The sequence below is a fragment of the Mustela nivalis genome (assembly GCF_964662115.1).
Source record: "Mustela nivalis genome assembly, chromosome: 8".
Classification (NCBI taxonomy): domain Eukaryota; kingdom Metazoa; phylum Chordata; class Mammalia; order Carnivora; family Mustelidae; genus Mustela; species Mustela nivalis.
This window is the reverse complement of record NC_139027.1, coordinates 138,910,927-138,981,550: the sequence shown is the minus strand read 5'-3', so window position 1 is coordinate 138,981,550 and position 70,624 is coordinate 138,910,927. Positions and strand designations below refer to the sequence as shown.

Genomic DNA, 70,624 nt, shown 5'->3' with positions numbered 1-70,624 from the left:
TTTAGAGGAAGTTTCTCCTAGTGTCCTGAGAAACCCTCGGGACAAGCCCTCCCCGAAGAACAGTCTAGAAGGAACGGAGGGCGAGGCATGTGGCCCCATCGGTTGGGGCATCTCTAAGTGACCAGACCTGTGCCCTGTCCAAATCTACAAGATTTAGAGATGCAGGGACTCAGGTGTTCCAGCTTTTGAGAGGCAAATAGGAGGTCATTCCCTGCCTCCCCTGCATTCTGGTTTGTCTGATCAGAGGCAGGAAGGATCTGCTGTATTTCCAGCCTGACTTCTGTCTGAGTGGAAGTCTCCCGTGGACCACCAGCAGTTACAATACAAGATGTTTTTTTTTTTTTTTCCGATTTAAAAATGTGTTTTTATTTTTTTAATAATCAAGTGTAATTCCATAATTTCATGATTATTCCCATAGAAAGTGACTATATATTCTATTAAAAAATACAAGCCATGTAAAGAAAAAGGAGACTTTTTGGAGAACGCTGTAGCTCCAGAGTATATTCAAGGGTAATTCAGATATTAAATCCTTAGGTAATTAGCAATGACATTTAATGAGCCATGTTTTTTTGTTTTTGTTTTTGTTTTTGTTTTAAATTTCCCAGGGCTTTATTCTTTTTTTTTTTTTTTTTTTCCAGTGTTGTTATCATTCCCATTCTTCAGGTAAGGAGATGGGAGCCAGCAGAGGACACGGCAGGCACTCTGCTCCTGTCCCCCAAGCCCCCTGACCCCTCTATTCCCCCCACCCCGGCTCTGCCTGTGCCTGTATTCTTGGAGACCTGCTGGAGTCCAGCAGACGTGGAACCGCAGAGCCCGGGATTTTCGTGACTCAGCCTCCCCAGGTGACTGTCCCCGGACACTGGTGGGTGTGGGGGTTGAAAACCCAGCTCCCTTGGCTGGAGGGAGAACAAACCAAGGGGCAGCTTCCGCTCCAGAGCTGCTGCTGGGACTGGGCGAGGCTGGGACTCCTTGTGAGGTCACACCTCCCAGAGCCCTTCCTTAATAAATCACCTGCACGCAGATCTCAGGAACTGCTCAGGAGCCTGCCTGACCTCAGAGGCAGGAAGAGGCTAGGTCACTGGCCCACGTCCACGCAGGGAGCGTAGTGGGTCTGAAGTGTCGGTTCAGCCCCAGAGCTCTCTCTTAGTGTTCTTGCACGCGGCCCAGCCAGTGGCCATCTGCAGAGCAGCAGGTCCCGAGGTTCCAAGGAGGGCAAGCCAGACAGAGGCTGGCAGCCCAGGAGAGTGTGAGCCCCTAGGTGAGGGGCGTCCTCATCCCCGGGGAAAATTGCAGGGAGACTCAGCTTATGTCTGGGCACACTCCTGTTAAGAGCACATGGTGCACGTCCCCTGGGCTTGATGTGGCTGCTTTTATGGAGGAGCACTGGACTGGGAGTCAAAAGGTGCAGTTCCAGTCCTGGCTTCCCCACCTGTAGGCTGTGTAACCCCAATCGCACCTTCACCTTTGCAGAGCGCTCCTTCAAGTGCACGGGTGTATAAACACGCAGACCTCCCATCAAGGTAGGAGCTTGTATAAGCATAGGTGTGAGGGGGACACACTGATGAGGTCCGCCCTGCTCATTCTGCACCTGCTTTGGTGTGTAGACACTGAGCAATGGAAGGCCAGATGTGGAGACCCCCTGCTTTCCTGGACTCACTTGCCCTCTGCTGGGTGGGCGCCCAGAGTACCTGTGCCATTTTACGCCTTTTGGATTTATACATGCCAAGTTCAAACCCAAGTTAGCATGCATGCGTTCCCAAGCAGGACCCAGGAGACAGGACTTGTCTGTGACAACTTAGACAATGTCACTGCGTGCGGGGGGACTCACACCCCTGAAACTGCATTCACATTTGACAGTCACTGAATTCTCACGGCAAACCTCTGAGCTGGGTTATGAGTCCTCCCACTTGTCCGGTGAGAAAATCGAGGCTCGCAAATCATGACAGATCTGGAGGGAGAAGGAGAGGTCCAACAGGCAGGAAGGGTGGGAGCGCAGGCACCTGTGAGAGACGCAGAAACGATTGTTTACATTTAGAATACGGATCCCAACAATGGCCTGGAGTTTGCTGGGGTGTGTGTGTGTGTGTGTGTGTGTGTGTGTGTGTGTGTGTGTGTATTTCTTTGTGTTGGCTTATCTTCTTCTGGAAAATCACAGAAGTAAATAAATCCTGCTAATAGAAGAAAGCCAGACCCCAGCCACCTTTCCTTCCTGCCGCTGCAGCAGGCGTGCACGATGGGGGATTACAGTGCCAGCAGGCTGGCTGCAGGGGAGAAGGGTGACCTCCCACAGTCAATTAATGGCAATAATTACACACTGTAAACAGTCTGGGATATAATTAAGGCTGGAGGCCCAAGGCTGGGCGTGCACCCTGTTGAGACTGGCATTGTCAGACATGGGGGCTGGAGTCTCAGCTCCCTCTGGGAAACATCAAAGCCCTGGTCTAGCCCTTGGGGTGGGCTGCAGACTCCTCCCTGCTTCCTCTGCTGCTTGTTCTCCCAGGACAGAGCCTGCCTTCCAGGGGGAGTCCTGTTCTGGCCAGTTGCCTGGCTTAGCAGAGGGGACCAGCTCTGTCCCAGTGCTGATGCCCTGTGCTGATGCCCAGAAACAAAGCCCTGTTCCCCAAGAGAGAGCCTCACCCAAGAAGGAAGGGGTGGCTGCTCCTCCGACACCAGAAACTCACTGGGTCTAAAAGAGAACTCCCTCTCCCTCCTTTCTCTCCCACTGTGCTGCTTCACCCACAACTCTAAAACCCACTTCAGGGCTCCCACCCCGAGCCTGGGGTCCACCTTGAAGCTTCTGTCTCATCTCTGACCCCTGGTTCATTCACTTATATCTCATCTCTTTCTACAAATATTAATAGGGAGCCTCCCATGACCAAGCTCTGTGTCATTGCCAAAGATAGTCAGTTCTATCTTGTGAATGTGCTCCATTCCCACCCCACCTGCTTGGAAGAAGTCCCTGTTATCTCTGACCTGGACAACAGTTGCCACCCCCCCCCCCGGTTTCCTGGTTTCCTCCTTGAGCCCTCAAAATGAGCTTAGAAGACTCAGGTCTGTCCAGGTCCCTCTCTGCTTGAAACCTTTCAAGAGCTTACCATTGTCCCTGTGATGGGAAAAGGTCTTAGCAAGCTGCAGGATCAAGCCCAGGCATGTTCAGTCCACCGTATTCCCCTCTTGCAATCTGGTGCTCCAGCCACCCGGTTTCCTCCCTGTCTTCCTGCTTCTGACCATTTGCCTGGGCTGCTTCCTTTGCTGGGAAGGCCCCTCTCCCCTCACCTTCCCTCACCTAGAAAACTCCAGCTGGTCCTTTAGGTCCATTTTATGTCTACAGCCTTTCTTCAAAAGAAACTCTTCCGACCCTCCTGCCTGGGTAAAGCTCCCCAGTACATGATTTTAGGACTCCATGATGTCACCTTTTGATAGTTAAATACTTTTGTGATTGCATGTTTAATGTCTTCCCTCCTGGCAATTGTTTGTAAATTCCATGATAGCGGGGGCCCTGTCTGAATTGTTTGATGAATTTCCAGCACCCTGGACAGTGCCATGTACCTAGTAGGTCTTCCCTTCATTGAACAAATGGGTGAATAAGTAAATGCATGTGTGAACAAATGGCTTTTCTTTTCCCCTGGGATGTAGAGAGGCAGCACGTTGTACTTTCAACTTTCAGTTTCTTTGATCCACCTGGAGCACTCTATTTATTTTTGGTTTGATTCTTGTAATTTGTCATTTTGGGCCTTGAAGTTTCCAGGTACCATCAGGTTTAGGGTGGTGGTTAAAGATGGTTACATATTATCTGGCTTTCCTTTCATGGCAGGTTAAGTCCATGTTGCCTCCACTTGAACCTGGGCTGGTCTACGACTTGCTCCACCTCTTGAGTAGAGTGAAAAAGGAAGCCCTGCTACTCCAGGCCTTGCTTATAAGAGGACGGCCAGCTCCCACCTCCTTCCTTGTAGAGCCCTGAGCCACTGTGTAAAGAGTCTGACTACCGTGAGTCCTCCTTGCTATGAAGAAACCCAAGCCATCCATCCGGTGAGTCATGTAGAGAGAGCAAGGCTGAGATGCTCCACCGGCTCCCAGCCATTTGAGTCAGCCCAGCCCAGATCCTAGACACATGCATGCATCCCCACTGTGCCTTGTCCACCTGACCCACAGAACACTGGTGCATAATAATAAGTTACCCTCTGAAGCCATGATGCTTGGGAGCATCTGTTATGCGGCAACAGACAACCAGACCAGGGGCTCCTCGGCTTTGACAGAGAAGACAATACTTCCAGGCATTTGAATAATGCTACATCCGCCCCCACTCACTGCAGTTGCAAATCCTCCCATGAGAGAGCTTGCTCTTGTAAAGCGCCCCTCAAAGTCCAAACAAGCAGATAAACAGCCTACCCATGGGTTTCTGACTTATGGGACAGGAACATTCTTTTGGTTTTGCGTTTTGGAGAGCCTTTCCTTGTGGTCTTTAATTTTTCCAAAACAGACTCTCAGCTGGTTCTCATTTATCCATGTGATTGCTGGAAAATTCTAATCCCTAATGCTAGACCTATGTTTTGAAGAACAGTAATCAGGAAAACTATGTTCAGGAGGAATGGAGCATCCTGGATTGTGTGTGTGTTGGGGTGCTGTGGGAAGAGAGCTCTGAGACCTGAGGACCTACCGTTCCTCGCCAGCATGTGGGCCCAGCCTGGAGCTCACTGTCCATGGGAGGTAATCAGATGGTGATGGATGTGGAATTATTTTGATGGTTGAAGGCTTTGTCTTTTCTGCCAAAGCAGAGGAGCCCCTTCTGGCTGTCTGTGATGTGATATCTCTCTTGGCTGCACAGGAGCAGTCCCTACTCTGAGGCTGGGCTTTGAGGATCTCGTCGGCAGGTGGAAAGACTTGGGACTTGGGAGAGCTCCTTCCCTGGCAGCTGCACGTAGTCTTGGCATCTAATACTTGCCAGCAGCATCCATGGGGCTCCCGTTGGCACGTTTCTCAGACTGAGTCCCGAGGAGAACATTTTGGGGAAGCTTCATGGATGGGTGCTGGAACACACTGGACGTTGGTCAGACACGACCTGGAGGAGGAGGCCGCACTCCAACTCCTTCATGGCAGAAGGGCTATTCCCTTCAGGGGAGAGCCATCAGCTGCCGGGTCCATGAAAGTAGTCAAGAGTGGGAGAGGGAGTTTAGAGAGGAGGCGAGAGACTGAGGAAGAGGGTTTGGGTGAGCACTAAAACCCTGGGGGGAGGGACCAATCGGCTTTTCAGGAGGGGGCAGAGGTGGGAGAGTGTGTGCTTGGGTCCCCAGAAGGGACCAGGCTGAGCCCTCCTGGGGTGGAGAAGGATAGGAGAGAAGCACAGTCAGGGGAGGGTGGGTGTCCGGTGGGTCAGTCAGGACAGAAGGGCTTGATGTGCTGGGAGGTGCCAGAGGGCTGACCCGCTGGCTGGAATGTTCCAGACCCTTAGGTTTTATACGCCGCTGTCCATCCAGTGACTCAGGCCATCTGGTGTTGCCTGCTCTGCTTCAAACCCTGCAAAGGCTTCCAATGCTCCCCAGAGAGACTGCCTCCTCTCTGCGGCCTTTGCTATCCACGCTGATCTGCCCCAGTCCCAGAGGGGGCTCTGGCTGCTTCGACTCAGAGAGACCTTCTCGGACCCCTCAATCACATCATATGCAAAAAAGCAATTTAAGAGGGTTTGTAAGTCAAAACGGACAATCAAAAGTGTGAGGCTTCGAGACGGAAACAGGAAGTGATCTTTATGCCTTGGGGTAGGCAAAGAATTCTCAAGCAAGACACAAAGAGCATTGGCCAAAGAAGGAAGATCGCTAAACTACTTTAAATAAAATTAAAATTAATAACAACTATCCAATAAGAGAAACTAATAAGAGAGTAACCAGCAGGTCACAGGGCAGGACAGAATACTCACAACACAGATTTTCATTCGACAAAGGACTGGGATGTTCGGAATATAAAAAGAACTGGGAACTAGTAAGAAGATGACCCACAAGAAAGGATACGCCACAAAAAGGGAGCACTCCAGCTGCCAGTGAACACATCAGGGGGCTTCACCCCATTGCTCATTAGGGTAAAGAGCAGAATAACATACTACACACACCCACCAGAATGACTAAAATTTGAAACTCAGACAACACCAGATGTGGGCTGAAGTGTGGAGTAACTGCTTGCCTGTGTGAGTATAAACCGACTTTGACTTTGACTTTGACAAACGTTATCTAGTAAGATGAACGTATTTATACCTTAGGGTCCGTCCGTTCCAGCCCTGGTGGAGACCCAGCAAGCGGAGAGATGTCCATATGTGCACAAAGCCACACACAAGAACTTTGTTGGGGCGCCACTCAACAGCCCCACGCTGGAAACAGCGTGATGTGCGCCCCGTAAAAAGGGGGCATCGTGGTGTCCTTCATACAGCGGGATGGGGCTCAGTGACATGGAGGAAGCCCGTCCACTGGGATTTGTGTGAAAGAACAGAAAGCCGAGTGCCCTATAGTATGACTCCCTCTACTTTCTGTTCAAGAAGAGACAAGAAGCATCCGTGAGGAGAGAAGTCGGAGGGAGCCCGGGATGGGGTGGGGGTCTTCTTGGGCTGGAACTGGTCTTCATGTGGAGGGTGATCGCACGGTGTGGTCACTTTGTGAAAACCCGGAGCCGAACGCTTGCTTCCAGTTTCTGGACTCTTCCAAATGTGAGTTCTACCTCGATCCAAGTTTTCCTTAAAAAACAACGAAAAAGAAAGCAAGCAGACCTAGTTTTCAGACACTCACTCTCCTGAGAACCCATTTTATTTTCCTCAAGCACCTATGAGAGGGAGTCGCAAACTCGTTTGGGGGCTCAGTTTTGTGAGTTCAAAATGTACTTCACCACCAAGATGCTGTGTGACTTTGGGCGAGTTACCTGGAGTACCTGTGCCTCTGGGTCCTCATCTGTGAAATGGCCATGACGGTCCTGTCAGACGTTGCCTCGTGGGTGGTTGTGAGGCTTGATGAGTTTCTATGTAGAGACAGAGCAGGCACCAGGACAGGGACTCACGCACAGATTTCTAAGGATATCGGTGTACTTGCTGTTCTCGGGGATTAACCTGTTCACGGAATGTCGGTCTACCCTGCAGACATGCGAGCTTCGAGGTGGCAGGGTCTTGACAGTCTTCCTAGGATGCTGCTTGACCACTCTAGGTGTGGAATAAATACTCATCAAATGACTGAGCAGAGTGACAAGAAAGGGGGTGTTTCTGGCACATGAGCTGACGGAAGGTCAGTGTGGCCCCCGGTGGAAGGGGGTCCATCTGGGACCCCTTACTTGTCTGGTGCCCAGGAGGGGGCTCTCTACGCAAAGAACCACACTTTGCGATCAACGGGAACCTTGGAAGGGAAGGAGAGAAGGGGCACAGTTGGCCAGCACCTTTCCCTGCTTCCCTAGGGCCCTGAGCCCTCGAAACAAAATAAAACCACCAGTGTCTCCCTGCCATGGTGGCTGTAGCATTTTTTCTTTTTTAAGTCATGCCAAGGATCACCGAAGACCAGAAACATGTTCTCAGGAGGTATTAAACCAGACACCAAGTCTCCCCCTGCACCCCCATCAGAGCTCCTTAGAGTTGAGACCCCAGCTCGAAGGACCAGGGTCCCTGGACCCCAGCCCTGCTGGATAGCAGGTGGGGGCCCGGCGGCAGGATTTGCCAGGGAGACGATCGAGGACGGTGCGAGTGTGCGCCCACCGTTCCCAGAGAGCTCTGTTTGACAGGACGTAATAAAAAATCTTTTAATCTTTGTCACTGTGGGTAGGCGGAGAGGCCAAAAGTCTCCATGTTTTAAAGGGAAATTTTAATTAGTATGTAAATTCGACTCACGGCATTAAAATGTCATTTGCTAAGTAAATGTTGCCGCACTCCGAGTTCAGGTATGTATTTGATCCTGTCCTGCCAAGGTGCCTTTGTGGGTTTCCCGAGTGTGTAACAACAGCATTTCAAAAACAAAATGAAATTCTCCCTCTGTTACAATGCACCCGGGTTACGGTTTCGCCGTCGGCGATGTGACTGGAATATTTTAAGGGAGCCGCCGGCGGCTCTGGCAGCCACATGGGCGACCCCCCCTTCCTGTCTGGCTGAGACGGGCTCTGGAGGCTGTGAAGGAGATCCTCGCATCCCCGAGTCCAGACCCTCAGCGTCTGGCGGGGGGCCTCGGGGTGCCCGCCAGCTCCCTGCAGAGGGCCAGACGTGAGCGGCCTCCTGGCTCGCAGACTGGAGCAGCCACAAAGGAAGGGGCGGAAAAGGAGCCCCGGGGGCCACGTTGCCCTTAATTCCGGGATAAATGACGTTTTATTGCTGGGCTCCAAAGAGCAGGAGCGGATTGTGCAGCCCGCAGTGCATGGGAATTTCTCCTGATGGTGATCAGTCGTCCTCTGAGTGTTAATGAAGCATCCCTAAGCCGACCCCGTGTGCACGTGCGTGTACACGTGTGTGCAGGCCTGGCCGCAGCTCCAAGCTGCCTGCCTCCCGCCGTGGGAGACCGTTCAGCTCCCCGTCCTGTCTAGACAGCAAGCGTGCCAGCCGCTGCCAGGGTCGAGCCTACTCTGTGTGTGTGTGTATGTGTGTGGATTTGCGTGGGTGTCCGTGTGTGTGCACACGCGCGTCCATGTGTGTTGGGGGTTATTCTGAAGACTACTCTCCAGGTGCACACACTGAGGCCAGGGGAGGTGGTGCCAAGGGCTGCTATGCCCAGAGCTTCTCCTCTTACCCACCCCTGCCCCAGCCAGTTGGGAAGACGAATTGGGAGAGAGGGGCGGGGACAGACATGCCCACGGGTGAGCTGGTTCTCATGCTGGCTGGGCCACCCACTGGTTATGAACCACACCCCAAGGGCTGCTACCCGACCCCCATCTTTTCCAAGTCAGAAAATGGCACCACAGGTCAGGGTGGCTAAGCCCCAAAGCCAGGGTGTCCTCTGGGGCTCACCTCAGGACACCCTCTGCGTCGAGGGGCCCGGGAGGAGGCCGGAGGAGTGAAGTCGACACTGAGGGATCCTTGGCCTCTGATGCGTCATACCTGCCTGGCCCAGCCCCAGCACGAACTGTCACCATAAAGCGACCCCCGTTACTGCTGAATATTTGCATATGACACCCTCCCTGGGCCCCCAGTAAAGACGCATCCCTCCCCCACACCGCCAGGCTTGCCCACCTGCCCTGGAGGAAGACAGTCATGTGCTTCAGAGGCACAGGCTTTCCAAATGGCCCTTTCTACGCTCTCCTCAGGGCTTCCGCTGAAAAACCTTGGCAGAGGGCCTGGTGCGTGCGGGGCCCGGGTTCAGCAGTGAAGCAGGTGTCCAGCCCTGTCCGGGAGCCATGGTTTGGGAGGAGAGCCAGAAGGTCCACGGGTGGGGAGCAGGACGCTCTCTCCGGAGCCTGGGAGCACTAGCGATGGGGACGCGTCTTGGAGGGCTCGGGGCAGGGAGGGAGGAACCAGGAAGCAGAGGCAGAGACAGACGGGGAAATGTGGGGGATCCCTGGAGAAGGGACAGTGGGAGCCGGTGCGTATCTCCTCCTTCTGCCCATTGGTTGTGGACAGAGCCAGCAGGAAATGTGTGGGAGCTCGAGGCAAGTCCTGGGCAGGAGGGAAGGTGCCGGGAACAGGGGACATGGTGCTTTTCAGCCCCAAGAGGCATCTGTGGGGAGGCTGCTCTCGGCCAGGCACCTAGACCCTTCCCGAGTAAAGGCCCCACTCAGACCAATGAGACCGGGCTGTCCCGAGACAGTCTCTCTGCACCAGTTCTTACTGGGGGCCATCCTGTGTCCACGCCCCCCCTACACGTGACATTTGTCAGTGTGGAGACAAGCTGGTTTGTCACACCTGAGGGGAGGGGGGGGAGGCTGCAGGCACTTAGAGGGCAGAGGGCAGAGATGCTGCCAAATGAGAGAGCCCGTCCCCTCGGGCCTCTGAGCGGAGCAGGTGTCCTGTGTTGGGAGAGTCAGGCTGGAACCGGGGCTGGGGATCCCTGCCTCACTGTCCTCGTGGGGCGGTAGAGATCATCACAGATCCTGTTTCAGAGATGCCGCTCAGGAAGCACCGAGCATAGCCCCCAACCCCTTCAGCAAGTGGTGGATTTCACCATTGTGCTGGAACTTTCCAGCCCTTCTGAACACAGACAGACCCTTGCTCATGCCGGACTCGCCACTCACGAGGAGGGGGGTGGGGAATGGCTTGTGCCTTTGTTCCCCCAACAACTTTCCCAACAGAGCACCCTTCCCAGGCTACGTTGCCCTCAACCCCCTGCCCACGTTCCAGAGTTTTCTGTCAACAGCCAGGTTTCAACATTTTTAGAATACTGAAAAGCTCTCAGTGTGTCAAGATGCTTCTGTGGGCCTTGAAAGGGTCATCACATAAGGAGGATCTGGGATGAGGTTTTGCCTCCTGAAAGGAGACTCAGTTTACCTCCTCCTGGGTCCCTCTCCCCATGGGCAAAGTTTGCAAAAGGCCTTTTTGCAGAGCTGGTGGATTAGCTCGTGGGCACTTCTGGGGAATGAGCTCAGGGAAGCACGCACCCATGCCACCACTGCCTACCGTGGAAGTCTGAGTCAGGGGCCCTTGGCTCTCACTGCACACCAGGGTCACCTGGGGAGCTCTGAAAGCGTGGATGCCTGGAACCCACCGGGCAAGGCAGACTTCCTGGGTAGGACAGTGATCCACCGAGCCCCGGGTCTTTGACACTCCCCAGGTGACTCCCGTGTGCAACCAGGGCCAAAAAGCACGGGCTCCAGGGCTGCAGTGGGCAGGATGGTGAGAGAGAGAGAGAGAGGCAGAACCTCACGCGAGGAGCCAGGGTTTCTGGGGAGGGGGTTGTTGGGCTCAAGTTACAGGATGGACTTGGATAAAGTCACCTGGGTCGGCTCCAGTGTGGAGGGCACAGGAGCGCTGTCCGAGTTCCCAGAGCGTAAGCCCCAGTGTGAGCTGACACCTCAGTCCCACCGCCTCCTCCTACCGCGGACACGTGCCCCGGGCACCGAGCCTGTGTGGTGACGCCGAGCGCACGGGGGTCCCAGTCCGCCTCAGCTGGAGAAGCCCGGGCATGACCTTCTAGCTCTCCGCACCCCGTTCCATTCCTCTGACCTTACTGAGAACGGCCGTCCTGCCAGGCACTGTGACAGATTCGGAGACACAGCCGGGAAAAAGAGGACCCAACCTGGAGTCGCCCTCCAGGAGCCTACGGTGAGTCGGAGAAACGAACAACACAAGGGATCAAATAAAAAAAGCAAGATCGCTTCCGGCCGTGGTGAGCGCCCCAAGGACAATCACAGCCATCCACCCGGATGACGGAGATTAGGATAAAGCCCAAGGCGGATGGGAGGGTTGGAATGAAATCACTCGTGAAAACGGGCGCGGCGTGGTAACGGGCCTCTAGCGGGTCCCCGGCTGAATTCCTCCCTGCTGTCCCCGTCACGCAGAGAGAACGCACGGCATCGGGAGGGCTATCAAGGACAGACAAGGAATCTGGGGAAAAGCGATGGAGGGTAGAGTACGGGACCTTCTCCCGCCCCGTGGGAGGCGCCAGGATCAGTGCTGGGTCCCACGTAGTTAACATTTCCCTCAACACCAGTCTCCTGTCCGCGCACAGCCCAGGAGGCCTGAAGGGTCCTCATTCGCCGGGTCACCCTGGGCGGGCTCTCTACTGCCATCCCGTCGGAGGGAAAATCGGAAAATCTGCATTCAGCAGGCGACCGTCCGTGAGTGGAGAGGAGCCCCGGATTCCACCCCGAACGGGGCCTCAGACTCGCCGTGTCCGGGGGCCGTGCTGGCCGGCCCACGCAGGGCTGTCGCCCCCAGGAAATGGAGTCTGGAAAGGAGCCAGTTGAAGGTTTACCTACGCGGACGGATCCTGCGGGGTCCCCAGCGCTTGGACCGGTGCCTGGCCTCCCCCCTGCTCAGGTCACGTCTGTCGGGGGCAGGGGAGGGGCTGGGGCGTGTGCCGGGCCAGCTGCGCTCAGTGACACGGCAGATGGCGGTCATGTCCACGCACTAGCTGGAGGGCCGTGAGGAAAAGGCCGAGATGAGGCCCGTCCCCCTGGGAGTGTGCGGGGTCAAAATGAAGGGCAGGAGCCCCGATGTTTTAGAGGAAAGAACCCCTTTCGGGATAAGTTGAAATAAAAAGTGAGCTCATTTTGTAAGCAGTGTGGAAAGGGGAAACTGGCTGGGGAGGGTCTAGCTCGGGCCAGGAGGGGAGCTGCTTCCATGTCCCAGTGGGAAGGCGGGGCCGCAGCGGGGGAGAGGGTGCCCCAACATAGCACAGCGGAGCGGGGGCAGCCCTGCTTTTCTCCCCACGGGCCCTGGCACCGGAGAGTGGCTGGGTCACAGGCCCCCCTGGAACTGTTCCTGCTGCTCTCGCCTCCACGGAATGAAGGAAGGAACCAGTGACCGCGCACACGGCCCGGGGAAGGCTCCCTGTTCACACAGGCGGCTGGGGTCCAGCTGTGCCCTGGCTCTCCGGGGCAAGCCTGGGCCCGTCCTCCCTGGGCCTCCCGTTCCTCCTGTGCTGAAGCTGACAGACCTCTCTTGGTTGCCCTTTCCTCAGTCACCGAGCAGCCCCACGCCACATCAGCCTAGGTCATGGGTTGGAGGCTGGAGGGGCTTGCCGAATCAGGTTACCAAAACTCAAGACCCCAACTAAGTAGATCCTGCTTTTTCAGGCTCTTTATGTCAGAGCCATGACCGTCGCAAGCCGAGGGTGCAGGGGACCTGCCCGGGACAGGAAGTGGGTCTGGACTAGGCTCCAGGGCTGTTTGGATCCTGAATCCAACTCCTTCTAGGTACAGCGTGTTTGCTTGGCAGCCCAGAGAGAGACATAAAGTTCTCAAGGTTAAGCAATTCATCATCCAATGAAATAATGCGCCTCTCAGGAAGGCATTTCTAACCTCCATCCCGCGAGCCTGGGGCCACATGTTCCCGTCGCTTACACTTCGGTGTCCCCGGCCCATCGCCGAGGATCTGCATGGACCTGTTGGGCACATTCCTGTGGGCATGGGGCCTCCAAGCAGAAGGGCGGTGCTGCCCTGATCCCCATCTCACAGATAAGGAAGCTGAGCCTCAGAGAGGCTGTCCTGTGACCAAGGTCACACTCCCAAGAGAGGGGGGCCGCCAGGATTTGACACCAGATGCGTGGGAACCCAGCTTCCCACTCTGTCCTTTCTGCATCTAAGTGTCCAACGCTGGTACAGTCGGGCCCTTTCCTCCAGTTCTTACCTGGGTCTCCCCCATTTGCATAAATGTGTAAGGACCAGAAACCCCTGACCGAGTGCCGGACGCTAACCCAGGCCACCTGGCCCCGGCCATGAAGCCCTTTACGCACGACAGACCCCCTTTCTCCCACTCAGTCATTCCCAAGACACATAGCCTAAATGGAGTGAGAATTTGGAAATCAATACCTCTGTGAGTATTTAGAAGTTTTAGCAGAACTTTGTTTTTTTTTTTAAAGATTTTATTTATTCATTTGTCAGAGAGAGAGAGCGAGCGAGCAGGGGGGCAGCAGGCAGAGGAGAAGCAGGCTTCCCACAGAGCAAGGAGCCTGATGCAGGACGCGATCCCAGGACCCTGGGATCATGATCTGAGCCGAAGGCAGAGGCTTAACAACTGAGCCTCCCAGGCGCCTGCCTCTTAGCAGAACTTTAAATAGAAGCCCCGGAAAGAACGCAGGCATTTTCTGCCCCAGAGCGCTGGTTCCAGGGCTGGTGACAGAGCCAGGGAGAAAGTTCGCTCAGGAACACAAGAGTTAAGGGGAAATACGTGGTGACTTATCATCGCCTCCACCCTCCTCCATCCTCGGGCCGATGCGTGATTTATCTGCGCACAGATATCAACGGGGTATCTCCGATGGGACGAGATGATCGCATTCTTTGGGTGTAATGCTTTCCTTATGTGGTTTAAATCCTCCCCGGTCACCAGCCACTCCTCGGGGGCCCATGGTTCGCGAGCCCGGGGTCAGCAGATGTGAGGTCGGCCTGGAGACTCCTCGGCATCGTCTTGAGCTTTCAGGAACTTCCCGTCAGAAGAAAACCCAGCAAGACAGGGAAAGCTGCCAGGACAATTAGGAAGAGTTGCCTGGAGGAGGCTTCTCAGATCTCTTTGAGAGGACGGGCTGATCTTCCTTCCAAGGTTACCTGTCCAGGCAACCGCTGAATCGCCTCGCTACTCCGAGGGCCTCGTGAAAAGGCTCTCGCGTGGGGAGCTGGGGCTGCCAACTCTTTGAAGAAGAGAGACGGCCAAGTTCAAACCTTTGCCCTTGTAGGGCAGGATGCTCAGAGCCTGGTGGCGTAAGGTTTAAGAGCAGACTGTTTCCCGAAAAAAATGAGGCTGCTTTCTCAGCCTGGGGCTAAAGGTAACTTTTCCCCCCTCTCTTGGATTTCTAGGCAGTGAAATAAAATCAGGCCTTTGTTTATAAAGCCTCATTCCTCTAAGGGCTCTGTTTGCCTTGGAAAGAGTCAAGGAAGAAAGCTGTGGGGGGAAGTAACCTGGCTTGCAGGTAGTAGGAGCGAAGCACAGAGAGCAAGTGACTCACCCTGGGTCACAAAGCCAAGCAGTCTCCAGGAGACAGGAGTCCAGTCTGTGCTTCTGGAACATTCTGGAACATTCATCTTCCCCCTAGAGTGGGCTTTCCCAACCACACCCTTGACATTGGGGTCGGCTATTCTTTGTGGCGGGGCCTGCACTGTGTGTTCTGGGAGCCTTAGCTGCATCCCCTGTCCGGGCGGCTTGACTGTAACCCCAGCCCCACACCAACCTCCCCAGAAAGGCTCGGGCCCCACTGTGCCTGCTGAGAACCACTCGCCTGGAGAGGAGGGTGACTCTCTCCGTGTTTGAAGAGCACAGGGCCTAGACCTTCGTTCTAATGATTTTCTATTTCTTTTATTTAGTCATTAAACACACACTGCCTGGGGGCCGTGTCACAGAGGAGGGCAGGGTTGTCCCTGTGGGAAGTGCATGCAGAGTGTGGGGACACTGAGGGTAGGCGGCTCTGACACTGCCTCTGTAGGAGGCAGACTCTGGGCCTGCAGCTGTCTGTCCCCTCTCGGGCACATTCTCCTAGAATTGGAACAACCCTCACCTCTTCCCGCAGCCGCCGACTTTCTCACCAGCCCTCTGGCCGCTGCCTCCCCTTGGGCACCCTTTTCTGGAGCAGAACCGCACCATCCTGTCCTCACTGGGAGGAGGAGAACTTTTCACCAGACCAGGCTCCCTGCTAAGCTCCCTCTGCACCACCCACCGACACAAGCCCCACAGCCCTACAGGGAGGTGGGGGGGGGGGGCTCTCGTTTCCACTTCCCAGAGGAGACTCCACACTCCCCCACCCACCCTGGACACCATGCCTGCTCTCCGTGCCCTCCCCACACTCGCCGGCTCTGCTCTGCCCCACCCAGGAAGGGCTTCCCACCGCATGTGGTGACCTTTGTGCGGCCCCCAGCAGCAGCCTCGCCTGGGCCGGAGGAGGGATGAGAGCCCGTCCTTCACCATCCGGGCCGTCTCCTCTAGGGGCCCTGGCTCTGCACCATGCCCCGGGGGCCCCAGTGGAGGGGAGCCTGGTGCCCATAGCAGTGCCCTCTCTCCACTGTCTGCCCGCCTCTGCTCAGGCCCCCACTCCCCCCGACGCTTCCCGGGAGGGACTCTCAGGGAAACTGCCTCCTGGACTGCCTGGGTCGTGCTTGGCCTCTGGGGGAGCCCAGACAAAGAGCCAAGTGCACCTGTCGTCCCCACCTGCCTATGGAGTCCTCACACATCCTGTCTACGCTGCCTTCCTCTGACCACTTCTGTCACCCTGCGGGCTTCTTGTCCTGTGTTCAACCCTCATCTGTCACACGTCACCCTCCCGATCTCCTCCAGCTGCTCTGGGCGTCCCGAAGCACGGGGACCCTCAGGGTCTTTACACGTGCTGTCCCGTGGCCTAGAATCCCTTCCCCGCTGTGAGCCCTTGGCAGCCCCTCCACCTCTCCACCTCTGACCTCCCTGTCCCACGCAGCCTCCCCGGACCGGCAGCCACGCTCCGTGCCGTCAGCCTGCTTCGCAGCGTCTGCACTCAGCTCCCCGAGATGACTTTCTCCGTGCGCGTGTGCACCTGTCAGCTACTCCTCCCACTTCCTCGGTGCCAAAGGTGAGCTCCCCGAGGGCAGGAACCTCACCGACCTTAGTCACTGCCTCATCGCCTGGAGGCCAGGGCCTGGGAAGGGTGGGGTTCGAGGGATGCTTATGGGAAGATGGACCGCGCGGATCCTGGATGGGTGGTGGGGGGAGGGGCTTGAAAGGGGGCCCTGTGAGTTTCTCCGCATTCCCAGGACCCCAGCCAGCAGGCATCAGGTGTCTTCAGGAGCCTGTCCTGGGCTGGGCACTGGGCACCTGGTCCTTGTGCCAGCTGGAAGCGGACAGCCGTGAACCCGGAGACACCAGCAGAGACTCAGCATGGCTCCCTCGGTGTCCCCTCACCGGGCAGGAGGCCCCCCCGGGTTTGAGCAGGACACCAGCACTTGGCCGTGTTCCAGGAGAGGAGAGGAAGAGAAATCCCGCCCCACTGGACAGCTGAGGATTTAGGGAAATGCATTTAGAATCGCCATCCTAGCAGCTGCCAACCGATGACTTTTCCATGCAGCCTGGACGGCTTTAATAAAAAATGAGAACTTCTCCATCTGCTCTTTAAAGATAAGCCCCCAGTTCCCCAAATCAGTGAGCGACAGAGGCCCAGGGGCCTCGGGGAGGTGGTGACAGAGCCGATTAGCCGGGATCCGGATCGGGCGGCTCTGGAGGCTGCCAGGGCCTCCCAGCCGTGGGACAGGAAGCGGAGGCCAAAGTGTGGGACTTGGGTAATTAAGATGTCATTTAGTCCTGTGATCGCCCCCTCGGGCCCCCAGGGCCACGCGCCAGCCCCTCTCCTTTGCAGCCATCAGATGGGAAATGGCCTGGTCACCACGGGACCGAGAGTGGTCTCAGGCCCCCCCCCCCAGGAAGCAGCTTGGTGGACCCCAGGCTGGAGCAGGTCCCAAAGATGAGCCACCAGGAAAGGGGGCCATGTGCACCCCTAAAGACACGGCTGGTGGAAAGCCCCCAAACGCCGCGTATCACGGCAACTCTCCTCCGGTTATTCGAGAAGGAACCGGTGGATGTCGGCGCTGCGGGGCCTGAAGCTTACTTGGTTGGAGGCCTTCGCTGAGAAAATGAAGATAAAAGTGTGAACCCAGAATTGTTAAAGCCCTTCCCAGGACCTTGGAAGTGAGAGGCCCTGAACGTCAAGCTGCACGGAGCTTCCCAGGCTGGGAGCGTGCACACGTGTGCGTGTGTGCGCATGTGTGTGTATGTGCACGGGCGGCGCTCAGCGCTGTCTCCCCACCCAAGCCTTCTTTGGCTTGGGGTTGCAGACACAGTATGTAAGAGGTAGGATGTGTTGCTGGGAGCTGAGGACTCCCCCTTGCCAACCACGTCCCAGAATTTGGTAATGCAGAATCAGAAGGGCAGTCACCAGAAATCAGACAGAGAAGGCAGAAAAGGAAGGGGAGGACCTTCCCGGAGAAGCCAGGTTTGTCTATATGAAAAGAATCGGAGTTTGGTAGACGGGAGAGAGCCTGTCACTCAACAGGCAGCGCGTCTGAAAAAGCCTGGAGCTTCTGGACCGCCAGCTCTCTGGAGTGGATGTGGTCTGCATCGTTGTGTCGTTCCAGAGCGGATGGGGCCTGCGTCGTCATGTCGTTGGTCACCAAGGGGATCCTGTGCTGTTCTTTGAGAGACACGGTAGCTCCCGGACTGCCTTCTGTTGACCTGTGGTTGGAGACACCAAATCTGACTCATGGATCAGCGGGAAGCATGGGGAGTGGGTTTTAACAGGGGTGCACTCCACCCCAGGAGGAATTCTCCAAGCCAGCTGTGTGCACACACGTGTGTGAGTAGGAAAGACCAGGTACCAGACCTTAGGGCTTGACCTTGGCCACAAAGCGTCACCCATCTACTTTCCCCTTTATGGTCTTGAGAAATCCCTCAAAACTGGAGATTATTTTGTGTTCTTCCAGAGCCGTGCTAGAACGATGTCTGACGTGCCCGAACAAAACTGATCTGATTCTCAGATATAACGTTGCACGACATACCATTGACTGTTGCTTCGAGCCCAGGTTCAAAAAGCGACTTGTGAACTTGGAGAAAATTAGTAAGTTGACAGTGATTGCCCAGAAGCCTTGCAAATGATTAATGATCAATAGAAAAGATAACCTCCAGTTTACCCTTTTTCCCCCATAGGTCACAAGACATGAACCAGTTTTGTATCTTTTTTATGGTTTGCTTTTACCACTTTTGAACCAACTTTGTCATCCTGCTACTTCCCTCATTCATGAAAAAATTACTGTGATGTATTCTAACTGTGTGCTTCTCTGAGAGTTATGTTTTTGACTTTTTGAATATTTTACTTTGACATTAGTGTCCTTTCTCTAGTCTCTTTGGCAGTAAACTGATTTTATACCCCCTAAGTTATTCAAAAGCCTGACTTGGGGTGCCTGGGTGGCTCAGCAGGTTAAAGCCTCTGCCTTCGGCCCAGGTCATGATCCCAGGCTCCTGGGATTGAGCCCCACATCGGGCTCTCTGCTCAGTGCAGAGCCTGCTTCTCTTTCTCTCTCTCTCTGTCCGCCTCTCTGCCTACTTGTGTTCTCTGTCAAATAAATAAATAAAATCTTAAAAAAAAAAAAAAAAGCCTGACTTATGGCATAGGCACATCCTCATGTAAACTTCTCTCAGGTCTATCTTCTTTTCAATTCCCCATTTTTTTTTTTTTTTAAAGAATCCAGGTTGTGCTTTCAAAAGTGATCCATATAACCTCTCGCTCTATGAGAGTCAGTATTGGTTAGTTAAAGCACGCAGCTGAATAATCAAAAGTTACTTGCCCTTTCAAAGGACATTTAAGGGATCCAGATGGGAACTCACAAAACACTGCTGAGAAATGCCCTCTGCCTTCTCTGGAACTCTGTCATGCCCAGCACTGCTTCTGAGCCCCTCATTCTCACTGTTTCAGCCTTCACACACTGCTCTCAGACATGCTCCTCAATGACTTGTGCTAGCAATGCATTTGACTGCAAGCAACAGACAACTATAAGAATATTTACTGTTCACTTAAACAGGTGTATACAATTGTAGGGCATGTTTAGACACTCAACAATAGCCATCAAGGATCCAGGCTTTGCCCCCTCATATACCCAGTGAAACTTTGCCCTCCGACTTATTGCCTCATTGTCACAAAGTGGCTGCCACAACTCCAAACACCATGCCCTCACATGCAGCATTCCCAGCGGGAAGAAGAGGGCAGAGACCAAAGACCTTCTCCCCAAAAGATCTGGTCTTTTTATTCAGGGAGAAAATTGTTCCCAGATGCAACCCCATAGAATTTTTCCTTTCTCCTCATTATCTAAAATGGCCACTCCTTATATAAGGGAAGCTAGAAAAGCAAGCATTTGACTAAGTAGAAAAGAATCACCATGGCCAGGTGAGGCCAAACACAACACACTCTGTGGGACAAGTAGGGATGTGCTCCCAGCCTTAGGCCGAGCACTCACATACTGATCTATTTCTAGTGAACACATGCCGCTGGTACCGTTGGTTTCTGATTTATGCAGGAGGGATAAGGTCAGAGAAGTTAAGTGGCTCATAAGGAAGTGGCTGAGGTCACTATGACTTCAAAACCTGTTTCTTTTTTTAAACCCTTAATACCCTGCTTTTTGTCTTAGCAAGGGGAGGGCAGGGAGAGCAATGGATGGCTGGGCGGTGGGCTGTGATGCCAAAACCCTCAGGAACCTCGCCCAGGCATCTGGGGCCCACCCCTCACAAGGCTGGGGTCCCCAGCTCCACTGTCATGCCCTCCTGCTTTCCTGATAGGCTCTCCTTCTCTCATGCCCTCTCCTTTTGGAAGGGCGTGGACTCTGTCGCATCACCGTCTAATTCAGAGGACTCCATAACCTCCCTTGGCATCAGAGGTGGGACGGACTCTCCGAGACGCTCTTGTCCTCAGGGCCAGCAAGGATGGACTGTGTGTGACTGTCAACATCAGGAGGGGAAGAGAAATGTCAGAATCAGTCTGGGCCCCACCGGGGCTGAGTTCTGATGGCCTCGATGGGGCTGTATTTTGGGAAGTTTGGTCACTATCAGGGCAGGGAAAATGCAGTGGGGACATGGCTAACTCTGGTGGCACATCTTTCTGCTCTAACAGCCTAGAAAGAGAACCTGGGTGACCATGAAAAGCGCCAGGTTTGGAGATCCAGGTTCGAGGTCTTGTGCCCCTCCTCACCAATCAGGTGACCTTGGACATGATTTCCCATCATGAGCCTGTTTCTCCACCTGTAAAACAGAGGGCAACCGTGGTGCCCCTTTACGGGGAAGCCCCAAATCTGAAAGAACAGATGCTCAGAAAGCCTTCTGCAGGGCAGGGTGTGCCATTCAGAAACTCACCACCGTTCCTACCGCAGCTAAACACTTCCTGCAGCTGGTCTTAGGTTAGACAAACCATACGATCAATCACCCAAAGCTTTTCCCACCCTGCCCCTCCTTTTTCTCCTTTCTGTGTCCTGAATCTGCTCTTTAGGCCACTCCTGTGAGCTCTCCTGTCTCTCCTGGGAGGATGTGTTGGGCATGGCAAGCAGAAAAACCCAGACTCTAGAATCCTCCAGAATCTTCCAGAATCCCAGTCCCCCAGCTCATTCGTGCTCAGACCTTGGGCAAAGCGCTTTATTTCTCTACACTTCCGTGTTCTTTTCTTCTGTGGGAGAGGTGATGCGGAGAATGAAGTGTGATCCAAACTAAGAACCCGCCGCCCACCCCCACCAAGGTGCTGGCCCCTCCCTTGATCTCCATGAAGGTCAGTGCTCTCCCCTCTCGGGACGGGATTCCTCCCCCGGTCACACCATGGGTGAGATTGGGTCCCACAGTCTCTAGAAGACACGACTGAGCAGTGGACTGGGAGAGGACAGTGGGGTGGTTAGTTTTTGAGAAACGGAGGAGAGGGACTCTGCACCTGGGAGGGGGGGGCGGGAAGGCCGGGCGCCTGGGGAGTTGCTTCCCAAAGTTGCTGACTCACCAGGAATCTTTCCCCAAGGTTCCCCACGTTCTGCAGGCCTCGCAGGGGGGAGCGAGACTGGGGAAGGACCGGCAGGAGAGCGGGGGCTTGTCTTCTGCACCCCTCCCGCCGGAGGGGCATGTCCCGGAGTCTGCTGAGCCAGCAGATTGGTTTGCATGGGAATGAAAAAGTCCATCTTGACCCGTCTAGGTTTTCTTCACTTGTGCCACTCAGGGTTCTGTGAAAACCCTTGAATTAAACGTGCCGTGTTTCATGCTCGAGAGGAGGCAGGGAGGGAGTGCGGGTGGATGTCCTCTGGGTCATCTGCCCTGCAGTCACCACCGGAACCCCCCGCGTCCGCCAGCCTGGGGACCCTCGCCTCGTCCCCTGAGCCCGCCTGGCATGTATCTTCACCCTCCAGCCCAGCCCCCCTGCTCCCTCCCGGGAAGCTGGGCACGGTGATCGCTCATTGAATGATTTGATGGTGTTTCGTACAGGACGTTTTTAACGCAGGTGTTCACATGTTGGGGAGAAATTCTCCAAAGGAGGAATCATCTCTGTTCGAACTGCCCCGTCCCCAGGGTCCCAGGGATCCGACAAGCATCCAGAGCGGTGCTGTCCCACGGGGTAACCAAATCCACATCCTGTTTTGATCGTAATGGAAATGAAATGAGATTTTTAAAATTCTCTTCCCAGTCGCGTTCGCCAGATGTGGCAAGTGGGTTCCAGACTGGGCCATAAGGACGCGAGGCAGTTCCGTGATCATGGGAAGTTTGATGGGACAGCACCGCACTTGAGGAAAGCCCTGGGTTGTGGTTGTTTTTTCAATTCTCCGTTTTATTAGTGCTTTTTTAGTAGCAACAGTAGCAACTCTTTGTCCTAAAGCACTTAGAAAATACAGAACCCCACGAAAGAGCAAAGAGGGACAGTGATGCACTGAGTCCCTGAGAGCCCAGAGCAGGGACCCAGCGTTGTCACCACTGGACACTCTGTTGCTCAGCCACTGAATGTCCCCAAGGAGGGGCAAGGACATGAGGAAGGAACGAAGAGGACCCGTGAAACCTCCCGCAGCATTTGAGGGATTTTGTTCAGGGCAGCCAATGGGCAGGGCAGCCTGGGAACGTAGCTCCCAGAGGTGGGGGTGGGTGGACATGGGGCAGTCACTGGTGGCCCGTGGACTGAAGTGGGGTCCCCCAAAGTCATATGTCAAAGCCCTAACCCCAATGGGACCGTCTTTGGAGGTAACGAAGGTTAAATGAGATGGTCAGAGTGGGGTCCTAATTCAGTAGGACCAGTGGCCTTGATAAGAGGAGGGGGAGAGAGGTCTGTCTGCTCCCGCTTCTGGGACTATCTACCAGCCAGGACGAGCTGCCACCAGACCCCAGCGTGTGGGCACCCAGATGGATCTCTGACCCTTCCAGAAGGTTCCAGCTCCTTGATTTCTGGTCAGCAGGACCCACGTCAGGCTTCTGACCTCCAGAACCCTCAGAGGATAAAAGTGTGCGGTTTCCAGCTGTGAGGCCTGTGGCCATTCGTCACCGCAGCCGTAAGAGACGACTTGGCCGGGAAGCCTGACTTCACCGAGTGCGGCTCCTCCGGCGAGGCCGTCCGTTTCCATGTTTGGAGCGTGTTTGCTCAGCAAATAGATGGCTCACCCTTCAGTCCTCCCAGCAGACCCGGTGGTGGGGACGGCGAAGTGGCTGGTGGCAGATTTGAAAGCCGTGCAGTTCTGGCTCTCTCCCACCTGCTCGCTTTGTGACCTAGAAAAAAACCACTTGCCGTCTCTGAGGCCTCGCCCTTCCTGCCCCGTCCGCAGCCTCAAGGTTAGGGCTTCTGTCCTCGGCGGGCGTTCCTTGACCCTCTGCCACACAGCAGGCTCCGGTCCAGGGACCGAGGAGACTGTGACGTTCCAGGAACCAAGCTCCTGACCTTTGTGGAGACTACGCTCTGGTGGGTTCGGCGGGGACGGGGTGGGTAGAATGTCATTCAGGCACCGGACCAGGCCCGTGGCAGGCATTCAAGCGACTTCCTCACTGAAGGGATCAGAGTGGTTTCAGTGTCTGACCGAAGCTGATGTGAGCAGGTGCAGGTGGGAACTGGCGTCTGAGTTTCGTGCCCCGGGTACAGCGGGTCCGGGGGGCGTTGGGGGTGTCCTGCAGCAAGGGCTCCACTGTCTGACGCAATCCAGCTTCTAGTGTTTCTTTTTATGGTGCAAAGAATCCCCAAAGTGTGTTCGATTCGGGCAGCCCTGCTTCGGGCTGTGTGGCTGGCAAGACCTTGGAGGCACAGCCCCGTGGGCCTTGTTCCCTGACTCAGCCTGAGGTTCCCAGGAAATGGCCTTCCGAGGTCTCTCTCCCTCCCCACAGCGAGGTTGCCAGACCTCGGCACTTTTGGGAAATCACTGGAATGACTCCCAGAACAAGATCAAGGCCTGCCTCTCCTGGGTCCCCCACAGCCCTGGCTCCCATCAGCAGAGGCACAAAGCCGAAAGTCTGGGGTCAGTCTCAGCGCCAGGGGATTTGTGGGGGGGACAGGGTCATTCGCTGGGGGACAAAGGCCAAACAAATCCTCACGTATGTTTGCTTTGGCCAACTTGGTTTTTGAAACCAGAAAAAAATTGACGCTGATCCCCAGTTTCTAGCATCCTTGGAAACCGGAATGGAGGTGGAGTGGGACCTTGCCCCCTGGTTCTGGCCCCCGGGACCCCGCAGCCACCAGGTCCCCTGGGCCTCTTCTCTCCTTTATGTTACCTCGTTGGCAGTTGAATTTCTGGCTGTTTCCAAACGCAGCCGTTCTCAGTGACAGCGGATTGGCTGCCGGTGGTCTTCGGCGATGTCTGCTGACCTTCTCAGTCTTCACAGATGGGAGCCTGGGGCTGCCACCGCATCTAGGGGGTGGAGGTCTGGGGTAGCATCGCAGCAGGGAGTGAGCCCGCCCCATGCAAACTCTGCTGGAAGGAGACAGGTCTGACTTTGCAGAGCCTGAGGCAAGGCTTAGGTCCTGACAATTTTGTAACCGTGATCCCACCAGCAGAGGGGAGTGAATAGGGACACTGAGGCAGACGGAAAGAAAGCCATGGGTAGTCCCCCAGCTGGGTCTGCTGAGGGCATCCTGGCTCAGGCCGGCTGGGGCCCTCGGGCACATGTGGGCGCACTCAGAGCCCACTGTGTAGGAACGAAGTGGGCGGCACTGACCACCAGCTCCTCTCTGCTGGGTGAGGGTGATCTCCCTGGACCCTGGCGTCAGGGCTGCATCTGCTCACCTTGAATTGGGAGCCTGGCTGTGGGCGGCCTTGATAGCGGAGCTCTGCCTCCAGCCACAAAGCCCCCGCTGGTCCACGGCGCTCCAGCCAGGGGCCTCAGACCCCAGTCCGGGAGAGCTGCGGGGAGAAGTCACACCCGAGCTTAGAATCTGCTGTCCATGAACTCAGCCTCTACCCTGTGTCTGCCTGACGACACCCTAACTCAGAAACTTCTAACCAGGTTTCTTGAATCTTCCAACCGAGAAAATGTGATGCAAAAGAGAAAGCATCGCAGTCTGGCCTCCAGGACTGAGGGACCCTGGAGCTCATGGCCCTGGGAACTTGCTGAATTTCTTTAACTACGAAGCTCAGTCTGGGCTGACCTTGAGTCCGAGCAGGAGAAGAGCCTGCAGCTTCAGAAACGGACCCATTATAGGCAAACTAAGGAAACTAGGCTCCGACGGCTCTGGTCAAGCTCACAGCTTTCTGTTCAGAAATTCCAGAGGTTCTCACAGTCTGCCTGTGCTCCTCTCTCAGGAGGAATAGGCTGGAGCCGCACTTCCTGGGTCGGGGGACCCTGGTCCCCAGGGATGCTGGTGGCGTGCCATCTTGCTGGTGGAGCAGGCAGCCAGTTCCCCACACCCCCTTGGGGCAGGGCCTCCAGCATCCTCGAGCCCGCACGGAGGTAGGAGGAAGCGGCCTCTCGGGCTGCGAAGGCTGACTGTTTTTCCTCTTGGAAATACCATCAAAGCCGGGCCCCACCGCCCCCTCCTTCCGCCGCCCCCAAGGTTATTCATGAAAGAATTAAAAATGAGCCCAATGCAAAGGCAATCTGAGTAATAAATGTGTTGAGACAACTAGACAGCCTGTTGGAAAGAAGATAGAATTAATCCATTCTTCATCCCGAACAGAAGAGTAACCCTGTGTGGATCAGAGACCACACGGGAAACAGTGACTCCGTGAAAGCGTTCGAAGGGGTTCCCTCTAACGTGGGTGATTTCTTTAAGCTGGGTGAAGGGGGAAACTTTCTGATAAAAAAATCAGGACTGATAGTTTGATACAAATTTAACGACATTTTTATTAATTCAATAAAAAATCCTCACATGGCAGAAAGCACTAGATGCGAATTTAAAGGACAAAGCGTAGAACTGTGAGAAATTCTCTGCAATACATATCAGAGACAAAGCATTAACACTGTTTAAAATACAAAGAACAGGGGTGCCCGGCTGGCTCAGTCGGTTGGACGTCAGCCTTCGGCTCAGGTCATGATCCCAGGGTCCTGGGCTCGAGGCCTGTGTCGGGCTCCCTGCTCAGCGGAGAGCCTGCTTCTCCATCTCCCTCTGCCTGCCGCTCCCCCTGCTTGTGCTCTCTCTTTCTGTCAAATAAATACACAAAATCTTTAAAATATAAATAAATAAAATAAAATGCATAAAACATTAAAAAAAAAAGGCAAGAAAAACAGACCAAAAATACTAAAGGAAAATGACCAAAAGACCTAAACACATGATTCACAAAAAGAGATATAAAATGGCCCTTTTGTATATGAAACAGGCCAAGTAAGGAAACAGCAGTGTCAGCCCCACGGAGACGGAGGCACCATTTCTCACCCCGGGAGTGGCCAAGGTCCGGCGCTCGGCCGCACCTCCATCGCCGTCCGCAGCCTGGGACAGGCTCGCTGGCCCCGCAGGTGGCAGTGCAGAGAGGATCAGTGCTTACGGAGGAACACGAGGGGAAATCACACAACATTGAAAACACGCACCTGCCTCCAAACCAGCCACCTGGCTTCCGGGACTTTACGCTGAAGAGCCGCCTCCCGTCGTCCGCGACCCACACGAGGGCGTTCGCACTCGGTTGCCTGCCATCGCGGGATATCCGAGCCCCAGGGCACCCACATGCGGGAGCGGAGCCAAAGGAACCAAGGCCCCTTCACCCCGGGGCGCAGGACGCAGCTGTGGAGAAGGGCGGGCGGGACTTCGGGGTGATTTGCGGGAGGCGTTTACCTCCCTAAGCCTCAGAGGGCCGGGGAGGGCAGGCACTGCGCGTCCTGCCTCCTGTGGAAGGAAGGGCGAACTAAGAAAACAGGCAGAGGACAGGTAACCAGAACACGACGCACTTGATCGCGGGAGCCTGGAGTGGGGGTGGGGACCCGGGATGCACGGTCTTCGCTGGGTGTGCCTCTCAGTCCAGTTGTGAGCATGTCCCCAAACACAAAATAAAACCGTTAAGAATGGGGGAGAGGGGGAGGAGGATGGAAGAGTGAAAAGGAACGAACAGGTGAGCTCGAGTGCGTTGCAGACGAGCACCCTAGCCACCCCGAAAGAGGAAAGGAGAAAGGACGAGGAAGCAAGAGCTCATCCTACTGACCCACACCCGCCGTCCTGGGCAGCACCGGGCCCCAGGGCGCGAGGCTGAATGATACGCAGCTCCCGAATGGGTGTAGCACTCGTGTTCAACTTCTTGACATATTCCCCCTGCGCTGGGACTGGACGGGACAGTACTCCTTTTCTTGGGGAACGCACACCCCAGGCTGGCTCAGAAACATGCACTCACATGATTGTGGGGCGGGATTCGGAGGAGAGACCGAGAGAGGAACGGGGACGGAGAAAGAACGAGTAACGAGAAAGCGCGGGGATCAAATGCTCATGTCGGTCAGTCCGAGTAAATGGTAAATGGACGCCCTTGGTATGAGTTTGATTTATTTCCAACTTTGTTGTGAACTTTGAAGTTATTTCCAAATAGAGTTCTTTAACCAGGAGCCCTGTGTCTGTTCCAAACAATATTGCCCTTGAGATGCCCTGAGTTTTACCGGCGTTCCACCCCTGGGGCCCGGCCTGTGGACCCCGACTCTCCCTCAGTGGAGAAAGATGCCCCGGGGGCCCCTTGTTGGCCCATGTCAGGGCTGACGAACACGGAAGGGTCCTCCAAAATCGGAGGGAAGCAGGGGTTCCAGAACCCCGTGAGCCCCTGGGGACGGATCTGTCACCGGCACCTGAGCTGTGCTCCGCACTTTCTCTTCTCTGGTCCCTGGACCTGAAGGACAAGCCAAATGGGGACCACTCGCGGGCCATCCACATCCCTGTTCCCAAAGCTGACCTTTCTCTCTGACTTCTCTTTCTGGAATCCGGTCGTACCCCAGCCCCCAAACACCCTGCAACAGCCGACCACACACAGGCCTTCTGCTGGCCCCCCCTTCTCTCAGTGTGGTCCTGGGGCTGGTAGCATCACTGCCCCGCTTCACTGCTTGGACGTGCAGAATCCTGGTCCCGGGTCTGTCCCACACCTGCTGAACCCAAGTCTGCATTTTAACAAAACCTCCTGGGGGTTGTGTGGGTACAGGCACACCTGAGAAACCCTGTCTTAACCCAATTAACTTAAAAAAAAAGTCACATCCAGAAAATGAGGGCTAGGGTAGCAGTTCCTTTAAGCGTGTAAATCCCAGGGGCTGTAATTTCCCGGGGCTGTAGGCTCTGTGGCCAGGCGGAGGACCAGGGCCCTGGGTCTCCCTGGCAGGTGGCCGGGCTGGAGGCCCCAGCACCCACCATCTCACACCTTTAGGACAGTATGGATTGCTGTGGGACATCTGGAAGGACTCCCCCACCCCAGTGCCTGTGTGACCTGGAGTCGGGGAGGATTTACCCCACTCAGGCTGGAAAGAAATCCTGCTCTCCCTAACTGAAGCCAAGGACATGAAGATCCTAGTTTACCACCAACAAAACAACCATCTGGAATTCACTAAAAGCATCTGGAACCAAAGGGGGCCTCAGGTGACTTGAGTTGTTAGTCTCAGTTCAATGTCCTTTGTGACCAAGAGAGATTTGTGTGGTATAGATGGGAGCTGGGTCTAGCCGGGCTGAGCAGCTAGCCCACAGCTCATCCCCGTTCTGCTGCTTGCTAATCATACCACCGTGGGCAAGTTACGTGAGTGACCGGGGCCTCAGTTTCCCCTTTGTACAACAGGGATGATCATGCCAGCTCCCCCATTTGTGGGGACTGAGGAAGTCAGAATGTGCAGAGCACTTAGCCCAGAACAGTGCCCAGTGCTTGCTGCTGGGTGGATGGTTCTGTGCCCCGCTGTGGGGGCACCGGGGAGGGGGGCGGCACTGTGCTGGTGTTGGCGCAGCAGGCCAAGGTCTCCATCAGGCCTCCTGATGACCTTCAGCTGTGCTGCCCACTCGTAAAGCAGGAGTCACGGTGGCGGTGCCGGTAAGTCCCCTGGGATTCTCCCCCCATGCCCAGCACTCTCTCTGTTCCCACTTTGTAGCTGAGAAAACACCTGAACAAAGGAGCTTAGCGATCTCCAGAGATCAGACACTCCCCAGCCCCCGCTCCCGCCCGATTGTCAGGAAGCAGGTGACTTCCACTGGGTTTGGGGAGATGAAGGTTGAGAGGAGCATCAGGGAAGGCTCGAGAAAGCCCAGGGAGCTGCCTGGTCTGCAGATCCGTCTCACAGAAGCCCTCAGTGAGCACAAGCATGGGCTCCAGATGCCTTTTCCAATGAAGTTCTTAAAAGTGGGAGGATGTGGGGCACCTGGGTGGCTCAGTGGGTTAGAGCCTCTGCCTCTGGCTTAGGTCGTGATCCTGGAATCAAGCCCCACATCGGGCTCTCTGCTCCGAGGGGAGCCTGCTTTCTCCTCTCGCTTTGCCTGCCTCTCTGCCAACTTGTGAATTCTGTCTGTCAAATAAATAAATAAAGTATTTTTTAAAAATTTAAAAAGAAGTGGGGGGATGCCAGGGAGCTCCGCCTTCAGGAAGAAAGATGGCTCAGGTGACCTTTCAAAGGGGGCGTCCAGAGCCACGCACTGCACGGGGCAGAGGAACCCCAGGACCGCAGTCCCTTCCCCAAGGCACTGATTTGGTGACCGCCATTCTGTTTCCTGGTGAAAATGAGAGTCAGACCCTTGACATGGAAGCCACCCCTGGGCCTGTCTCTGAGGTCAGCTGGAAGGACAGGGCATAGGGTTGTCCCCAAGGACCAAGGAGGATTGAAGACACAGGGTTACTAGAATCCTCTCCATGTCTCCAATCCCCAGGAAAATCTTCTGAGAATGTGTGCATCTTGTGGGAAGGCAGCTCTCAGTGGAAGCCCAAGAAATCCTGAAGCTCTTGTAGGATCCAGAGTAGAGGCCACTGAGGCTGGGAGGGCCCATAACCCAAGCTCATTATGGGGACAAACCAGAAGTGACCGCGACGAGTTGCCAGCCCTCCCCACATTTGCAGACGCTGAGCAGAGAGTTTTGGACTCCTACTGAGTGTGCGAGGGGGCTTGGGGGCAATCTTTTTTGAGGGTGTGAGGGAATGGCTGGTGATATTTGGACTCTAGTTCTACACCCACCCAGAAGCTGACAGCAATGTCTGTAGACAAAGCAAATGAGTAGACAAATGGCCTGGGGCAGGTGTCGGGGGGGGGGGGGGGACTTCTCTTGCGGGGTGGGGGGGTTTGTTTCCTGCTCACTAAGAATAAAGGGAAAGAAACAATGCAAGACGCTGAGACCCCATTCATGCCTCCTCCAAAGGCAGGTTTAACGCTCCTAGACAGTTTGGTTAGCTTCAGGTAAAACTGAACGTTTTTGGAGACAAAAGGATACCCCCCAAAATCGGCAGCAGGATCTGATGAGCCGAGCAAGCGTGGGGGAGGTGCTTGCCAAAGGTCTACGTCAAACTTATTTGCTTGACCTTGGGGACAAGCCTCTTAATGAAGCAGCTTTCCTGGGTCCCCAGAGCAAGACAGTCACCTTGCACTCTCCCAGACCAAGGAGGCGACCTGGAGGTGAGTGGGGACCTGGGGACCTGCGGCCGCCTTTCCACCAGATTCCATTTTCTGACCGTGCTCAGCGTGGCCTTGGAAAAAAATAAAAGGAAAGGAAACGGGAATGAAGGACATGGAATGAATTACCCACAGCATAGCAGACACTTCAGATGAAGCCCACGACCTCGCAGAGTCTTGCATGAAATCTTACAAGTAATATAAACACAACGGCAGCCCAGCTCACCCCCAGAAATATTCGATAATAAAACACAGCTGGCGGCGCTGGCCTTTCCCAAGCGAAGTTTGTCATTCTCACCGCTAGAAATGCTGACCGAGACAAAACCTGTAAAATGAAAGCCAGTTTTCTCCCCCTCGCCCCCAAAGAGGGAGATTTTTTCTGAACTGCACAGTAAATATTCATAGAAAATTGGAATGATCCATAAAAATAATCGAGAACAGAACCTCTTCTTGAAGCCCCCGTGTTGACCAAGTATTCGTGAGAGACCTTGGTTCAGCCTGGCTAGGATCATCGCTTTGATCTCAAGTCTGTGTCTTGACTATTAAGATAATGCTCCCTCCAGTCCCCCTCCTTGGCTTGCCCGAGGGTAATGAAGCCAGAGCCTTCGTAGCTGACCTGGCAACGGTGGTTGGCCGGTCGTCCCGGGATTTTATAAGAGTAACATCTTGCGACTGTTAATGTGCAGAGAAAGAAGCAGATGTGGAAGATGAGAAACACCTGGAAGCAAGGCTCTATCTTCTTGCCTCAAAGCTGCCCACTCCCCAGGGTCCCAAAATGGCAGCAGGAATTTTGGCAACAAAATGAAGTTGGGGGAGGGGGATGCAGGGAGGGAAGGAAGTGGAAAGGACCCCCAGGGCCACAGCATTCTGTGTTCTCAGGGGTTTTTTCTCGTGGGGGAGACACAATTCAAGGACACACAGTCAGCGCAAGGCGTGGGCCGGTGCGGGAGGCAGAGCAGTGGGAACAGCAGCGGTGAGCGAGGCAGACAGGGAGCGGGGAAGAGAGTAAATGAAGCAAGGCGGGGCTTTCCGGGGAGCAGGGAAAACGGAGAGTTTTGAGCCCAGAAGACAGATTTTATTCAAATCTCTGCCCCTGAGATCCCAAAAGTAAATTTAAAGAAATTGCCTTCATTTAAGAAAAAAAAAAAAAAAAGCACATGAAGCAAAGGAATTCAGAGAAGCACAGGGCAGGGAAGTCAGAAACATTGGCTGAGAGCATGGAAAGAAGGAGTCTCAGAGGAGGTGACATTCAGGCTGGGTTCTTGAGGGATGTGTAGGAGTTTTTCATGGAGACTGACCTCCAGGCACAGAGCCTCAAAGGCAAGGGAGAGCCCAGCCAGTGGCCTGAGAGCATCAAGGACATTCAAATGTAAGGTGTCACACCTCCTGACTTCTTTGAGTCTTGTCTTCCTGACACAGCATCCCTGACACAGGGAACCCTGCTCTAAGCCCCTCATGGTATCTTCTTCCTCCTCTCTCTTGTGCTCATCCTATTCCCCCATGTCAGTGGCTGGCCTGGAAGGGGGTTTTGATGAGGGAGCAGATACGGGACCCTGGGAGTGAGCACAGGAAGGAAATCATCTTTCTGCTACTTGCTGGTGTCCTAGTCCCATCCTGTGCCCTTTATCCAAGGCTGTTTTGGGATTAGCCACCTGTCCTTGCTGGCCAGAGGAATCCAAGGGTTAACAGCCATGGAAGACCAGAGAGGCGGCCTCAGACGGTTGATGGGGACTCGTGGAAGGTACCAGAGTGGATTGCAGATGTTCTGCCCTCAGGATGCTGCAGCTACATCTGCCTCCCAGGGCTTGTGGTCCACCAGGGCCAGAAGATCCTCCTTGGAGAAGGAGTCACCGTGACATTCTCCAAGAAAAGAATTCAATAGATCAGTGCCCTGACCATCTTCCCACTTAGCTACGCCACGAAAATGCCCTCTCCTTCCCTGAGAAAGGAACATTTCCACCCAGACAGTAACTGGGGCGATGGCAGACCACCACCTTTTGTAGAAAACAGTCTTGTGTCAAACTGCGATAAACCGGAAGCTCGTAGCTCAATAACTACCTGCAATTCACAAGGAAACAAGCGTTCTGTGTTTGCAATTTATAAACTCCCCTTGCTAAAACGATGCTCAGAGCTTCCTGCAGGGCTGGACGTGTTCTAGATCTTGATCAGGTCGTGGCCATGCAGGTGAACACGTTTGTCGAAAGTTGGGGAACTACAGAGTTAAAACGGGCCCATTAAGTTTCATGTAAATTCACCTGGACTAGGACAAGAGTGTCAGAGGAGAAGTGATGTTCAGTACCACGCCCTCTTGGTCAAATACAGCATTTGTATTTGCGGTGTCACCGCATTCGCTTGGAGCACCTGTAGCCTTTGGTGACTTTGGTGCCTCTTCCTGCCTGTGGTTTGCTGGCCATGGACTGATTCAATTATGCCAGGTGCTCAGAGAAAAGGGAAACAGAGGTGGCCCTGCCTTTGGATGCTGTCACAGGCATGAAACAGAATGACAGGACTGTGAAGGGGGACGCATTGTGACTTCAAAACAGTAATTTTACTTGCAGCGAGGAGGGACTGTGATCACTTTTTTTTTTTTTTTTTAATTCCATAGTTATTCCTGCTTCGCTTTCACTCAGGGGCGAGCGATGCGATAATCCTGGGAAGTGTTCAGACAGCAATCGCCCTGTGCTGCCGGCTCGGTCACAACACACACAGTAAGGCCGTCATCAAGGGCGCAGGGTCTCCTCTGCGGCAGATGGGCGGGCAGTGGCTGAGCAGCGCCCTGTGGGGACACGCCGCCCGCATCTCAGCGCGGCCGCCCCCTGCCTGACTTCTCTACCTCTCCCCTGTCTGTGGCATCTCCTTTGTGAGAAAAGCCCCGTGGCCGAAGAGCTCTCGGGGTAGGAGATATGACCACTTTTTCCTTTGGTTGGTGTCGCGAGCACCAGCAAGACCCACGAGAGGACAAGCGCCCAGCTCTGGCACTGCAGATCCTGTTCTGCCCTCCAAGGGCACCCAGAGTGGCTACCTTCCGGCCACATTTCGAAAGGGTTAATCAAGCCTGACAGGCCTCCCTCCCCGCCTCCCTGCCCCCCGCTCCGTTTCTGCATAGGCTCGGGGAGGGCGGGAGGGGGTCCACGGATGAGACTGTTTCAGTTCAATCAATAAAATATCGTTTAAGGAAATGGAGTTAAGTGCGTTATCTTTCCTTTACATGGTTAGGGCTCACCCAGAGCCTGCCAGAGACACAGGTTCCCGAAGGTGACAGGTGTCTGTCATCAAGCTGCTGCCTTGGAGAATAAATTCATTTCCCTGAAACACAGAGTCCCAGGCAGGGGGTGGGGGTGGGACAGCTTTCCAAGTGCATTTTTGAAGAAGGGACTCCCGAGTCCAGGATGAAAGCTCCTCTTTCCCTCGCACATCTGGAGCTGGTGGGCCACCAACGCCGACTCTGCCTCACGGTCCTTCCTGAGTCACCTGCAGCAGCCACCAGGGTCCACGTAGACCTATCCCATTTGGGACCCCCCCCCCCACCGCCATGTCTTGAGACATATGTGGAGTTGTGACATAGGAAGTCCCATGACCTCTGACTCGGTTTGCATTCTCAGGCAATTATTGTGTACCTGCCGTGTGCCAAGCAATCAAAGTGCCCCACTCACCCTGTGCCCGGCTCACTTGGTCTTTACAACCCCCCAAGGAGCTGTGCCTATGATTCTCGCGTGACAGAAGAGGAAACTGAGGCACAGGACTTAAGTCACCTGAAGTCACGACGGCCATCAGTGGAGGAGGCAAGGTTCTGACTCCAGCCCTCTGTCCTCAGCATGGAGACCTGTGGGTCCTGGGTGCCACCGACAGGGACCAGAGGCTGAGCCCAGATCTCAGGAAGGCCTGGATTCCAGCAGAGAAAGGCCTGTCCGCCCGTCAGCCTCCGAAGCCTGGCGGCAGGTGCCCTATCTCCAGCCGGGGCCTGGACTGGAGAAGATGGCCCATGGTGGACGTGCCCCTCGGGGCCCGGGGCTGCCGCGCCGAGGAAGGCCCGCCTCGAGGCCCAGCCCTCGCGCAGGGAGTCTGTTCTTCCATAAAAGGAAGCTGGATCTGCAGAAGGAGCCACATTTGGCTGGGGAAGTTCATCCAATCCAAAGTTGTGCCCGAGTTGTTATAATTCAAACTCAGATGTCGATTTCAACCCCTATCTCACGACTATTTTGAGCCCAGGAAAGCCCACAAGCGTGTCTATTCTGAGACAGCGACACAAAAAGATCCAGTTAGAAAAATGTTCAGAGAAACTTGGGAATTATAATTACTCCTACACCCGAGAGCATTCAACTGCTCTCATTTTATAAAGTGGCTTTGCAGAAACTGCATCTCAATGTTCTGCCCCAAAGGCAGTTGGGAACTGGGGGGGAGGGGGAGATGAGAGTTGTAATTGACAGAAGGCTTCCCCCACCCAGAGGCTGAGAGTGCAGACGGCCCGGGCACCCGGAGGCGAGCAGGTGTCCTGGGAAGATGCGCAGGGAGGACCGTGCAGCTCCGAAGAGAGGAGCCCATGGCCGCAGGGGACGAGGAGGGGACTAGGGCAGGGCCTGTGGCTCAGTGGGAGGAAATAGCTGCCTTGTTTATAAAGGATGACGTTGGCCTCCATGGAGTGGCTGTTTGATGCCATGGTCGGGACTGTACCGAGCTGTGGACGTGTCTGAAGTCACGGCATTATCGGAACAGCCCCTCCTCACATGTTCTATTAGCATCTCCCTTCCGCAGCTGACGACGTGAAGGCAGAGGGTGTAAGACGTCCCCCAAGTCCCCCAGCTGAGCGCCGCGGCCAGGATTCCAACACAGGGCCTGGCTTCTGTCTTCCATTGCCTGTAATTCTCAGACTGACTGTAGCAGGTGGAATGACGCCCCCCCGTCCCCGACGGCATGTCCTTGTCCTAGCCCCGGGAATCGTCCATGCGGTCCTCTACGGAAAAGAGACATGTGTGAGGACGTCAGTCAGTTTAGGCTCTTGAGATGAGATCATCCTGGATTACAATCTGAGTGAGTCCGAAATCCAACAAGTGTCCTTATAAGGGACACAGGGAAGGGGAGAGACACAGGGAAAGAGAGAATCCATAGAAAGTTGTGGGGAGACTGGAGTGAGCAGCCCCTCCAGGGGTCTGGGGAGCCAGGGGCCACCAGCAGCTGCAAGATGCCAGGTGCCTTCTCCCCTACAGCCTCAGGAGGGGTGTGGTCCTGCTTTACCCGGGGCCTTCTGGCCTTCAGAGCTGTAAACAAATACATTTCTGCGGTTTAGCCCCCCCACTCCAGTTTGGGGTCACTTGTTAGGATAGTCCAAGGAAATGAATCCGTGAGCCCAACAAGGTCACTACCCCCCTAAAGATGAGGGCACTGAGGCTGAGCCTGGGACGTGTCTCTGGGAAGACAGCGTCTCCAGGTGCCTCTCAGGGTCAGGGAGCGCATCGGTCCGGGCTCCGGAGGGCCAACCCCCATGGAGCGAGGGTGAGACAGTAGATTCTGGGCCACCATTTGCTTGGTGCTTGGATCTGCTGGGAACCGAGGCAGCCCCTGCATCTTGAAGACACTGTCTTCGGAAGTTCTTGCTGGTGATGGACTCAGGCGGCCTTCCAAGGCTTCTGGTTATTCCGTTGGTGTTACTCTGAGCACGTCGGCGTGCAGGGGCTCGAGCAGGGTCTGGCAGTCGGCCGCCTCACAAAATCTGAGCCCTGAGGGCCTCCCACTCTCGGAGAGCTGCGGCCAGCCGCCGAGTCCCCCCAGTGTGATCTGACTCCAGGTGCGGCCGCCAGAGAGGGCCGGCTCAAGACCCGACGGGACAGGACGTTTCTCCCCGTCTCTCCGCTCACCTGGCCTGGCACAGGGTTGACCTTAGAAAGTTGGAGGTAACGGAACCTGAGGCCCTGCCCCCAGGCCGGCCAGCCCTCTCAACCCCTCCTGTGCCTCGTGTCCGCTCATCCCTCCATCTCTCACAGCGCCGTCACTTTATTCCCACTTTACAGGAGAGGAGGGCAAGTCGGACTCCCCCACGGAATACCTTTAACCTTGCTCCGGTGACAAGGTCGGTGAATGTCAGAGCCAAGATCTCCACCCAACTCCGTAAGCACGGCTGACTGAGCTCCGGGCCTCTCTTCCCTAGGCTGTCCCCGATGGCTTCAGCACTTGGCAGGGGGGCCGTACTGGAGCCCCGGGGTCCCTAGAACGTCCCCAGACCAGCCCCAGGAGCACCCCCGACAAAGCCCCAACCAGGACAGGCAGGGTGCGGTCAGCGGGCTGGCCTTCTCTGAGTTGGGTTCCCTCGTCTGACTCCAACTGAGTCGACTGGAGAGGACAGGAATCCATGAAATGAGTGAAAAACAGGTTAGGACTCTTTCTGAGAAACTGAAGAAAGTTCCTTTGGCCCCTCTGGGACTGCCCAGCCCCATCCCTCTGACCGGGCTGGAGCTGGGCGGGGGTGGGTTGTGGGGACAGACAGTCTCAGAAGTGACAGCCCCGGGAGCCCGGCCAGGTCCCCCCGCCCCCTTTCCGGGCACCGCAGACAACAAAGCAGGACAAAGACGGCTGGTCTGTGCCAGGAGCCACGTTTCCCACTCTGTGCCAAAGTGGCATCCAGGCTGTACGGGAGCGGAGGAAAAAGCAGAGGCGGTACTCGGAGTAGATCCCCGAGCCCAGCCCTGCGCGTGGGTCACAGCTGCCGCTGCCCCAGACCTAAGTGGGAGAAAGGAACCGAATAGCTGTCGCCTTGACCTTCCAGAGCTTCCTGGGGGGGCCAATGTGACTCCAGTGCCCATGAGGGCAACCACCCTTCAGGGTTGCACTCCCAACCTTGGTTCTGGAAGTTTCTTCCCTCCTTGGGAAGGGTGGGCTTAGGAGTCAGACAGATCTAGGTGAGCAGCTCTGGTCGACTTGCTGTGGACAAGTGGCTTCAGCTCCGAGGGCCTCTGGTTTCTCATCTCTGAAATGGGAACAACACTGTGGAGTGGAAACTTTCCACAGGGAGCCTTCAGTTCTGTGCGTGACACGCAGAGGGCACACCGCCAATGCTAGCTAGCTACGGTCCCGGGAGGATGAGGTGGCTGGCCCCCACGGGGCCAGCAGGGGAGAGAGGAGGCACGGGGTCGTGGACCAGGCCTCCTTCCACTTGCCACCGAAGGCCACCGTCTCGATTCCCTCTCTCACGCTGCTCAAAGACCGTGCCAGTTGCTGTGGTTGGAGCTCCGTCTTAACACATGCATTTCACTCCTGTGATCTCATGGGGTCACCTAACGACCCTGTTCTTACCCCCATCTGTAGAAAATGGAGTCAAGGCCCTATGGCCAACTGTCCTGGTCTGCTTGGGACCCAAATGTCTTCCAGGTTATGGGACTTCCAGGGCTACAACTGAAAACCGGGACATGTGGGTCACCCTAGACCAGAGGCACGTACCCAGTAATAGGATCAGCCCTCAGCAGCATCAGCACGCAGCCAGAACGGGGCAGGCCATGTGTCCACGGGGCCCATTCTTGGGTGGAACTTCTCCTTCTGGCTGCCTTCCTGCAAACCCCTTAAGAAGTTACAGCCAGGTCTGTCCAAGGAGGCATCCTCAGAACGAATTCATCATGTTTCCCAGCAGCCCCACGGAGAAGACATTCCACAGTCCCATGTCACAGCATGTGTAAACTGAGGCCTGCAGGAGTCAGACAGGTTCCCTGGAGGCCTGTAACCACACCGATCTGTACCCGCACGCCCCTGGGGGTCTGGAACAGACTTGGGAAATATTCAGAAGTATTTGTGGGAAAGAGGAGCACGGTCTCGGGTTTCATTTGGGGTGTAAACACAGCAGGAACCTACACAGTCATTTTGTAAAATTCCTAAACCCAACCCAACCCAAAACAAACAGTGAAGGAGGCGCCAGTCTGCACCCGGGGACCCGTCTCATGACTATCTGCGCTCACCTGAAGCTCCGGCGGAAGCCCACGGGGCAGGGTGGGGGGCGGGGACGGGGGTACTCTGGGTGGTGGGCGGTGGGGGGGATGGGGACCCTGCAGAAACATGGGAAGAAGCTGCTTCTCAGCAGAGCGGCGCCCTGCAGGGCTCCCAGACTGAGTCAAGGCCTTGACCTTGAGAATGAAAACGGCCTGTGTCTTGCCATGAAGGTTTTGGAGGGTGACACAGCCAAGCTTCTCTGCAGGGGTAGACCCCCACCCCTCTGGTCCCCGGACACTGCACCTCATTTGGGCGGTACCCTGGAGCAAAGATATTAAGCGAAAGTATGGATTTGTTCGGAGCAGGTGCTGCAGACGTCCGTAAGCTGGCTTTGTCTGGGGCGGCAGGATCCAGGGTCTGTCTGCGTCCTGGGAGGGGCCGCGGGGGGCCCCCGAGATGTGTGACGACTGGGCCCTGGAGGAGGAAGCGCCGGCTCCTTCATGGGTTTGGGGACCCTGGGAAGGGCAGGCCCTAAGGTCCCAGATCACTAGGATAATAAATTGGGAAGAAGAGTGATCATCAGCCCTGTTCCTGTTGACGGAGAACACAGGACACGTCAGCACTGCCCAGGGGTTTCAAACACACCGCCATTCATTCCCCACCACGGCCGCTGGGGAAGGGCCATTCTGGCCAGTGACCCCTTTGGAAGTGGCTGGAGCCCCAGACTGAGGCCTCCATTCCTACTCCTTGCTCTGCTACACAGAAGTTGGGGTTGTGTCTCGAGTTGGGGCGGCCCCAGGCTGGCAGGGAGAGCGGGGCGGTGGGTGCTCCCACGGTTCCAACTCTGACGCTGACTGCCCGGGGGGCCTCAGAGGCCTCGCACTGCCCTGAGCCTTGTTTGCTCGTCTGGGCCTCTAGCCCCCAAGTACGGGCGGCTTTGTTGGTGTGGTTGGTGTGGATTTGCCTCAGCCTCAGACTCTCAAGGAGCCCAGGGCTAAATAAAGTGCCCCCAGCGGGAGCCCCAAGACTGGTATAACCCTGCGGCCGCCCACTCTAGGGATCTCTGTGGATTGTCCCAAGATGCTGGCCGGGCTGGGCAGTCACAAGTCCCGGACCCCCTGGGGTGGGGTCTCCCGAGCAGGTTTCCTCCAGGCCCCAGCCTCCAGGCACTACCCCCCAACCAGCTCCTGTCTCGGGGCTCCCGTGCACTTCCATCCGAAGGGATGGCTGCGCTGAGGGGAGTGTGTGGGCTCAGTGGGCAGGCCGAGTCCTGCTCCGGACCCACCGAGGCATGACCTGGCATTCCGGGAGCTCTGCATGCCGTCACCCACCCCTGTCTGTGAGGCAGCCACTTCTGGGCCAGCTCAGGAGGGCGCAGAGGAGTCGGGGTTCGGGGTCAGCAGAGCCCGCAGATGTCACCCAGCACCGATGTCACCCAGCACCGATGTCAAGGGGCTGGTGGCGGCCAAGGTGAGGGGAGGCGCGGCCCCCAGCAGCCAAGCGAGGGCCCACGTGCAAGCAGCTCGGCTAGCCGGTGTCCCCGGGGGCAGGAATGCAGGGTGGGGTACATATGGCCCTTCGTTTCACTACAGACTGGGGGACTTTGGAGGGGGAGGCAAACCACAACAGACTGTGGACTCTGAGAAACAGAGAATTTTAGAGGGGAGGGGCGAGGGGGATGGCTGAGCCCGGCGGTGGGTATTATGGAGGGCACGGGTTGCATGGAGCACGGGGTGTTATACACCAACAACGCATCGTGGAGCACTGCATCAAACACTAATGATACACTGTACAGTGACTACATAACACAATAAAAAATGATATAAGTTAAATTTTTAAAAAGGAGTACAGGGTGGGGAGCGAGGTAGGAACAGGGTGGGGAACAGACGCCCAGAGGGTCTGGCCGTGTTGGCACTCTTGGGGCCCCCGCAGAGCCGCCCAGCAGGGGAGGCACTCACCCATCTGCCCCTGCACCCCAGGGGTCAGAGGGCACCATAGGCATTACTGCATCCACGGCCAGTCGGTACCCATGTGTGTGCCCAGCGGGCAAGAAGAGGGTGGGGGAGGACAAGGAGCTGTCAGGTGGACAGCCAGGTCCGAACAGGTACGCAGGAGGAGGTGGGCTACTTTAAGGCTGCCGTCAAGGACAGCAGGAGCCGTGCCCCGCACGAGGGAGGATGGCCTAGAAAGGGCAAGCCAGAGGGAGGGCTGAGATGTCTCAGGGACACCCCCCACCCCACCACCGCTGCATTTCCTGGTTCTGAAGATGGACTGAGTGCCCTGTGCTCCGAACCTTCCGCAGACAGGTCTGGCTCACCTACACCATTTATGAGGTCGGGTGCAACATGCAAATACGGGGCCCCCGATTCAGAGATTAAGAGCTTCAGGATGGCAATAACAGAGCATTGAACTGGGCAGGAGCCTTTGGAAACCCCAGGCCCTGCGCAGGTGGTCGCCCTGGGAAGCCAGCCCGGGGCGGACGCTGCCCAGGCTTAGTCAGGGAGGTTGTGCAAGTGTCCGCTGGGGGTAAACAGCCGGGTTGGGCTGTGGATTCAGTTCTGTCCCACCCCAAAGCCTGTGCTCCAAATCCAGATTGGGATCCGGGTCCACAGAAGATACAAAGGATGTACTCGTGTACTGGACCCCGGCTGAGGGGCACAATCCCAGAGGACACGCCGGGTCTGACACACATCAACTTGTGTGTGTGTGTGTGTGTGTGCACGCCCTGTGCTGCTCAACATCCTCTCCCACTGTTGCTAGTAAGAGCATCCCACTCCCCTACAGGGACCCCTCCTCCCTCTTTTCCTCCCTCCCCAACCACCAGGAGTTTGGGTGGGGCCGATCCCACTCCTAATGACTCCCAGCTCCCTGACTATGGTGATTGGTTCAATGATGGACACGTGATGCCAGCCAATGAGAGGCAGCCATAGGCCTCGTGCTGAGAATTTGGGAAGGGGATGTGTTTTCTCTCTGGGGATGCTAAGCTTCGGGAATGTAGGCTGGAGACTCCTGGAGGTCATGGCATGAGAAGCCCCTTCTTGGCACCGGAACTTCCATGAATAAAAGCATAGTCAAAGGATGGAGAGAGAGAGAGAGATTGCTTGTGGCATTGTCAACCCCTGGATCTAGCCATGCCTGAAGCTACCAGATCTATGAACTTTTCTTCTTGAGTCAGTTTGAGTTGAACCTAGGTCAGTGACCCAGAAGAGTAATAGGAATGGGGCTCCAGGCAGCTTGAGAGTGGGGAACTGAGGAGCTTCCCACTGCTCTGAGCCCTGAAATCTTCCTGGGACATCCACAGGTTTCCTGATGGCTAGAACATTTGAATCTACCAGCCAGTGGTGTTCGTGACCCATTAGCAACCCCCAGATCGAGGCATGTGGTTTCTGTAGAGTGGAGATGGCCTTCTTTGCTGACTCCTTACAGAAGCTGCTCTCGGGGCCATCACGGGTTGAATGAAAAAAGCTAACGGTCAGGATTAAACCGATGCCAACCATTCACTGTTCCTATCCCAGAGAGGCAGGAACCCCTGGGATCTTTTGGGCAGGAGGGATGTGATGGAGGAGGGGACCCTTGGAGCCCAGGAGGAAGAGCCTCTGGGGCAGAGGGCTGGTCACCCCCAGGGCTTTGACAGCTCTCCGTGGCATTTTTAGGCATGAGCCCATCCTGGGAGTCCCAAGGAGGTGCGCCAGTCATGGCAGACAGAGAGGGTCCGTGACGGAGAGAACCGGGGATGTCTCAGAAGGCAGTGGAACTAGCAGGGCGCCCTCAAGGTGAGCAGTGGGGGCTGAGGAGTTGGGAGTGATGAGTGTGGAGCGAGAGGAGGAGAAAGGGGAAGGGGGCGGGGGGACAGAGGCGGTGAGCGAGGAGGCAGGGCAGGAAGCCCACATCGGCTCGTGTTCAACCCGAGAGAGGAAAATTCCACTTTCTTCCCCTGAAACCGCCTCCCTCACCAGGCAGACTTCTTTAGCTAAGAAGATAGGTTTTGTTTGATATATTTTTTCTTTCATCAGTGAACTGTCAAAATTACAGATGCTTGGCATAAAGGAGAAGCCAGTTTCCTCTATCCCTTTTGGATTTTTTGGATAAAATTTCCTGGCTCTGTCTCTCTGTCACATCATTAAGGAGAAGTTTATTTTCTTTGGGGCAAAAGTGTCGACTCTGATTAGCTTTCAACAAGACAGCCTCGTCAGTGAGTCGCCATGATGCAGAATTAGGAAATGTCTCTCAGGGGATCTGCAAGCCAGTAATCGCTTTTTCTGTCTTCTAAAGGAAACGCGGTTTGGGTTTTGGTGGGTATGGAAGTAATTTCGTTTTCATAGAGACAGTGTAAAATTCATGCACGAATCAGAAGGCATCAAGGACAATGGCCTTATAAATTCCGTACTGAACTCTAAGCACCCACTGAAAGCTGCCTATCTCGGGCACATGGAGGGCTCAGCTCAGCCCTTCTGTATGGCACCTTATCCCGTCCTCACCGCAGCTCTGGGAGTCCCTCAGGGCCATCTGCCCATTTCACAGAGGAGCAGCCTGTGAGATCGGCAGCATAAGTCACTGGCCTGGCACCGCCTGACTGGGAGAAACTCATTTCACCATGTCCTCACGCGGTGGAAGGGGCCTCTTTTTTTTTTTTTTTTTTAATTTAATTTATTTATTTGAGAGAGAGAGTGAGAGAGCATGAGAGGGGAAGTCAGAGGGAGAAGCAGACTCCCCATGGAGCTGGGAGCCTGATGTAGGACTCAATCCCAGACTCTGGGATCATGACATGAGCTGAAGGCAGTCACTTAACCAACTGAGCCACCGAGGCGCCCCGGGGCCCTCTTTTATAAGAACACTACTCCCATCCACAAGGGCTCTACCCTCAAGACCTGAACACGTACCAAAGGCCCACCTCCAAATACTATCACACTGGGGGTTAGGATTTCAGTATAGGAATGTGGGGTTGGGGGAGACCCAGACACGTCCTCCATAGCCGCCAAGCTTCATCTAAGTGTTCTTGCCCATGTTGAGTCACTTCGTCCCCACGATGACCCCATCAGGAAGCTCAGCCTTATTTCCACTTTACAAGTGAGGGACCTGAGTCACAGAGACGTTATTTCCTCAACCATCATTGCTTGGCCAGTGGGTGGCCGAAAGGGATGAGCTGAGTAAAGTCTGGATTCAGAGCTTGTGCTGGGACCAGGGTGACCAAGCAAGGCACTCGGGCTGCAGAATTTAGAAAGATGTCCTTCTTGGGACTGTACAGGTACAGAGTCAATGCCTGAGAGTCAGGCATCCCCAGATTTTGTGCCCTGGGTACCTCACTTTCTGCACCCTTGTGGGGACCCTGTTCACGACTCTGTGAACACTGCCCCCTGGGAAGAGATCGTCCCAGTCTTGGCACGGTCACGGCACAGCACTTGAAACCCGAGCCCGGGGAGCTGCTGGCTGGGTCCTGAGGCTGACCGGGGGTCACATGCCTCCACATGCAAGAAGGCCACCGGGGTAATCGAGGCAATTATATACAGACCTGATGCAAGAAATAATTTGTTCCTTTGATCTGAATTTTTCAAGAGGCTTTAAGTAACTGGCAATAAAATACATTACAACTTGATTTAAAAATGTGTTCAGGGACTTTCAGCTTCCGTTCCAACATGTAGAGCTTAGAAGTCGTCCTCATCCTCGCAACAAGAAAAAAGCTAAACACACCAAAAATTGACATCTCTTCTTTGATTCTTCAGAGAGTCGAGGTCACAGGGCACATGGCTGCCCCAGAAACCCGAGAGGCAGACGGGCAGACACAGAGTCATGGCTCATGGGGACCGGGAGCTGCTGGGGCCAGTGGCAGGGAAGAACACTTACAGCAAATGACCAGTTGCTGGAGGCTGAGGGTACTGGCTTGACATGACAGACTCACCCAAGGCCCCACACTCTTGTGAGTTTTCCTTCTAGGAGCCCCACCTGTGCTTCCAGCAGGAAGGCAGGAAAAGGAGCCATTTTGAAATATGCCTCAAATGTTCTGTTCTCCTTAGCAAAGGTCTGCTCTGAAGGGAAAATACCAGAACCTCTCCTGACCTAGGGAGGGGCACATACCCAGCTGGGACCTCCCCCCATCCCCCTTCCCAAATACACACTCCTCTGGCCTTCTATCTCATTTAGGGAGGAAAGTAAAAATCAAGGAAATATTTTGAAGGTCACAGTCCAGGGCTATGACCCACTAAAAAGATTTGATTATAAGATTACAGAACACTGCCTTTCCCCATCACCTTGCTGTCACATCCACAGGACTCCAATACGATATGGGTTATAACTGAGAGCTGTAAGACACTCTCTCAATTTAAGAAGGAATTTCTGGGGAAGCCCAAAGGGAACAAAGCAAGGACACAAGAGGAAGTTGAAGACTCTGATACCTAAGGCTACAGTAAACATGAAATACAGCCCAATTCTGAACCAGATAGACATCAACCCTCACACTAAAGTCTATTTACCTCAGTTCCCATCACTCCATACAACATGTCCAGCTTTCAGCAAAAAGTTACAAGGCATACTAAAAGGCAAGAAGAAACACAGCCTGAGAAGACAAAGCAGGCAACAGAAATTCCAATACGGCAAAGATTTCAGAATTATCAGACCAGGAATTAAAAATAATTATGACTAATATACTAAAGTTTCTAGTGGGGAAAAGTACAGAACAGATGTAAGCAAAGAGATGGCAACTCTAAGAAAGGACCAAAAGGAAATGCTGGAAATCAGAAACACTGTAACAGAACGTGAGACTGTTTCTCATGGGCTCATCAATAGACTGGGCAAGGCTGAGGAAAGAATCAGTGAGCTTCAAGATGTCAGCAGGTACTTCTTAAACTGAAAATCAAAGAGGAAAAAAGAATGAAAAGAAAAAACGGAGGAGGAAATAAAATATCCAGGAACTGCGGGAGAATTACAAAAGATGAAACATACATAAAAGGGAACAGCAGCAAAAGAAAAAGGAAAGGGATGGAAGAAACATGTGCTAATAATGCAGTTGAGATTTTCCAGAATTAATGACACAGACCAAAAGGCTCACAGAACATGGGGCAGGATCGAGGTCAAAAGTCCTACATCTGACCACACCATACTCAAACATTAGAAAACCAAAGACAAGTAGAATATCTTAAAAGAAGCCAGAATAGGAAAATATCATCTTACCTACAGAGTAATAAGGATAAAAATAACCTCAGATTTCTTCAGAACCTATTCAAGCAAGAAGAGATTTCAGTGAAATATTTAAAGTGTTGAGAGGGGGGAAAAAAAAAACCAACCTAGAATTCTGTATCCAGTGAGATTATCCTTCAGATTTGAAGGATGGTGGAAGACTTTCTCAAACCAACGTCTGTCACCAGTAGACTTGCCTTCCAAGGAATATTTTAACAAGTTCTTCGGAGAGAAGGAAAATTCAGGTGTACAGGAGGAAAGAAAGAGGGAATACATTCAGTTAAAATAAAATCTTTTGCTTTTCTTATCCATAATCTAATAGACAACTGTTTGTTTAAAATAATAATAGCAGGGCTCCGGGGTGACTTAGTTGGTTAAGTGTCTGACTGCTGCTTTCCACGCGGGTCGTGATCTCAGGGCCATGGAACCGAGCCCGACATCTGGTAACACACTCAGCGGGGGCTGCTTGAGATTCTCTCCCTCTGCCCCTCCCCTCCCATGCATGTGCTAGCTCCTTCTTTCTCTCCCGCTCCCTCTAAAATAAACAAATAAATCTTTTTTTTTTTTTTTTTAAAGATTTTATTTATTTATTTGAAAGACGGAGATCACAAGTAGGCAGAGAGGCAGGCAGAGAGAGAGAGAGAGGGAAGCAGGCTTCCTGCGGAGCAGGGAGCCCGATGCGGGGCTCGATCCCAGGACCCCGAGACCACGACCCGAGCCAAAGGCAGCAGCCCAAACCACTGAGCCACCCAGGCGCCCCTAAACAAATAAATCTTAAACAAAATAAAATAGTAATAGCAAAAATGTGTTGGGTTATTATAGCTTACAGATCAGTAAAATGAAAGACAGCAATGTTGAGGGGGGACAGAAGAACAAATAGATCGAGAATATGCTATTAGAAGGTACTTTCACTGTCCATGAAGTGCTACAGTTCTGGTTGGTAGTAGACTTAGATTAGTCATAAATGCATACGGCCAACTCTAAGGCAGCCACTAAAGGAAAATTTAGAATCAGCCTAATCGATACATCGAGAGAGGAGAAAAAATGAAACCATAAAGAGAATGCTCAGTTAAAACCAGACACGGTGGAAAAAGAGAAGACAAAAAAACGATAAGCCCAAGGAACTGAAACGGTGCCGTACAGTAGATGGCAATCAAACTGCGTCAATAATCACTTTACATATGAGCGGTCTAAACAGGCCGGTGAAAAGACAGAGACCGGCCGAGTAGAAAACAAGACCCAACTCTGTGTGGTCTGCAAGAGAGTCGGTTCAAAGATAGACCCTACAGATCAAAAATACAGGAGTGGAGAAGGACGAACCAGGCAGAAAGTGGAAGGAGGGAGATGGAGGGGGAGAGAGAGAGAGAGAAAGGGAAGGTGGAGGGAGAAAAAAGGGAGACGAAAAGGGGAGGGGAGGAGTGGGGGGGATGAGGGGGAGGGAAGGAGAAGGGAGAGGGAAGAGGGGAGGGAGGAAGAAATGAAGAGGTGTAAAAGGACAGAGTCCAACCCAGAAGCAAATGTGTCTCCAGAAAGAGAAGAGAATTTCTCTCAGTGGCTTTATTGTAGAGAAAACTTAATGAAAACCATGCATTCAATAAAACAAAAACTCAAAGACAGCGTGATAAAAACAAGAAACCCTATCCAGGATATAAGCTGACCTGAGGAAAAGGATTAAAAACAAAAATAACATCATTACGGAACAAAGAAATAACAGCGTCAGTGACCGAGAGCCCAGCAGGTACAGTGGGGGCCCCATCACTAACCGGGAGAAAAACCTGGAGATGAAGGAAATAAACACGGACGAAGCAGGGCCATCGGCCTCGGTGGGGTGGTCTAAGGCTTTGGGGTGCCCCTGAATCACAAGGCCCCGAAACCACAACGTATTCAAAGATGTGAAACAGAAGAATTTCCCTGAAATGAAGAAATACCTCTAAAACTTTTCATTGAAAAAAAAAATACACAGTGTTCTAAGAAAATGTCATTTAAAGGACTCCACGCCGAGACATAGTCCAAGTCAAACACTGAATTTTAAGGTGGAGAAAAACTTCTTTGAACGTGGAAGCCGGAAAACAAGTCACGGAAAAGCAGAGCAGTATAAAGCTGGCCTCAGACTTTCCAGGGCAACACACAGTGCTGGGAAACAAAACAACGTCCACAAAATCCCTGGTGGTGTTGTGGGGGGGGGTGTACAGGTAGGACGTGACCGGGAAGCATTAGGTAGGGGAGAGGGGAGAGTCATCATTTAAATCAACACGGCAGGTGGGCGCTCCACACGTAAGAAACCTCAGGGAACACACGTCCGTGAAAAGGCTCTCTGAGGAGTTAAGTTACATCTGCCTTTTGAACCTGGAGTCTGTGACATCCTAATTCATTCATTCGTCCAAGCCTTGATGTCAGACTTCCAACTGGCCCAGCGCGGGTCCCGTGCCCATCCCCGATCCCAGCCCCATGGCTGTTGGAGATTCTGGGGGCAACTCTGAACCGTGGCTGCAGAGGCACCTGCGCTCTGCTAGCCGCAGCAGGGACCCACATGAGCCCCGGCCCTGGGTCCCCAGGCTGACCCTGCCTCACTTCACGGGCTTCCCAGCCAAATGGGGCCCGGGTGAGAACCAGAGCTGGTTCCTGCCCCACTGGCCCCACCCGCCTCCCTGCCCTCCTTTTGCTGTTTTTGGGCCAACAGAGGAGGGAGCCACCAGCTCTTGGCGCAGCGCGATGTCCCCTGTGGCTGGTGGGGTGTGAAGGTGACTCGTCATGAGGCTCGCACAGGGAGGACAGGACTTTCTCACCCCTGGTGTCTGCAGACAGTGGCTGGTTGTGAATGCCTCTGGGTGCCCAGCCCAGAAAGAAGAAGGAAAAAGAGGAAAAGCAAGTGCAGGTGAGAGAGACGCAGATTCCGCCCCCTGAGAGCGGTGGGCCAGGGCGCAGGATGCGTGGAGGGGGCCTCCCCACTGGGGTGGGAATCGGAGGCCCTCCCGGCACCCCGCTGCTGCTCTGCCCCCTCTCCAGGCGCTCGTCCCCGCCCTCTTCCCATCTTCTCCAGACCCCCGTGCTCTCTCCAGCTCACAGCCTTTAGCAACCTGTGCCGCCTCCTGGAGCACTGCCCCCCACCCCATCCTTCCTCTGACCAAATCCTGTTCATCCTTTGGGTGTCAGGATACATGCTCCTTTTTCCTGTCTGTACCCCACAGACGTTCTGCACTGTTCACACCCACTCAGACACACGCACCTGCCTCTTTACCTTCCCTCAGCAGCTGCTGGGTGAGACCGCTTGGAAGCGGAAGTGGGAGCCAAGTCTTGTCCTTTCTCCTGTGGACTCTTGTGGTTCTCCCTTAGAGACTTCCAGTGACATCTGTGTGCTGTGTGAACACACCTGCGGGGCCACCCATTGTGTCTCTCCTCAGCACGTCGGAGTGTGACCACCGGAGCCCCGTGTCTCTGTCACCACCTCACCCCACTTGTCCTTCACTTCCCTGCCCCAGGCTTATATCTCCCCAGTAATCCTTATCCTCTTAACCCTTGCCTCAGGCCTCAGGCTCTGCCTTCCAAAGGATCCTTGCTCCTTGAGGATAGGAACACGTCTTACTCATTTTTTAAATCTCTAGTACCTGGAAATGAGTATTTGGGGAATGACGCATGAGTTGATTAATCAACTAATTCTCTCTATACTTACCTTACAGATGGGGGAAAAAAAGACACAGAGGAGGTAAACTGAGGATCTTCTCTCAGGACCCTTTGTCTAGAAATTGATGTCGTGGTTGCATTGAAGACCTCATTCCCATAGAAATACGAGGATGGCTGAGAAACTCTTCCCACTTCTACAAAGATGAACCTGTTTGATATAAATTCAGAGAGCTAGAGACACGAGTTTTCCTCCCTAGGTCTGGCAGCTTTCCCAACCGTCAAGGAGTGAACTGACCTTGACCTTGGACTTGTGCAGATTAGATCCAGGCAAGCACCTTTAGTTACTTTCTTGCAGGTCCATAAACTGTAACACAGGGAGGTATCCAGTGAGCCTGGAGGCTACCTCGACCCCGGATGTCAGCCCCCCGGGCTGTCTTTGAACCATGTGTCCCAAGAAAATGAGCCAAGAACGTGTCTGCTTTCACACCTTGTGCTAGCGTGTAAGAAATTTCTCCAGATAACTGCCAGCAAAGACACAGCCCTGGACCAGAGGTAGCCAGGACACAATTAAAATTTGGCACCTTTGCGATGGAACAGCCCTCCGCACCGAACCAGCACGGATGCAAATCCAGTCATTCCAATAAAACGCGGACGGATGACTCGGGGTCCTTTCACGGTAGTAACGGTGTGTTATGGGACGCGGCTTTTGTAAGCTTCGCCACTCTGTGCCGCAAGTCTTCCATTTGCTTGGCTGTTCCCCTGTAGCACAACCTCATTTAGCATGATGAGGTCCCAGCTTGCACGAAGCCGGAGCCCCCACGTACACAGAACCCCGAATCTAATTAGAAGCCACTGCAGGTGTCACCGGAGCAGACATGACACCACTCCATGAGGCGTGATTGTCTGCTGCATTTTATACTTCAATTTTCTTGGTGATGAGAGGCGGGGACGCATACATGGGGGGGAAAATTGGGTTTTTCAGCTGCAGTTTGACGACTTTAACAAATAGCTTTGCGCCTTAATAGAACATCTTTCTGGTAGACGTTCCACCAAGGACGTGATTATAGAATGCTTTTTCGGGCTGGAGAAGGGAAGTGGCCCTCTGCAGCTTTCTCGCCTTCGTTCAAAGCGACTTTATAACATTCAGTCTGTTGAAACAAGGCAGCCACAACATTTGTACCAGGGTTTGTAAATCAGACTGACATTCGCCCCTACCTATTGTGGGCTCCTGCTCAAAAGCTTCCTTTCTCTGTTCCTGAAATCCCGATGAAGATGGGCAAAAGGAGGGGGCCCCAGGGAGGCCCCGACACTGAGAATCTCCCATCCTGGTTGGTGGGGTGGACCCCGAGAGCCTACCCGAGAAAACCAAACAGACCCGACACCTGCCTCCAGGAAAATTCATACCAGATCATGGATTTAATTGGCTTTGGGGACTGGAAGCGGGAAAAGTTGAAGTGATGGCTTTGGAACGAAAACCTGGGGAGTGCAGAGGGATGAGTCAAAGCTTTTCTTCCTGAAGCTGAATGAAAGGCACTTTATGTTCTCATCTCGCTGGGGCACTGCCCGCTAGAGCCCTCCGTCCCTTCCTGCCGGGGCGTGGGATGCCCCCGGTCCTGAGGCTGCTGGCCCCTGCTCATAGGAAGAGGCATGTGGGTGGCCATCCAGAGGAGAGACAGCTTTGGGCTGTTCCCTGGACAAGTGGCAGTTTTGAGGTGAGACTCGGCCAGAACAGGAGCTTGGGGGCCTGCCGAGTGGGAATAGCTGGGCGGCCAGAAACTGGTGCAGCCACTGGAGAGGGGGCCCCTCGCCCCGGTCCCCCAGAAGCTGTGCTTGTTCACCGAGCCTCACAGTGGCCAACAGGGCCAAGCTGCACAGTCTTATGCCCCTGCCTGTCCCCAGAAGCATAGAGCCCAGACCACTGCAGGGCACCAGGGACTGGGGGCTCTGGAGGCATTCCGGGGCAGGGCCCCACCCTGGGCACTCCTGTCCCCGCCGTGACATCGGTGAGACACACAGGTGGCTCCTCGGGGGATGGAAGGGAGCAGCGTGGCTAACTGTGGAGGGGCTGGTGGACTGATGCCATGTGGCTGCGTTCACTTAGCGTTTCAGCGGTTTGTGACCGTTTGTTACTTGTCCGTGATGAGGGAAGAGCAGAAATCGGGAGAGCTTAAGAAGCCGTGTAGCGATCTGACACGGCCGTGACTTCCGAGTGGCCACCAGGGCTTTGGCTGGTGCAGGCGACGTCGGCCTGCACGGTCCCATGTGCCTCGAGCCGCAGAGCCACACACGGTGGGGACAGCCTTGGGACTCTGACAGACGGGAAACACAACGTCCAACCCCAACCCCAACATGGTTTGGGGCATCGTCGCTGACAGAGCCCCCAGGGTGCCTACCCCAGGTCCCCAGTGAAGGTGGCCAGCGGTAGTGGAAGACACGTGGCTCCGGGGAGGGGGTCAGGCTGGTAGTGCCCAGTGCCACCTTGGGCTTTACATGTACACAGCTCCTTAATTTGGAGCCACGGGCTGGGGTGAGGAGTGGGGCAAGACGGTGCTCCTTGGAATCTTCCAGAGGCAACAGGCCTGGTGGTACTCTGCGTCGGCCCTGGAGCCGGGGATTTGGGTTCGAAGCCTGCCTCTGGCACTTCTTAGCTCTGGAGAAGTTACTTGGGTTCTTTGTGGCTTAGTTTCCCGCTCGGTAAAATGGGTCTTCTTAGGGCAGAGCCGGCAGCCAGCAGCCAGCTTGGAGGAAGGGAGTCTTCTCTCTCCACTCAGGTCTCCCCACAAAGGCCCCCTCCTCCAGGTTTTCCCTGACCCCTTTCCTCCACCTGTCAACCCCTCCCCTCTCACCGTCTGTCTCTCCCAGGGGATACAGCCTTGTTTCTGTGTACGGTTGGTGGTTGTGCCCGTTCAGAATGAGCTCGGGGAGATCAGGCTTCCTCGGGCTGCGGGGCCTTCATCCTGGCCACTGAGGAGAGACTGGCACAAAGCAAGTATCGGGAAATATTTCCCAATGAATGAACGGATCCTTCCCTGGCCCCCTGGCCTCCCGCGGGATACATCTCTGCATACCTGGGCCAAGCCCAGAGCAGCAGCCAGAGATCCGGCCGCCAGAGCCTCCAAGGGAACTTGGGTGGGTCACCCCACACTCCCTGGCTGGTGCAACAGGGAGCTGCGTGGCCGGACCAGAGCTCACAGGCCTCCAAGGGACCATTCCCCTCAAACCAGTTATCGGTCGATTTGCACGTGTGTCCCCTCTCGGTTCCTCCCTGCTGAGGGCTGCTTCTGAGACTCTCTGAAAAGCCCTGCACCCCCAAGAGACCCTTTCCAGACCCCCAACCCTGAGCAGGAGAGGACGCTTCCCACCCTGGGCAAGGCCAGGACAGCAGAAGCCGTTCCCTGTGGCTTTGTTCCCTGCGGCTTTGCGTCGGGCTTATCAAGTCATTGCTGGCCGGAGACTGCAGGGCTCATGCCACCAAGACTTTCCAGAATGTTGGCTAGAAGTAGGAAGAGGGGAACGATGTCGTCTTTCGGAGGAAAGCGAAGAGGTCAGGCAAGCAGTCTCCCCTGACTTCATGTTTTCACAAAAGAAGGAGCCTTCTTCAGCCCAGGAGCTGCGCCACGCACCAGTGGGGTCTGGAATGGCTTCTTTGGCCCTATTCCGCCTCCCCAAGTCTCCAGCCCTTCATTCAGCAATGGTGCCTGGCTTACTTGTCCTTGCAAGGTTGGCACGAAATGCTGTCTGTGTCATGTGATGGTCATGCCAGAAAGCTAAGCTCTCTTATCCCACCCCCCTGGGCTGACAGCTCTTGTATATTTGTGTCACAGAATACACTGCTGGTGGGTTACGTGCTCTATTTTATAAGGTTTATCTCTTTGACTTCATTTCCTACTGTTCCCTCCTTCTTCATGACCTCACAGATTTTCCAGTAAGATACACTCATTTCCACCTCAGGACCTTTGCACCTGCCATTCTTTCTGGAGAATGCCTGGAACTCCTCATCACTTTTTTTCAGATGGTCTCACGGCCACCTCCTGATCATGGCTCAGGTTTTCCTCAAAGCCACCTCCCTAGAGAGGCCTCCCCTGACCTTTCCCGACGCTGGCCCGACTTCCTGCTCCGTTTTTGCCTCTTCCTCATGGGAAATCATCCAAAGCCTCCATCTGCTTCTCCTGTTGTGCTGTGAGCCCCACGAGGGCAGGGTCCTGACAAGTCTCCCCATCCTGGTTCAGTGCCTGGCACACCCTAGGTGCTATATTGTGCTGGAATACATAAATGCTCACTTTCTTAGTAAGTCTTGAAAAAGCAGTCTGCGCTCTGGGAAGGGGAGAATACATCTCAAATGGAATATTTTTCTAAAGCTTCAAGCAAAACATCAGGTTGAGCAACTCCACAGCCCACCCCAGGAGATGCTGCAGTTTTTGGCGAGCCATGGGGGCAGGTGGGGTGCCCATGTGGAGGGGATGCTGCGATCTATGTGCTGGATAACATTCCTTCCAGAGGGCAAGTCATCCGGGGCCACGGAGGGTTTCCATTCCCCTGGGTAGAGGCAGGTTTCACAAAGGATGCATGGTAGCCCATGGCTAAGGTCATCTACCTGCTGTCCTGACTCTAGTGGCCGTGGTATCAGTGTGGCCCCTGGGGAGAGGGAAAACCAGGGGTCGGGAAGCATGAAAGCTGATCCCTCCTGGCTGCTCATTTGCTGTGTGCCTTTGAGCAATGACCATTCTGGGCTCTGTCACACTGATAAAAGGGACAAAGTAAGATTCATGCCACCTCCGACCCTGCTTATGACTCTCCCTAGCTGTGCTGTCCTAGGGTAGACCCTCCATAGCTCTTGGCATGTTCCCTGGTACCTACAATGGGATAATAACCGTACCCACATCATAGGGCTGTTGCTGAACTATCTGCAATTTCCTGGCACTTAGTAAGGGCTCAAATAGCCAGTCTGTGATCTGCGATGGGAGGTTCGCTCCAACCAGCTCGCACTAAGAGGAGGCTGGTCCCCTGCAGTGCATGGGGAATGAGGAAGGAAGTGCAAAAAGATTTTTATTAATGGGGACAAGGCTGGAGCAAAGGATGTGTTTCCTGTGGGGCTGGTAGGCGGGAGCTGGTGCCAGCATCTGACTTGTCTGGGTTCTGAGAGCACCAACTTGGGGTCTGGACCCTTGGCTCCAAGCTACACGTTACGGCCCTCTGTCTACTCCAAGTGGGGCAAGTCACCAACAGAGAAAGCAGAGTGGCTGGGAGACCCACCTTTGGCACATTGCTCTCCTCACAGAGCTCTGAGGGGTCGGAGAATCTGGGCACCAGGAAGAAAGCCCTACTCTGGGAAATATTTACTGCACAACCGCACCTTACCAGATGGGCAGGCCTTGGAAGGGCTTCCAAACCAGTCTTGGCCTGGAGAGTAGCTCAGCCAGAATGCCAGCTTCTGAAGCCTGGACCGCAAGCAAACGGGAGCCAGATTGAGAGTGTGGCAAAACCAAGGCCAGACAAGCTTGAGCCTTTCCCGAGTCCGGTCAGCAGGAAAACAGTGTCCAGAATCATGGACTCAAACCCTCTCTTGTGGAGCTGTAGAGGACAGAGGAGAGCGATTGCCATGAGGAGAGAAATGTCTCAGCCCTCTCTTAGCAGCCTGTGACCTTAAGCAAGTCACTTCCCCTCCCTGTGCCTCAGGGAAAAAAAGTATAGCGCAAGGGACTGCGGGGCTTCTCAAGTTTGTGCCATTGTAGGATTAAATGATTCTAAGCCACCTGGCACCTGACCTTTTGTTCTCTCTGAAAACCTGAAAGGGGGAGTCTGCACAAGGGAAACCAAGACCAAGTTTCAATCCCTCAGATTTTCAAAAGCCGTGTCCCAATCCTGACTGCCAGGACTCTGTCAGTTTTAAGTGACAAAAAGCCCACTTCAAGCCAGCTTGGGCAGAAAGGCACATTTATGGGTTTCTGAAATGTAAAGATAAGTGGACTTCAGGCATGGTGGTATCCAGGAGCTCAAATGACATCATCATCTTGTTTTTCTCTCACCCCAGCTCCGTAATTCAGACAGACGTCCCCCACCCACCCCGTGTTGGCTAATCAACTCCCAGCACTTCCGGCTAACACCCGTTGTATGTCCGCAGCAATCCTGATGAAAACAGAGTTTTCCTTTCCTGTTTGTTCCAACAAAGCTTCTAGGATTGCTTTGGATTCAGCTTGTTCACATGTGTATCCCCAAGCCAATCACTGATGTCTGGGTTTAAATCCAGGCCCACCATTTACTGTGCATCAGTTTCTTATGCTCCTGTAACAAAGTAACACTTAGTGGCTGGAAACAACACAGATTTAGTATTTTAGAACTCTGAAGGTCAGAAGCCCCAGGCGGGTGTCCGTGGGCAAATCCAAATGTTGGCAGGTTCTGTTCCTTCTGGAAACTCTAGGGGACTTTCTCTAGGGGAGAACCCATTTCTCCCTCTTTTTTAGAGAACACGCCTGTCCACATTCTTTGTGTGGTAGCCCTTCTTCCTCCTTCAAAACCAGAAATGACCAGCTGAGTCTTCCTCGAGCACCTAGGGATCTGCTGCCTCTCTCTTTCACTCGTGAATGGGCTGGGATTGCCTGGGAACACCTGCCAACTCAGGAGCATCCCCCCCCTCAAGGACGGCCGATTAGCAACCTTATCTCCGTTTGCTAGGTCACATACCACATTCACAGGTCCTGGGGAAGTCACTGGGGGGGCCTTTGTCCCTCCCCCTGGCCTCCCACTTGCCTTAGCAGTCTTCATTCTCAGAGTCTGTAAAATAGGACCCCTTCCTCACAGGACCTTCCCAGGATGCAAGGAGCTCACAGAGGCCTCAGCTTGGAGGACTTAAGGGGACGGTGTAGGCACCAGACTCAGAAGGTGTCTGTGGACTTTCTCGCAAGCGCTTTGGAGAAGCTGCGCAGGCGCGTTGGAAAAAAGGTAGCATGTGGCTTGGGCAGTAAATGATGCCACATAAAACAGCAAGTCAACCCTGGATCTTGGGCACATGATGTCACATTCCTGGTGCCACTTCTGCAGTGGCCTGGACAGGGTGGACAGGGTGTTTCCACCAGACATCAACCCCCCCCCCCCCACCGTGGCAGCACAGAAGGAAGCAAGAAGACCGTGCTGCCCAGGCTGGGGGCTGTGGGGGGGGTGGGGGGCTAGCAGTCCTGCAGCAAGGCTCCCGGGGGCTATTGTTCCCTCCCCCCTAGGCCCACCCCTCCCCTCGCCAGTCCCTGACTCCCTCAAACTAGGAAATGGAGCAACCAGTAAGTGGGGCACACAAATGCACCCAGCGCCCATGGCTGCACAAGCAGGATTCTGCTGTCTGTCCTAGGACCTTGGTGAGGGTCCTCCGGGGCTGGCCTCCAGGGTCTGGTTGGCCAGCTTTACGATGCCACCCCAGGTCAGGCAGTGCCCACCCCGGGACACAGTTGGTGCTAAGGAAACATTTGGTGAGCAGAGAAAGCCTGGTGGATGGGCAGGAACGCCAGCCCCAACCTGTCCCTCCTCCTGCCCCGCCCAGTGCTCCCGAGAGCTAACTACGGGGTTAATGATCCCTCTTGCCCGTTCAGCGACATTCCGACAGCAGTGTGAGCCTCAAGGAGGAAACCCTCGTCCAGATCAACCTTGTGTTTATTGATTTGTAAGCAGCTCAATCGTCTGGGAAAAGACAGCGTGCCAGCCAACATCTCTGGGGTCCAAGGCCTCCTGCCGGCGACCAGGACCTCTGTGATGTCTGTTCGCCGATGCGAGGTAAATGACACCCCTAATCTGCTGCGGGGGGGCTGCGTGGGGACGGCTCTGTACTGGCTGGAGCGCGAGCGTTGGAAAGAAGTCTGCGTCTGAACATTTCCCCGTGTCTAGACAAGAAACACTGCCTGCCTAAAATATTAAAATTTCATACTCTGCTCCCAGAAGACAACCTTTGGTTGTAAACATTCAGGGCCAATTTGAGTTTTCTTTCTTTTTTTTTTTTTAGGGTTCTTTTTTACGGCCAATTACGTTGATTGTAGAGCTGGAGAATTGTTGGCAATTTCAGGACCCTGAAGGCAAATCCTGGCTGCTAAGAGTCTGGGTACAAGGCCTGCATTTGTCTCCTGGCAGCTGCTTGGGCCCTGCAGCCCCTGAGCCTCCATTTCCTCATCTGAGAAATGGGTGTGATAATTCTGACCTCACCAGTTTATTAAAAGGTTGATAGAGCCACAAACGAGATAGCCACTCCACTGGGCTGAATCGGGTCTGCCCACATGCCCATCCCTGGAACCTCAGAGTGCGGGTCTGTTCGGAACCAGAACCTTCTAGATGTGTCCGTGAAGATAAGGGCACGGGAGTGGGGCTGGCCCCCATTCAACACAGCCCGGCTTTAGAAGAAGAGGTGAGAGAAACAGAGGCACAGAGGCAGCGTGATCCACCAGCACCGCTGCCTTAACAGAAGACCACAGGCGGGGTCGCTGGACCCAGAGACATTTCTATCTCAGGGTTCTGCGTGGATTCTGGTGAGTCATCTTCCCAGCTTGTAGACAGCTGCCTTCTCTCTGTGGCCTCCCGAGGCAGAGAGAGAGAGCGCGCGAGCAGGCAAGCCCTCTGGTGCCCCTTGTGATAAGGGTCCTAATACCATCTGGGGCTTCACCCTGAGCCTCCCATCCAAACCCCACCACCTGCCGAAGGCTCTGCCCCCCAAGCCCTACCACCTGGGGGCTTAGGGCTTCAACAGGGGAATTCCTATGAGGCAGAGACAAGGTCCCCAGAGGGAAGAAGCTTTCTGATGACCCAGGCCTGGAGCAATGTGTCTACAAGACAAGAAACAACGAGGAACGCTGGGAGCAGCAGAAGCCAGGCGAGAGGCACCTTCGGTTTGGGACTTGAAGCTTCCGAAGTGTGAGAGGACCCTCCGTGGGGGGTTGTTCCGCCCCTGGGTGGCTGTTAGTTACAGCGGCCATAGGACGCGAATACAACAGAGTGAGAATAAGAATGACATGTGGAAACTCGGCAGAGGCAAGCGCCAGTCCTCACGGCAGTGCTTGGAGATACGGAGATGACCATTAGCTTGTGCTGCAGATGGGAAACTGGGCCTCCAGGACCCCAGCAACTTGCCCAGTCTTCTCCCCCTGCAGTCCCTGCACCCTTCCTGCCTGGCCTCAGCCACCATCCAGGAGAAGGCTGGGCAGGCACTGGAAGATTCTCCCCACCCTGCCACAAACGGGGTGCTGTGTCGGTGTCCCCCAGGTCAGGGCTCATCTTGTTCCTGGAATGTGACCCTGTCCATCAGGGACACACGATGTCCAGCAAGAACCTAACCCCCAAGTCCAAGGGCCCCTGCCCACCTGGTCAGCATCAATGAACAGAGCACCTGCTGTGTTCCAGGTGCTGTTCTAGGCCCTGCAAGCCAGGCATGAACAGGACAGACCAGGGCCTACTCTCTTGGAACTCAGCGCTGTGATGGGTGCACTGGACCTGGGGGCCAAGGAGAGGTTTCTAGAGACAGTGAGCTAGAAACCGGGGCCAGCAGGACGGGAGAAGATGGCCAGCTGAGGTGGGGCTGGGAGCCCCAGGACAGGGGAGCACCCTACAGCGGGAGTGTGGGGCCCGGAGGAGGAGCTGTGTGGGCCCTCGGTGGCCACTGCCCAGAGTGCAGAGGGACTGAGAGGTAGGACAGGAGAGCAGAGGGATGGACAGGGCCCAGCAGCAAGGTTGAGGCAGCAGGACTCTGTCCCAAGGGCCACAGTGAGCCGTAAGGGCAGGTGGAAAGCTCATTCCCCAGGCACGTGTCCTTCCTGCCAGGCTCTGTCTTTCTCTGTAGACAGGGCTGGATGAGAGGGGCTCCCGGCGGTCCCCTCCATGGCTGGGGCTCTTCTCAGAGGCTCCCTGAAGGGAGCTGCCTGGAGCTTGTACCAGCCGCGGGCTCCTAGGAGCCACAGTGAGAGGTAGAGGGACACCAGAGAGGAGAGGAGACAGCTGGTGGAGGCCCGAGCGAGCCTCCCCGCAAGGCCCAGGGAGTCCCGGCCCCTCGCCCACCTGCAGGGGAGCCGCCTCTTGCGGGGGTTACTCAGCTGGGCCCACAGGTGCCCCCAGGGCCATGCACACTGGGGAGAGAGTGGCTGTTCACCCAAAGGCGGGTCTGAGCAGGACGTCCTGGCACCCCCACCAGCAGGAGGTCCCGGGAGGGGCGCTGGGGACATGGCGGCCAAAGGTCCCTGAGCAGCAGGTGGGACTTCACTGCCCGTCCAGGGTCACATGCTGCCATCCCCAACCTTTGTCTCCCATCTGGAGCTTTTGTCATGGTCCTCTGAGCTATTTACTTACTTGGTGTATTTATTTAATGCTCCCCATTTTTTTTTACCTAAAATGTACCCCATTAAAGGAAACTTTGGTTTTTCCTAGTCCACGTTAAAACAAATGCTACTAATTAAAGTGGAAAGGGTTGGACTGTTCATCCCCAGAAAGCTCCCAGTCGCCCCACTCAGGGAACCCACAGACACAGAGAATCACTGCGCCACCAGCCCTCACCGGGAAGCTCCGCTCCGTCCCAGCGGCCCCGGCATCGAAGGTTATCCCGTTCCGAACTCGTCATCCCCTGTGTCCTCACAGGCTCCCAGCAGGAGTGCTGGTGTAGACGCTGAGTGACCGCCCCTCTGTGACAGGTACGGTGACTGAGCTTCTGGAAGGTTTAAGCATCCAGCGCAGAAGACGGGTTTTAATGGAATACATGCCCAGCTGTCCCTGGATCTTCCGGATTAGATTCACAGCAGAGGAAAAGGGCCCACAAGCGCTGAGTAAGCTGCCCCAGATCCCACAGTGCAGGTTCAGTCCCACCGCTGCCAGGCGCCAGGACCGGTTTGCGATCCGCGAGAACCCACTCCCTCGAGCCCAGGGTAGCTTGTGCAGGACGGAGCGCCAACTGTGTGCACAGGCTGTGCTTCGTGCTCTCCTCTGGTCTCGCACAGTCTTCCCCACAGCCCTTTGGGCATCTTTGTCCCCTCCGTTATGGGTCGAATTGTGTCCTCCCGAAAGTCCTAACCCCAAATCCTCCCATTCCTCAGAGTCTGACCTTGCTTGGAAATGAAGTCGCTCGTCGCAGACGGAATTAGCTAAGGTAAAGTGAGGTCATGCCGGCCCGGGATGGGTCCCTAATCGAATAGGATTGATGTCCTTATAAGAAGATGGCCTTGTGAAGACGCAGACGAGGAGGGTGGCACGTGACAGTGACAGGTGGGGGGGACATGGCCACATGCCAAGGAAGGCACAGGTTGCTGGCAGACCACCCAGAGCTAGGAAGAGGCAGGGAAGGAGCCCCTTGGCTCTGGCGGGAGCATGGCCCTGCGACGCCCTGATTTTGGCCTCCAGAAGCGTGAGAGAACAAATTTCTGTTGTTTTCAGCGACCAGATTTGTGTTACTTTAAGACATCAGCCCCAGGAAGTGAGGACACCAACTCAGAGAAGACAACCCCAAATCCCCGTATGAGGTGTCGGTGGCACCAGGTCACACTCTGGGACAGTCAGAACCCACTTTCCGACTCGGGCTGACTCCCATCCCTGCCGCCTGCCACGACTGGCCGAATTGCTGGAACCACTAAATCCAGCACCAGTTATGGTGGCTCCCAGGACATCGGCTTTCTTGTTAAAGCCCGCTGGCCTTGAGTTTGCATGGCAGCCAACCCCAGCCACCAGGCTCGCCTGGTGAGTCCCAGCCTTTGAATAAAGATCTGAGTCCCCAGAATCACGATCACTCCATCCCCAGCACCCACGGGCTTTCCCAGCAACAGAACATCTACCCCAAGAGCCTCCTGGATTGGACCTTCCTTGTCTGGGCTCGACTGACATTGGAGATCTGTGCTTGGGAATGCATCCAGCCCCAATGGACCCCAGAGCCGTGCCAGAGCTCAGCTCTGCTACATCTGCAGGGATTTCTCTCCTCCAGGAATTTCCCCCCCTGCCCGTGGCCCCGACATAGATAGCATCAGAAACACCCTGGTGAGCCTGAGAAAGCCTGGAGGTGGGGAGCAAGAGGAGACACGCTGTACTGGTTGGGACGCATTGCCCAGCCAGGAGGCAGCTGCTGGCCAGGAAAAGCACTCTCATTTCTGGAATTCCTGGGGAGTCGAATGGTGGAATAAAAATCAAGGTGTCCCCAAAGGCCCAGATGGAAGGCAGACCAGGAAGGACCCCCACCGTAAAACGGGACTGCCGGCAAATCACCCCAGTGACCGTTCAACTGTGTTCTCCTCGGTCTTCTCCTTTTCCTGAGTCCAGGTCTTGGTTGGAACCCCAGAACAGACAAGTGAGGGGAGTCAGCCTCCGTGCAGGTAGAGAGGGAATCCATCCCCGCCCAGGGAAAGCCACACACATTCCGATACCTGAAAAACAAACTCCATCCCGGGGCTGTGTCGGGGAGCAGAGCCTCTCCTCACCACCCCACCCCACCCTCCGCAGCCCTGATGAATTTTCTGAAGCAGGGAACAGACCACAGGGTCGTATGTCCATGCCATGGCCCGCCAGCACCCCAGGGGCTTCCCTAGGTCCACCAGAGTCAGATCAACGCTGGACATCCGGGTTTTCTTGCATTCTTCTATTTTACGCTTATAAATGCCTCACACGCTTGCCAGGACACATCAAATAAGGTAAATGTGCAGAAAATATCGGCTTGTCCCACCCCTCCTCCTGCCCCGCTACCAGGCACACATGGTCATCCACACCTCTTCCCTGCTCCCCCACAAGTGCCCCTGGTGGGCCCCCGCAATCGCACCATGCAAGACTGTTCTCCCTTCAAGACCTACAGCGGCATCCCTCCGCATCTGGTCACACGGACTGAGCTGCGACTTCTCATAGCTGCAGATGTTCCTTCCATGCCCTGTGTATAAAGAGCGTGAAGGTTGTTCCTGGTTTTGCTTATTTTAAGCACAGATCCGCCTGCCATCAGCATCTGTGTACACAAGCGTGAAAGCCAAAATATCCAGCCACTGACATTGACTCAGGCACCACCCCATGGGACGGAGGTGGCCTCCAGCCACCCCGAGAGACTGGGGCTGTGGGCAGCCCGAGGAGGTCTGAGCCAGAGAAAAGGACCTCGGATGGCCGCATTCCCCTGCTGTCATCGCCCTGAGATCCGTTCGTACAACGGGGATTGCTGGGTTAAGGGGTGTGCACTGTTCTTGTCATATAAATCGCCAGGCTATTTTTTCTGCCAAAGACGATACAAAAATCTCACATTGCCCTGTGTGCGGGAGGGCACGGGGCCGAGTGGGTCGAGGGACCGAGCAGAACACGTGCTGGAGATTGTGCCCACAGAGCCAGCAGCTCTTTCTTTGTGAGGATGGATGGTGTGTTAATTGCATAGGAGACGGCGAGGGCCGTGCGGTAAAGGGTCCCCTCCAGACACCCACATGCCACCAGGCGGGGGGAGGGAGAGCAGGGCCAGCCCAGCAAGTGCCTGAGGACGATGCTGAGTTTGTCACAGTTAATTGCTGTTTCGAGTCTTTGGATCCTTTCAAATATGCTGCCACAAATTCCTCATCTGTGTGTATTTGAAAGGGTGCGGTGACCCCAAAGGAGTTGGGAACCGCTGTTCTAGGTCAGCCCTGTGGGATGGAAAAGAATGCAAGCCACAGTTTCAATTTTCCAGGAATCCCGTTTTAAAAAAGAAAAATAAATCATAAAAAGAAACAGGTTCTATGAGCCTTAACGGTATATTGAATTTAACCCAAATATATCCAAAATATTAGCCTTTCAACATACAAGCAAATTACTGATGTTTTCACCTTTTTTTTTTTTTTTTTTTTTTTTGGAAATATCAAGTCTTTGAAATCTCCTGTGTGTTCTTAAACTTGCTGTCAGGCTCCGTTTAGACCAGCACATTTCAAGTTGCCATATTGGGTAGTTCTAGAAGTTTCTGGGGTTACATTCAGCCATGTAGCGTGTGTTTACTGAGCAGTTGCCTTCTGTAGCTCCAGCTTCAGGTGTAAGAAGGGAAACACCTCTTCTGCCTCCCAGGGCTTGGCTGTGTGTTGAGGAGGGGGCGAAGTGACCTCCCACCCCATCAGCGCACTGCGAAGCTTCCATGGTGGGATGGGAGTTCCCCACCACCCGCAAAGAGATCCGTTGTCAATGAGGCTTTTCTTACGGGAAATGAAGATCAGCTTCTCTGTCGCTTTCAGCCACTGACCTTGGTTTTGCCTTTTGGAGGCGCAAGGCCTTAAGTCTGCTCCTTCTTGCTTATGGACGGCCACTCATTTGTGCATCATTCATTCCTTCCCCGGGATTTGTGGAGCACCTGCCGCGTGCCAGCTAGAGACACAGCTGTGCCCCTGAGTGCGGAGTAGAATGGGGCAGATAGGCAAACACTCAGGCGAGGAGAGCCCATGCGAGGCGGGGCTGTTGAGCCCCGAGGAGAGGGGCTGAACTGCATCAGGCTCAGCGGGCTGGCCAGAGGGATCACTTGGGGTAAGGCTGGGGAGAGGACAGGTGATTGTCCAAAGGGTGTGGAGGAGGAGGAGTGGCTGGGGCAGAAGGAACTGTAAGCACGAGGGGCGACAGAGGAGAGAACCTGGGTGTTCTTCCAGAGGGCTGAGATGCAGGACAGTGCTGAAGACGGAGAGGCACGGGACGAGGGGAGAAGGCATTGGGAGAGCACGTGCAGGCTGCATATGGTATACTAAGGAGTTGGGAATGTTCTAGATTTTATCCCAGAGGCATTGAGAAGTGCTTGAAGATAGCGTCCAAACCCTCCGACGGCCTGCCCAAGGCGCTCTTGCCCCACCTCCCCCTCTCTCCAACAGCACACTCACACCCTCGGACTTCACGGTCTTTCCATTTGGGCCAGTATGCACCGGAGCCGGAACCCTGGTCCCAGGTTTCTCCGAGGGGTCCTAAACCTCCTGACTGGAAAGCAGAGCTAGAGGCAGAGCTCTGCGCCAACACCGCGCCAAGGACGAGGGCAGTCCTGGGAAAGCAAGCCTGAGGGGGGCGCGGAGAGAGGTTATGGGGCACCCCAGGGCCCTCGGCGGGTCAAGGAGACACAGCTGGCCCCCAGTCCGGTGGGAAGTCCCCAGAGTGGCCCCAGAGATCAGTCTGCCCCAGGGAGGAGGAAAGAGTGGCTCAGCCCCTGGCTCCTTTTTCTCTCCTGTCGGGTGTGGACGGCTCCCCCCCTACTTCCTGGTATTGCTCTGCTCCTTGGGGAGGCCTCTAGAGAAACCAGAGCGTCTCAGGGTCCTCCCTTGTAGACCTGGGCCCCAAGGCATGGCCCCAACGCTGAAGACCAGATGCCGGCCGTGCCAAGCCGCACTGGAGGTGGGGCCCGGGGTCATGCTGGGGAGCAGGGATGTGCCAGCAGAGCTTCCTGGTGCTTTACAGCCTCGGGAACAGGATACTGCTTTGCTGGGGAAAACGGCCGAGGCCCAGGGAGCAAGTAAGGCCATACAGAGCCAGGGGTGACTGGGACTGGCCTAGGTGTACACCCCAGGTCCCAGCCGCATGGTGACCCACCCTACCACCTCCACGGCAGGCCACGGAATCAAGCTCCCCGTGCAGAGTGATGGTCAAAAATAAGTGAGTATTTGTTTTATTCACAACAGTGCCCAGCCTGTAAGATGCGCCCCATAGGGGTTTGTGAACAAGCAAATACACATAGGTATTTTACCTAGATTTCACGTTTGTGTTCATTGGGTTTATCTGATTTTTCTTTGGCCAGAATTGCAGGGGTGACTGCTCTGGTTCCTCCCCCTAACGCTTGTGGGGGACAGGGAGGAGAGAGCACCCTGGCCAGCGTGGCCCCTGTTCTACCGAGCGCCAGCCCCACCTGCTCCCAGAGCCTTGGTGGCTTCTGCCCTCAGCGTCTGTGCCTGCCGCAGGGACCCCTCCCTGATTCCAGGATCAGAACCAGTGCAGAAAGCATCCTTTAAAAATAAACCAAGACAGGCGAGCTCATTGATGCTGAGGCGATGTATTTTCCCAAGCTGCCTGCGGGACGGAACAATAAAAAATTTATCTTTAATAGCATTTTGCTGAATTTCGCCACAGGAGAGCTCTTTGTCCCCACCGGAGTTTGGAAAGGTTCTTGTCTGCATTACATCCCCTTCCTCAGCCAGCCTCCTGCCCCCCCTCCTCCCTGTCGGAGACTCTGCAGCCAGCGCCTTCTCCTCTTCCTGCTTCCACCCCAGAGACACGTCTGGACGCTGGTCACTCCGCCCCACGGAGCTCCGGGAATGGGGAGAAAACCAGACAGCCCATAATCAGCTTCCCTCCGCTTCTCCTCCTCCCACCCGGAGATGTGTGAGAAGACAGAAAAACAAGAGCAAAGAAAACCCAAGCTGCCAGTAAACGTAATATCATGACAACGAGTGTAAGAAGAGATGCTAAAAATTAGGGTTGGAGGGGGGCACAAGTAGTAGAACAAGGTTCCGAACAACATATAACAATACATAATACGGCAGGAAAACAGTTCCACACTCAAGGATCTACATATAGTTATGAATGCATATTACGTAAATGCATAAAGAAAGATCTAGAAGGATACCCTTTAAACTTCACACGATGGTGTCTCTAACACGGGGCATGAAATGGGACAAAGCCAACGGAGCCCCCTGGGGTGTGCGCCGCACACACTTCACTGCTCAGACGGGTACAAGAACTTGTTTTAATTGGGGAAAATAAAAGCGAACACCCCATCAGATTAAAATATCAATTTAAACCGTGTTATATTATTCATTGGTAGATACGTGGAGAATTGCCGCCCGTGCCGCAGGTGGACGCAGGGAGGGGGGTAGTATGTGTTGATGTCACTTTTTTCTTTAAGACTTTATTCATTTGGGAGAGAGGAGAGCACCAGCAGGAGAGGCAGAGGAGAGAGACACAGACTCCCCACCGAGCAGGGAGCCCGACACGGGGCTCCATCCCAGGACACTGAGATCATGACCTGAGCCGCAGGCAGACGCTTAACCGTCTGAGCCACCCAAGCGCCCCCGATGCAGGCACTTTGGAGGACTGTCCTCCAGGGCCTGGGGGACATTTCGAGCACGCCAGCCAGCACGCAACACGTCCGATTTTCTGAAGGCTGTACCCTGAAGAGCACAGGTAAGAACCACCGCTGTGAGGCAGTTCATAATAGCAAAAGCTGACACCTTGAAGTCCCGCCATGGGGGGCCGGCAAAGTAAACGATGGGGTGTCCAAAGCAGGACACTCATTGTAGCCTTTAACAGCATGAAACAGAGTTGCACGTCCCAGCACAGAAGCCCACTGACATAAGAGCATTTCAGAAAGATCGTTATAATACAACACATTCGGTCTTCTCTGTGGGCATAGAGTTATGTATGTGAAACAGAAAGACCCCTGGAAGGAAAAGCACCAATATGACCCCAGTGGGTGGTGGCTACCATGTTGTTCTCCAGGTATTTCTGATCCACTCCATTTCCTGATTACCTTGAAGTTGGGGAGGGTCATGTGGCCATTTCTGACCAATCAGTGTGAGCAGCAGTCTCCCGGAGCCACCTCCAGGCTGCATACGAAGGGGTGCTGGGCTCTCGGAGCTCTTTGGCTCTGGCATGACTGCCAGCCACATTCAAAATGGCGACCCCGCCAACCTCATCCCGCTGAGCAGAGCCCCCTCCCAACCCAGATGCACATGCAACTTTCAGCTCTGCAGATCTGGGTTCTTCGTTGTTACCCTTGAATTGCAGAATAAGGCAGCCTCCCCAGCAGGTGCCAGGGTCACCCCCAGGAAAAATCTTGGAGATTGGACACCATAGGCAAAGGGCATCTGCCAGTCTTCATCCACCATTGGCTCCAGTTCTCTGCTTCCATCCACGGCAGCCTCCTTAAGGTTCCTAGTACGCACCACGTGACTGAGAACAAGATCTGATTCTCAGTGGCATCCCAGAGCCAAGCACTCAGGAGAGACTCAGTCTACATCAGTAGCATGAAATAAATGAAAAAACTTCCCAGAAGTTTTCTTCTTAGAAGACCACAAGGGTCCAAGGGACTTGATACATCCTTGTCAGATCTGGTCCCAGGTGAAGGCAGAAACTTCTCTCATGGTGACAGAGTGTTGGCTGCTTTCCCATAACCATGTTCCTGGTCTCTTCCTGAATAGTCGATCCCCTGGCTAATGGACTTTGTTTTCCAGCAGCGCTTGCAGCTTGGGCACAATGAAATGAGCATGAATGTTGCATCTGGAGCTTTGGGTGGAGGGGTCCCTTGAGAGAGAGAGACGGACACCTAGGGGTGCCCCCTTCTGCCCGGCCCCCTGTCCTTAACTGGGTTCTCTCACAAGCAGACTCTAACTTGAAAGCTCAAATGCCAATGAATTTTTTCAAGGTCAAGGCAGTACAGTGTGGGGGTGAGCCAGGAAGGGAGGAAGCCCGCACAGAGCACGTAGATGAGTAGGTCACAGCTGCAGGCAGCTGGAGCTCAGTCCTGCTGTACCTCGCAGGGAAACGGTACAGAGCACGCCTCTCGGAGTTCTCCCATCCCAGAGGCGAGGAAGCTGGAGTATTTCTCCACTCTCGCGTATTGGTGGACTCTCATTCATCATGGAGGCCTTCTCCTAACCCAGCTGCTCTTCCAGCTCGCCTTCCATGAGAGCTTCTGGCAGAGTCATGGGGCCTGCAGGACGCCCTCAGCTGGAGCGGGAATAGTGAGATCCCACAGCAGCCGTAACACACCCTGTCCCTTTCATCCTGCCTGGAACATGGAGGTGTTGTCCGGTGTTCCAGCAGCCATATTAGACCATAAGGCAAAAGGGATTGGAAGCTACACACTGACGATGGAGGAACAACAAAAACCCAGAAACCAGAAATAAATTTTGATCTTAAGCCTCTACTAAGCAGAAATTTGTTGCCAACAATCATCTGCTCCTAATTGGTAGATCATGCACTGGCTGTGTTCTCAAGCTTATTGGCAGCACTAATAATGCTGCTGCTGGTGGTGGTGGTGGTGGCAATGATGAAGGTGGTGGTGGCAATGGTGATGGTGGTGGTGGCGGCAAAGGTGGTGGTGGCGGCGGCGATGGTGGTGGTGGTGATGGTGATGATGGTGGTGATGGCGATGGTGGTGGTGGTGGTGGCCGTGGTGGTGGTGGCAGTGACGATGCTGGTACCCAAACTAATAGCTTACACGTCATTTCTTCACACTTAAGCACTTTCTGTGCCATAACGTGCTTCATCTTTTAACAACACTGTGAGGCAGATACTATTACTGTTCCTGTCTCACGGATACAGAGACTGAAGCACAGTGAGGTTGAGCCCCTTGCCGCACTCACATAGCCCGCGGTGGAGCCCTCCGTCAGCCCATGCTGTCTGACTCTGGGGCCCCCAATCTCCCCACTGCAGTGTATCACCTTCTCCCTCAGCCTTCCCGACAGCTTTGAAAAAGCTGTTTCATTCCCCCACCTGCTCCCCACCCTATAACTTTCTAGAATGACAACTCTGATATTTCATTGTGTAAGTGAAACAAACCCACCAGGCTTATCAAAGGAAAGACAGCAATTTATCAACAAGCCTTTCTCAGGATGATGGTGCTCTTCGCGATTCAACAAAGCTCTTCGCCGAAGATGGGCTGGAGGGTGGGGAGAAGATTCGGGCACCCTAATGAGAAGGTGTTGGTTCCAGAAAACCTTGACAGTGAGGGGCTCGTGGACCTTCCCGAGGGTCCCATCAAGAGCTGAGCGGGTCACTCTGGGTAAGACACAAACCTCACACTGCGGTGGTGACAGTCCCGTGAAGTGGGGCACGCAGTGTCCCAACCTTAGCAGGCGTTCCGTGAAAGGTGGCAGCGACACAGCGCCACATGGGAAGCTCATCATCTTTGGAGTCGGAGGGTCCAGGGTTCAAGTCCCTCCTTTACCCCATGCTCTGGGGAGAGCTGGTCAACCTTTCTGTACCCCCGACGGGGCATCCATGACAAGCCTGCTGGGGTGTACGGAGAACCCGAGCTGTGAGATTGCCCTGTGGCTGCGTGACGCGTTATGAAATCAGAGCACAGGGGACTGGCACCAAAAGCTCGGGGCCTCCCATCAGGTACAGCCTGGGCGTGCATCCTACCTGCTCCGCCGCTCGCCAGCTATGCCAGCCGAGAGCGTGACTTCAGTTCTTGGTCTCTCCTCTGTAAAAGGATAATAATGACAAAGCCAACCTTATCAGGGTTCTTGTCCACTCTTTCAACATACGTTATGGGACCCCTACTATATGATGGGTCCTGTGGTATTTCTGAGGAAACAAGACACTGAGCTGTCCCGTCCTAGGCAGCATGGTCTGGGGAGGGGGCCACACGTTCTCCAGGTCACCAAATGTACAGTCATAAAAGTAGGACTGTGATAAAGGCCACCAAGTCAAGGAACAGTGATAGAAGTTTGACCTTGTCACTTGCAAAGGTCCTGAGGTTGAAATGATTTAACACCATAAACATGTGAACCTTTAAGGCTTGATGGTAGTAGGGATGCCTGGGTGGCTCAGTTGGTTAAGCGACTATCTTTGACTCAGGTCATGATGCTGGGGTCCCAGGATCGAGTCCCACATCAGGCTCCCTGCTCAGCGGGGACTCTGCTCCTTGCTACCCTCCCCACTCTCGTTCTCTCTCTCTGACAAATAAATAAATAAAATCTTAAAGAAAAAAAAAAAAAGACTCCACAATAGTACACGTTGAATGGGAGCATCATTCCTATTCCCTTGGACCAATGCCGGGAAGCGTTTGCATCAGCTGAGAAACTTCTCTCGTGATTGGGCACGCGACAGTTCCGGTTTTGTCTCCCAGCGTGGGTTCCACCTACAAGGAGAAAGCGGCTGGTCACTCACTCCCCACGAGAGGTATTTCTTACTACGGACCAACGTGGTGGCATCAGGTCTGACAGTCGAGGCTGGTTAAGACGTGAGAGGAGCCACACTCAGAAAACTGGCTCCATCGGGTTTCTCTCTCGGCCCGGTTGTGTTGGCGCCCCTGACACCCTGAACCCCGCGGGGCGCCTGTGCGGAGGGAGGGCACCCAGCCAGCCTTTGGCCAGGGGACCTCTTTGCAGAACCTTGCTACAGTGACGGTGAGGATTGGAAATCGGAGCTTGGGATGGTTCCTTCCCAACTTTTCCCAGATCCCAGAGAGTTCCTCAGCCTGACTTCAGGCAGACCCCATGCCTAGCAAGCCACTGTGTTCTCCAGACATCAGCTGAAGGGTTTGAAATATCCTGAGAGTGAATGTGAACTTGGCATTTGGTGTCTCCGCACAGAACGGGGGGCTGGCCGGCCCCAGCGGCAAACAGAGACTACATTTCCATGTTGCCCCCACGACCTCATTTCTAAATTCAAACAAGGTAATGTCTCCCGTAATGGGCTGTTGGGGCCTTCCTGCCCTGAGAATGCATATTTTATCGCCGTCTTGTTGGGTCAGGATTCTGAGGGGGCTCGTGAACGGCCTGACAAAGCATCAAGGCGTCCGCTCGAAATGTTGTCACCAGCTGTGAGCCCAGAGCCACGGGTCCAGGGGGATCGGGCCAGACGCCGGTCCATCTGCCTGCAGCTCCGACCTCGGCCCCGTCCTGGGGTCAGGCCGGTGCTTGCCCGGCCTGCCTCGGGCAAGAGGCTCAAAGCGGCTGGGCCAAGGCAGGCAGGGGGGAGGCCCCTCCCACTGCAGGAACGGCCTCCCTTCCCTGCCGGAGGCCAAATATCCGAAGGCCTCTTGGGCCTTTTCACACTGAACTGCTGGGGTCATTGAGGTCAAAGGAGGGGAAGGCCGTGGCCAAGATCGCAAAGTCAGAGTGCGGCCCAGAAGAGAAGAGAAAACGCTCACCTTCTCTCCACCCCACAAGCCAGCCCAGGCCGGCCTCAGGCCTCCTCCCCGCGTCCACCCCTGCTCACCCTCCAGACCTGGCTGCCTGACATGGTCCTTCCTCTTCA

General features: G+C 54.7%; 1 long non-coding RNA gene across 1 annotated transcript; it reads right to left on the bottom strand.

Moving 5' to 3' along the window:
- Nucleotides 1-25,365: 25,365 nt before the first annotated feature.
- On the bottom strand, nt 25,366-33,736 carry LOC309871128. Its single transcript, XR_014315048.1, has 3 exons — nt 33,703-33,736; nt 26,045-26,336; nt 25,366-25,660 (listed from the first exon to the last, which is right to left on the bottom strand). It is a non-coding gene; the product is annotated as an uncharacterized lncRNA (long non-coding RNA).
- Nucleotides 33,737-70,624: the final 36,888 nt, after the last annotated feature.